The sequence below is a fragment of the Nerophis ophidion genome, linkage group LG25 (genome assembly GCF_033978795.1).
Source record: "Nerophis ophidion isolate RoL-2023_Sa linkage group LG25, RoL_Noph_v1.0, whole genome shotgun sequence".
NCBI classification, from domain to species: Eukaryota; Metazoa; Chordata; class Actinopteri; order Syngnathiformes; family Syngnathidae; genus Nerophis; species Nerophis ophidion.
Genome location: NC_084635.1, coordinates 40,342,117 through 40,414,205, shown reverse-complemented (window position 1 = coordinate 40,414,205; position 72,089 = coordinate 40,342,117). Strand labels below are relative to the sequence as shown.

Sequence of the window (72,089 nt, the reverse complement as noted above, 5' to 3'; positions counted from 1 at the left end):
TTATTCCCTTTTGGGGTCGCGGGGGGCGCTGGCGCCTATCTCAGCTACAATCGGGCAGAAGGCGGGGTACACCCTGGACAAATCGCCACCTCATCGCAGGGCCACATTGATCTTAAAGCCCAGTCGGCACCAGAAGAGAAGAGTGGCCCTTTTTATGCACCTGGCCTAGAGTACATCATAACAATTAAACAGCCAATAAATGGAATCAGACAACGTTAAACATCATCGTGGTTCTACAGCATTTCATGTCTTGTTTTGCATTCATAAAAGCAAGCAAGTCAACGATATCAGCCCCCATGTTTAGTTCCTTTGCAGCATGCTAACAATACATCATCACAATGCCGGCCGATACGTCACAAAGTCAGCGATTTGCACGGGGGAGCAATTTGTGAGGGGCTAAATGTAATATTGCTGCGCCTCAAGTAACACTGGCGCTCGCTCACTGAAGCGGAATCCTGCCATGATGCTACATGAACACTCCTATTGATTAGAGTGCAGCCATTGATCAAGGAGGAAGGTTTGTGACTGATGTCATGGCCTGGAGGCTGCACAGGAAATCGTCCTTAGGCTTTGCTCAAAACAGCAAGTGCATTCCTTCTGGAGCCCAGAACGTACAAACCCCGTTTCCATTGTCTTAAATGTAAATATAAACGGAATACAATGATTTGCAAATCCTTTTCAGCCCATATTCAGTTGTGTCAGGCTTGGACTTGGGTCTTGGGTTGTTTTCCCCGAGGTGCAAAGCGAATGGAGTGGAAACAGCGTGAAGGAAGGTAGATCTTTATTTTAACACTAAAACTAAAAACAGGAACCAACAAAAAGCGCGCACAATGGCGGTACAAAAAAACTGGGCTATGAAACAAAAGACTAGCACAAAGGCTATAAACTACAAACATGAAACAAAAACACTTGCGCAGTGGCATGAATAACAAAAACGTGGACAAAATGGACAGCATTGCAAGGCATGAAGCAGATAATCAAAGGCGTGAATGAGGTGATGTTGCCAGACGGACTAACTGGTAACTGTGGCTTAAATAATGAACATAAATGAAAACAGGTGTGAGACAAGACAGGTGAACTGATTGGTTGTCATGGTGACAAAACAGGGCGTGAAAAAAAAAGGAACTTAGAGTCCAAAGGACCTGGTATTCCTAGGCAGTCTCCCATCCAAGTACTAACCAGGTCAGACACTGCTTAGCTTTTAGAACAGATAAGATTGGGGATGCCCAGGGTAATATGGCCGTACAAAACTCATGATCAGACATGACAGAAAACTAAATCAGTTGGCATGGTAAGACATACAAGGAAATGCAAAACAAAACTAAATGTCCAAAAAACTAAACATAGCATGACCAAAACAAAACATGAACCACAAGTTGAATGCACTACAAAGACAACATACTTGATGTTCAAACTCATAAACGTTGTTTTTTTTTTGTAAATATTAATTAACTTAGAATTTCATGGCTGCAACACGTGCCAAAGTAGTTGGGAAAGGGCATGTTCACCACTGTGTTACATCACCTTTTCTTTTAACAACACTCAATAAACGTTTGGGAACTGAGGAAACACATTTTTTAACCTTTTCAGGTGGAATTCTATCCCATTCTTGTTTTATGTACAGCTTAAGTTGTTCAACAGTCCAGGGTGTCTGTTTCGTATTTTAGGTTTCAACATTTTCAATGGGAGACAAGTCAGGACTACAGGTTGGCCAGTTTAGTACCCAGGCGTGAATTCAGGTACATGTTTTTTTTATTTAAACACTATAATCAAAAATAATCAAACTAAGGGCGCTCACGAGGAGGTATAAAACTTGGCTACAAAATATAAACAGGAAACAAAAACACTTGCTCGATTGGCATGAATGAACTATGAACAGAAACAGCACGATGGCATGACTATATACAAACAAAACAAAACTAGCACTGTGGCATGAATACATAAACTTACTCGGCATGAAACTGTGGACGAGGACGTGAAGCTTTGAACAGCATGGATAGGGTGCGTGCGAGTGTGGGAAGATCCCAGAATGATGAACAGAAAGAAAATTACTGAAATACTGGCTGTGATAATCAGGAACAGGTGCGGGACTGAGGGCAGGGGCGTGACAAGGTGGGAACTAATACGTTAGCATGGAAACAAAACCAGGAAGTGCAAAACGTGACTGAATGTCCAAAATCAAAAACATAACATGACAAAACAAAACATGATCCATAGGTGTGACGGAAGCCTCGCTGTTGTAACACGTGGCGTGGCATTGTCTTGCTGAAATAAGCAGGGGCGTCCATGATAACAACATATGTTGCTCCAAAACCTGTTTGTACCTTTCAGCATTAATGGCGCCTTCACAGAGGTGTAAGTTACCCATGCCTTGGGCACTAATGCACCCCCATACCATCACACATGCTGGCTTTTGAACTTTGCGCCGGATGGTTCTTTTCCTCTTTGTTCCTGAGGACACAAATGTCCACAGTTTCCAAAAAACAATTTGACATGTGGACTCGTCAGACCACAGAACACTTTTCCACTTTGCATCAGTCCATCTTAGATGATCTTTGGGCCAGGGGAGGAGCCGGCGGGGTTTCTGGATGTTGTTGATAAATGGCTTTTGCTTTGCATAGTAGAGCTTTAACTTGCACTTACAGATGTAGCGACCTGTATTTAGTGATAGTGGTTTTCTGAAGTGTTCCTTAGCCCATGTGGTGATATCCTTTGGAGATTGACGTCGGTTTTTGATACAGTGCTGTCTAAGGATGGAAGGTCACGGTCATTCAATGTTGGTTTCCGGCCATGCCGCTTACGTGGAGTGATTTCTCCAGATTCTCTGAACCTTTTGATGATATTATGGAGCGTAGATGTTGAAATCCCTCAAATTCTTGCAATTGCACTTTGAGAAAGGTTGTTCTTAAACTGTTTGACTATTTGCTCACGCAGTTGTGGACAAAGGGGTGTACCTCGCCCCATCCTTTCTTGTGAAAGACTGGGCATTTTTTGGGAAGCTGTTTTTATACCCAATCATGGCACCCACCTGTTCCCAATTAGCCTGCACACCTGTGGGATGTTCCAAATAAGTGTTTGATGAGCATTCCTCAACTTTATCAGTATTTATTGCCACCTTTCCCAACTTTTTTGTCACGTGTTGCTGGCATCAAATTCTAAAGTTAATGATTATTTGCAAAAAGAAACATTTTTAACAGTTTGAACATCAAATATGTTGTCTTTGTAGCATATTCAACTGAATATGGGTTGAAAAGGATTTGCAAATCATTGTATTCTGTTTATATGTACATCTAACACAATTTCCCAACTCATATGGAAACAGGGTTTGTATTTCTACAACTCTTATTTTTGTGTGATGTAGTAATTGGAGCACATACTTGTTGCTCACAAAAAACATTCATGAATTTTGCTTCTTTTATGAATGTATTATGGCTCTACTGAAAATGTGAGAAAAATCAAAAGTATACATACAAGAATGTTAGTATTTCCTTACATGGCAAGTTTCACTGCAATAAGGCGCTTATGGTCGCCATCCACAAGCAGTTTACTGACGTAAAATATTCATATTTAATACCTTGTACTGTAAATGATTATTCATTTACAGTATTCTTCCAAAAATGGTTTATGGGCCTCCTTCAATACTACCAATCATTACGTGTGCTTCCTTTGTAGATGTGCGTCCATTATAATGGAAGAGATTAGTGTTGTCCTGATACCAATATTTTGGTACCGGTACCAAAATGTATTTTGATACTTTTCTAAATAAAAGGGACCACAAAAAATGTCATTGTTGTCTTTATTTGAACAAAACATCTTAGAGTACAATAAACATATGTTTATTATTACAGTTAAATAGTGAACATACTAAACAACTTGTCTTTTAGTAGTGAGTAAACAAACGAAGACTCCTAATTAGTCTGCAGTAACATATTGTGTCATTTATACACCTATTATTTTGTACACATTATGAGGGACAAACTGTAGCAAATTATCATTAATCTACTAGTTCATTTACTGTTAATATCTGCTTATTTTCTGTTTTAACATGTTCTATCTGCACTTCTGTTAAAATGGAATAATCACCTATTCTTCTTTTGTTTGATACTTAACATTAGTTTTGGAAGATACCACACATTTAGGTATCGATCTGATACCAAGTACTTACAGGATCATACATTGGTTATAGTCAAAGTCCTCATGTGTCCAGGTACGTATTTACTGACTTTATAAAAATAATATGAATGGAAAAAAAAAAAACGAAAGAAGATGTGATGCCAAAAAATATTGATGTAATCATAGTAGTATCGATTAGATACGCTCCTGTACTTGGTATCATTACAGTGGAAGTCAGGTGTAGAACCACCAATGCCGTTGGTTTATATTTTGATGCCGGTGAAGCATGTTTAGCTATTCCTCGTCATCCAGTGATAATGGTACTTGTTATTTGGGGGAGGGCGGTACTTTTTAGAGGCGTTCGTATCGTATATGATTCATTAGTATCACGGTACTATACTAATACTGGTGTACTGTACAACTTTAATAATAATAGATTTTATTTGTAAAAATAACTTTACATTGAGCAAACAACATCAAAGTGCTACGGTGTATTAAAAAAAATTAAAAAATATGAAAATAAAAACTAGAACAGCGTAATACCTAGAACTAGCACGCATATATATCTAAAAAAAAAGGCTTTTTTTTTTTTTTAAAAAGAAGGGTTTTTAAGTCTTTTTTAAAAGCATCCACAGTCTGTGGTGCCCTCAGGTGGTCAGGGAGAGCGTTCCACAGCCCGGGAGCGGCGTAGCAGCAAGAAGAGTTGGAGCAAATGTTTGCCCCCTAAAGCCCGTGGGTGAGTGCGTGTGTACCTGCATGATGTCATGATGTGAAAGGCAGAAGGCAGAAGTCGTCATCACAGCAGCATAGTGGGGTGACTCATTTGTTGATGAGGTGTGTCCACAGAGTCGCCGTGTGATGAGATGCATGCACATGTTGTCAGTTTCGGAGCAGGAATGCATTAGTCCGCTGCTTTTCTGGGAAGCGGGAATTATTTGTGCCAGGAAAAGTAGGGCAACAAGTCCTTCAGTCATGCCACAAACAAATAGCCTTGACTGAAAGTCAAACCTATTCATGCTGGTGTCAAATATAGGGGCATCTTTTCTTTATCGTGCTGCTGCAGTAAGTGCCATCATCCATTTCCTTGATGCAGTTAAGTACACTTAGCTGTGCACTTGGCTTTCGTAACTCAATCTTTCCCCCAAACACCAGGAAACTCCATTCTTCCACTACACGACTCATTCAAGGCCTAAACACTCAGTCTTCTTCTGTATGTGTAACACCTGCACTGTTACAGCGGCTGGGAACTGCAGTGTAAGTGTTACAATGAGAAGTAGGTGACAGCAGTGTAAGTGTTACAATGAGAAGTAGGTGACAGCAGTGTAAGTGTTACAATGGGATGTAGGTGACAGCAGTGTGACTGTTACAATGGGAAGTAGGTGACAGCAGTGTAAGTGTTACAATGGGAAGTAGGTGACAGCAGTGTGACTGTTACAATGGGAAGTAGGTGACAGCAGTGTAAGTGTTACAATGGGAAGTAAGTGACAGCAGTGTAAGTGTTACAATGGGATGTAGGTGACAGCAGCGTAAGTGTTACAATGGGAAGTAGGTGACAGCAGTGTAAGTGTTACAATGGGATGTAGGTGACAGCAGCGTAACTGTTACAATGGGAAGTAAGTGACATCAGTGTAAGTGTTACAATGGGATGTAGGTGACATCAGTGTAAGTGTTACAATGGGAAGTAGGTGACAGCAGTGTAAGTGTTACAATGGGAAGTATGTGACAGCAGTGTAACTGTTACAATGGGAAGTAGGTGACAGCAGCGTAACTGTTACAATGGGAAGTAAGTGACATCAGTGTAAGTGTTACAATGGGATGTAGGTGACAGCAGTGTAACTGTTACAATGGGAAGTAGGTGACAGCAGTGTAACTGTTACAATGGGAAGTATGTGACAGCAGTGTAAGTGTTACAATGGGAAGTAGGTGACAGCAGTGTAACTGTTACAATGGGAAGTAGGTGACAGCAGTGTAAGTGTTACAATGGGAAGTATGTGACAGCAGTGTAAGTGTTACAATGGGAAGTAGGTGACAGCAGTGTAAGTGTTACAATGGGAAGTAGGTGACAGCAGTGTAAGTGTTACAATGGGAAGTAGGTGACAGCAGTGTAACTGTTACAATGGGAAGTAGGTGACAGCAGTGTAAGTGTTACAATGGGAAGTAGGTGACAGCAGTGTAACTGTTACAATGGGAAGTAGGTGACAGCAGTGTAACTGTTACAATGGGAAGTAGGTGACAGCAGTGTAAGTGTTACAATGGGAAGTAGGTGACAGCAGTGTAACTGTTACAATGGGAAGTAGGTGACAGCAGTGTAACTGTTACAATGGGAAGTAGGTGACAGCAGTGTAAGTGTTACAATGGGAAGTATGTGACAGCAGTGTAAGTGTTACAATGGGAAGTAGGTGACAGCAGTGTAAGTGTTACAATGGGAAGTAGGTGACAGCAGTGTAACTGTTACAATGGGAAGTAGGTGACAGCAGTGTAAGTGTTACAATGGGAAGTAGGTGACAGCAGTGTAAGTGTTACAATGGGAAGTAGGTGACAGCAGTGTAAGTGTTACAATGGGAAGTAGGTGACAGCAGTGTAAGTGTTACAATGGGAAGAAGGTGACAGCAGTGTAACTGTTACAATGAGATATAGGTGAATACAAGCAGTCCTGCAGCGTGTTTACTTGTGTGTGATATCATGTGCGATACAAGCAGTCCTGCAGCATGTTTACTTGTGTGTGATATCATGTGCGATACAAGCAGTCCTGCAGCATGTTTACTTGTGTGTGATATCATGTGCGATACAAGCAGTCCTGCAGCATGTTTACTTGTGTGTGATATCATGTGCGATACAAGCAGTCCTGCAGCATGTTTACTTGTGTGTGATATCATGTGCGATACAAGCAGTCCTGCAGCATGTTTACTTGTGTGTGATATCAAGTGTAATACAAGCAGTTCGGCAGCGTATTCACTTATGTGTGTTATCATCATCGATACAATAAGTCCTGCAGCATGTTTAATTTTGTTTGATATAATTTGCTATACAAGCAGTACCTGTGTCTACAGCACATATGACTCTACTGTACCTACTGTACATATGAGGATATTACCTCTACTGTACCTACTGCACATATGAGAATATTACCTCTACTGTACCTACTGCACATATGAGAATATTACCTCTACTGTACCTACTGTACATATGAGAATACTACCTCTTCTGCACATATGAGAATATTACCTCTACTGCACATATGAGAATATTACCTCTACTGTACATATGAGAGTGTCACTGACATCTCCTACTGTTTCATTGATGCTACTAAACAGAAGCCTGTGGTCTATTTATAGCCCTCACAGTCTTCCTGTCAATGCAAAAAAAAGTCCATACATACTTAAAGAGCAAATTTCAGTGTGTGGATATCATCTGTTAACATCTTTCTGTGTGTGTGTGTGTGGTGTGTGTGTGTGTGTGTGTGTGTGTGTGTGTGTGTGTGTGTGTGTGTGTGTGTGTGTGTGTGTGTGCGCGCACATTCATTCCAAAAGTACATTACATCAATACAAGACAATAACACAAAAGGATATGTAAGTTTATTATGTCTAAAAAATCTACTATATATATATATATACATACATGCACATTCATTACAAAATTACATTACATCAATACATAAAACAATTGATTACACAAAAGGACATGTTAGTTGTTTACGTCTAAAAAAAGTTTACTGTATGTATAGATATATATATATATGTACTGTATATATATATATATACAATATATATACAGTATATATATATATATATATATATATATACACATATATACATATATATAAATGCACATTAATTACAAAATTACATTACATCAATACATAAAACAATTGATAACACAAAAGGACATGTTAGTTGTTTACGTCTAAAACATCTACTGTGTATATATATGTATATATAAATACATATACACACACACACACACATAATGATTTGTCTTTGTTAGAAATATAGCTTGGTCCAATTTGTTATATGTTCTAACAAAGTGCAGATTGGATTTTAATCTATTTAAAACATGTCATCTAAAATATATATTTATTGTGAGAAATCATTAAGATGATCAGTGTTTCCACAAAGATAAATATCATTAATTATTACTAATAACACAGAGTTAAAGGTAAATTGAGCAAATTGGCTATTTCTGGCAATTTAAGTGTGTATCAAACTGGTAACCCTTGGCATGAATCAGTACCCAAGAAGTAGCTCTTGGTTTCAAAACGGTTGGTGACTCCTGATGTACAATGTGTCAAGTAGTACTTGCAGGAGTTAAGAGTATTTTTCTGAAGGAGGAACCCTTGCAGACGTGTGTGTGTGTGTGTGTCTGCGTGTATGTGTGTGTGTGTGTGTGTGTGTGTGTGTGTGTGTGGGCTTGTGTTAATTAATGGTGGCAGGCCCGTGTTGCTCTCTCACAATGGTGACATTATTTTCTTCACTGCTCCTGGCAACAAAGACCATGGAACATGGAACATGGAGCATGGAGGGAGGGACTAGGGAGGGACTAGGGGGGACTAGGGAGGGACTAAGGAGGGACTAGGGACGGACTAAGGAGGCACTAGGTAGGGACTAAGGAGGGACTAGGGAGGGACTAGAGAGGGAGGCAGATGTCACTTTGTGTCTGGGGAACATTAGGACTAGGGGTGGGCAATATCGCAAATTTGGGCACAGATACCGATCCGATGCGATACCGGCCAGTATCGCCGATACCGATACCGATACCGGAAGCGGCGTCATCTGATGGGAGGGACTTCGGGGTATCGATACTTTTGAAAAAGAAATTTGTACTTTTGCCTTTATTAATTGATTATGATAATAATACAACACAGGACAACGATTTAAGTCCATCCATCCATCCATTTTCTACCGCTTATTCCCTTTTGGGGTCGCGGGGGGCGCTGGCGCCTATCTCAGCTACAATCGGGCGGAAGGCGGGGTACACCCTGGACAAGTCGCCACCTCATCGCAGGGCCAACACAGATAGACAGACAACATTCACACTCACATTCACACACTAGGGCCAATTTAGTGTTGCCAATCAACCTATCCCCAGGTGCAAAAAATAAAATATTTCTTACAAAAGTAATATCAATAGCAATAAAGTAATGCAAATAAGGTGCAAACAACTACTGAACCTGGCTTGTCGCCTCAAAACACACAAACACTTAAGGTAAATGTAATAGTGTGATGTTGTTACGCTATATTATGAACGAGACAGGGTGTTATGTTTTATTTTGAAGTATTGGTTTTATTTTGAAGAACCGGATGTCCGGTGCAGGAAGTGACTCTGCGTTTTTTTCGAATTTTACCTCTTCTATCGGACTTTTGCTGATGAGGTAATAGTTCTTCATTGCTCTGTGTTTCTTGTGTAAATATTATTTCTAAACTTTCATAATACTTTAAAAGTTAAAACATTAAGGTTGTAGGTATATGTGATGTGTTGTTTTAAGTATTTTTTTTTATGCACAATTTTGTTAAGTAAGGATTAGAGCGTCGAATGTTTGAAATGTTTGATCATAATTACACATGGTATTTACGCAGGTATCACTCCGCCAGAAAAGTAGAGACCTGTGTATGTGTTTCATGTTTCCAACAAAGGTATGTGGATTTGTGTATTATTATAATTTTTTTGTGATAAAACTTTTTTGTTATTGTAACTTAAATTATTATTTTTATATGAATGACTGTTGTTTACTTCCTCTTCTATCGGACTTTTGATGATGAGGTATCACTCCGCCAGAAAAGTAGAGACCTGTGTATGTGTTTCATGTTTCCAACAAAGGTATGTGGATTTGTGTATTATTATAATTTTTTTGTGATAAAACTTGTTTGTTTTTGTAATTTAAATTATTATTTTTATATGAATGACTGTTGTTTACTTCCTCTTCTATCGGACTTTTGATGATGAGGTATCACTCCGCCAGAAAAGTAGAGACCTGTGTATGTGTTTCATGTTTCCAACAAAGGTATGTGGATTTGTGTATTATTATAATTTTTTTGTGATAAAACTTGTTTGTTATTGTAATTTAAATTATTATTTTTATATGAATGACTGTTGTTTACTTCCTCTTCTATCGGACTTTTGATGATAAGGTATCACTCCGCCAGAAAAGTAGAGACCTGTGTATGTGTTTCATGTTTCCAACAAAGGTAGGTGGATTTGTGTATTATTATAATTTTTTTGTGATAAAACTTTTTTGTTATTGTAATTTAAATTATTATTTTTATATGAATGACTGTTATTTACTTCCTCTTCTATCGGACTTTTGATGATGAGGTATCACTCCGCCAGAAAAGTAGAGACCTGTGTATGTGTTTCATGTTTCCAACAAAGGTATGTGGATTTGTGTATTATTATAATTTTTTCGTGATAAAACTTTTTTGTTATTGTAATTTAAATTATTATTTTTATATGAATGACTGTTATTTACTTCCACTTCTATCGGACTTTTGATGATGAAGTATCACTCCGCCAGAAAAGTAGAGACCTGTGTATGTGTTTCATGTTTCCAACAAAGGTGTCTAATAAATGATGAAACGACGGAATGGTGGAGTGCCCCCTACTTATAAAAAACTACACAACGCAGAATAAGACTCACTACATAAATAACAAAACTCTAGTTATTGAACAAAGTTGTAAACATGAACACAAAATAAAAGAACTGAGAAATTCACATAAAAAGTAATATCAATTACTATAAAGTAAGTAGTGCAAATAAGGTGAAAACAAATACTGAACTTGGCTAGTCGCCTCACAACACACAAGAACTGAAGTAAAAAAGAAAACACAAGTTATTAAACAGTTGTAAAAATGAACACAAAATAACTGAGAAATTCTTATCGTTATTTTAGTGCAATAAAATACTTTACAGTTTACAACAGGGGTAGGGAACCTATGGCTGTACAGCCAGATGTGGCTCTTTTGATGACCGCATCTGGCTCTCGGATAAATCTGAGCTGACATTGCTCAGCACGATAAATAATGAATAATTCCACTTGTAATCAAAAATAACGTTCAAAATATAAAACATTCTCATGCATTTTTATGTTCAAGAAGTTGCGTTAATGGTAAGAAGTAATTTATTTATTACTGGTTAGTGTGGGGCTTGCCCTCTTGGGGGTTCTTCAGACCACCAGGCACCGACATGAGAGCCTGTTCCAGGGTTACAATATTTTTTAAAATTTTCAATAAGTCTCGTAGTTGCTTTCCAGCATTTGTCTTTTTCTCTTTCGTTCTCGCTCTCTCCTGGCTGCTGCTTATAAACAGAGTGACAAGTGATTAGAAAACAAGGCCCAGCTGGGCCATCTACACACCTGTCGCTGATTTCGAGGTCGGCCCTGGCAACACCCCGCTTCGCTGCAGGACCACAGTTCACGCCCCCTCCACAGTTAGCTTCAGAATAACAATGTTATTACAAAGAATAAGAGACCTATAGAAATGTTGGTCTTACTTGAAAATGCACGCGTTGAGTTGTGTTCAGTGTTGAAGAAAATATTATATGGCTCTTACGGAAATACATTTTAAAAATATTTGGCTTTTCGGCTTTCTCTGCCAAAAAGTTTCCCGACCCCTGGTTTACAACCAAGTCATTAAGTCGCACTGGAAACACATGCGTGTGTGTGTGCGTGTCCGAGTGAACCTCGCAGCGAATTATACTGATGTGTGTGCGCCAACGCACCAAGCGTCATGTTAATTGTATTTATTTTATTTTATTTTGGGTTAAAGATAAATTTTTAAAGTGTTTTTAAATCTCGTTCGCGTCCCATCACTAAGGAGGAGGGTGGAGTGGTGAGGAGCGCTGAGCTGCGCTCACATTTTTTTTTAAATCGGAGTGATTCACTTAATTTGGTGAAGTATCGATACCATCACGCCAGTATCGATACGATACTGATACTCACCAAGTATCGATACCATCGACACTTGGTATCGATACGCCAAGCCCTAATTAGGACCCACAAATATTTCAGGAGAAGCTTTTTAGCGCGCTTTCTACGCCGCTTCTTAAAGTGTCTCCTTGCAAATAATCGACTCCTTCTCCTGGTGTCTGTCGGGTGTGGAAGTGAAACAACGCTGTGGACTCACCAACTAAATAAGTGTGTGTTCACCATTTCACTCACCTGCTCAGATGATAATAGTACTTCCAAACACTTCCTGCCATTAACTATAGTTAGTGCAGTAACCAGTCTTTGGAACATCACTTACAGTTACCATCCATCCATTTTTTACTGCTTGTCCCCTACAGTTACTCTTTCATTTGCCCAAAAGTGATCAGTTTACTACAAACCCCGTTTCCATATGAGTTGGAAATTGTGTTAGATGTAGAATACAATGATTTGCAAATCATTTTCAACCCATATTCAGTTGAATATGCTACAAAGACAACATATTTGATGTTCAAACTCATAAAAAAATGTTTTTATTGCAAATAATTAACTTAGAATTTCATGGCTGCAACACGTGCCAAAGTAGTTGGGAAAGGACATGTTCACCACTGTGTTACATCACCTTTTCTTTTAACAACACTCAATAAACGTTTGGGAACTGAGGAAACTAATTGTTGAAGCTTTGAAAGTGGAATTCTTTCCCATTCTTGTTTTATGTAGAGCTTCAGTCCTTCAACAGTCCGGGGTCTCCGCTGTCGTATTTTACGCTTCATAATGCGCCACACATTTTCCATGGGAGACTGGTCTGGACTGCAGGCTGGCCAGGAAAGTACCAGCACTCTTTTTTTACGAAGCCACGCTGTTGTAACACGTGCTGAATGTGGCTTGGCAGTGTCTTGCTGAAATAAGCAGGGGCGTCCATGAAAAAGACGGTGCTTAGATGGCAGCATATGTTGTTCCAAAAGCTGTATGTACCTTTCAGCATTAATGGTGCCTTCACAGATGTGTAAGTTACCCATGCCTTGGCCACTAATGCACCCCCATACCATCACACATGCTGGCTTTTACACTTTGCGTGGATAACAGTCTGGATGATTTGCTTCTCCTTTGGTCCCGATGACACCATGTCGAATATTTCCAAAAACAATTTGAATTGTGGACTCGTCAGACCACAGAACACTTTTCCACTTTGCATCAGTCCATCTTAGGTGATCTAAGATGGACTGATGCAAAGATGTCCCTAACGTTCCTCATGTTCCTCCATGTTCCTCATGATCCTCATGTTCCTCCATGTTCCTCCATGTTCCTCCATGTTCCTCCATGTGTCTCCATGTTCCTCCATGTGTCTCCATGTTCCTCCATGTGTCTCCATGTCCCTCATGTTCCTCCATGACCCTCATGTTCCTTCATGTTCCTCCATGTTCCTCCATGTGTCTCCATGTTCCTCCATGTTCCTCCATGTTCCTTCATGTTCCTCCATGTTCCTCCATGTGTCTCCATGTTCCTCCATGTTCCTCCATGTGTCTCCATGTTCCTCCATGTGTCTCCATGTTCCTCCATGTGTCTCCATGTGTCTCCATGTTCCTCATGTGTCTCCATGTCCCTCCATGACCCTCATGTCCCTCCATGTTCCTTCATGTGTCTCCATGTTCCTCCATGTGTCTCCATGTTCCTCCATGTGTCTCCATGTCCCTCATGTTCCTTCATGTTCCTCCATGACCCTCATGTTCCTTCATGTTCCTCCATGTTCCTCCATGTGTCTCCATGTTCCTCAATGTTCCTCCGTGTGTCTCCATGTTCCTCCATGTGTCTCCATGTTCCTCCATGTGTCTCCATGTCCCTCCATGTTCCTCCAAGTGTCTTCATATTCCTCCATGTTCTTCCATGTGTCTTCATGTGTCTCCATGTTCCTCCATGTTCCTCCATGTGTCTCCATGTTCCTCAATGTTCCTCCATGTGTCTCCATGTTCCTCCATGTGTCTCCATGTTCCTCCAAGTGTCTTCATATTCCTCCATGTTCTTCCATGTGTCTTCATGTGTCTCCATGTTCCTCCATGTGTCTCCATGTCCCTCCATGTTCCTCCAAGTGTCTTCATATTCCTCCATGTTCTTCCATGTGTCTTCATGTGTCTCCATGTTCCTCCATGATCCTCCATGTGTCTCCATGTTCCTCAATGTTCCTCCATGTGTCTCCATGTTCCTCCATGTTCCTCCATGTGTCTCCATGTTCCTCCAAGTGTCTTCATATTCCTCCATGTTCTTCCATGTGTCTTCATGTGTCTCCATGTTCCTCCATGTGTCTCCATGTTCCTCCATGTTCCTCCATGTTCCTCCATGTGTCTCCATGTTCCTCAATGTTCCTCCATGTGTCTCCATGTTCCTCCATGTTCCTCCATGTTCCTCCATGTGTCTCCATGTTCCTCCAAGTGTCTTCATATTCCTCCATGTTCTTCCATGTGTCTTCATGTGTCTCCATGTTCCTGCATGTTCCTCCATGTGTCTCCATGTTCCTGCATGTTCCTCCATGTGTCTCCATGTTCCTGCATGTTCCTCCATGTGTCTCCATGTTCCTCCATGTGTCTACATGTTCCTGCATGTTCCTCCATGTGTCTACATGTTCCTTCATGTTCCTCCATGTTCCTCAATGTGTCTCCATGTTCCCTCATGTTCCTCATGTGTCTCCATGTTCCTCATGTGGTTCTATAAGCGTAGTGGGAGAGAAAGGCCGAGCGAGGGAGGGAGCGGAAACAGATTCTCAAGACCTGAAGGAGCCGTGGGAACGAGGGTCTTGTGGAAGAAAAGCAGAAATGGTGAGGACATTCCTGTGTGATCACACACTGCTGGACAAATCCAGACATTCTTCAAGTTATTTGGTGTCTTAAGGCTGCAGCTCAGTCCACACACACACTTGTCACCTCTCACTTCTCACTTCTCCTTCAGACCAACACAATGAGGGGATGAGAAGGCTGAGAAGAGTCCATGCAGCAGCAGCTTGATGTTTGTGACCTGGCCGGCGTGTCCACTTGTGAAGAAACATCATGTCGTGTCCTCTCAGGTTACGTGAGGAGTTGCAGTGGAACATCAAGCAGCTCTGAGGAATGTTGCCTTCTCATCCTGGGGGAGGAGAGCTTGTGTCCTGCAGACCGATTACCTTCTCGTTTGTCTCGGTCACATCGCCTTCTTTGCCAGCGCCCGCCCTCCTCTGTCCATCCCTTTGCTTCTACTTCACCTTCAGCTCTGCTGGCCTTCAGGGGATGTCCATGAAAACATCATGTGAGCAAGTATGATGAACACATGAAAACATCATGTGAGCAAGTATGATGAACACATGAAAACATCATGTGAGCAAGTATGATGAACACATGAAAACATCATGTGAGCAAGTATGATGAACACATGAAAACAAGATATTAGCAGGTGTGATGAGGATGTTGTGGACCTTCACACCATCATGCACAGGCAGAATAAAAGCATAGAAATATGACACTGCCTTATGGAACGTTTACAATGAAAACGCAACAACAAATATTGTTATAGCCAGTATTTCAGAATAAAAGCATAGAACAATGACACCGCCTTATGGAATGTTTACAATGAAAACGCAACAACAAATATTGTTATAGCCAGTATTTCAGAATAAAAGCATGGAACTAGGACCGCCCAATGGAATGTTTACAATGAAAACGCAACAACGAATAAAATTATAGCCGATATTTCAGAATAAAAGCATGGAAATATGACACCGCCTTATGGAACGTTTACAATGAAAACGCAACAACAAATACTATTATAGACAGTGTTTCAGAATAAAAGCATGAAACTAGGACATCGCCCAATGGAATGTTTACAATGAAAACGCAACAACAAATAAAATTATAGCCGATATTTCAGAATAAATACATGGAAATATGACACCGCCTTATGGAATGTTTACAATGAAAACGCAAAAAGGAATGAAATTGTAGCCAATATTTCAGAACAAAAGCATAGAAATATGACACCGCCTTATGAATTGTTTACAATGTACATGCAACAAAAAAATAAAATTATAGTCAATATTTCAGAATAAAAGCATAGAAACATCACTCTGCCTTATGGAACGTTTACAATGAAAACGCAACAACAAATACTATTATAGCCAGTATTTCAGAATAAAATCAGGGAAGTATGACACCGCTTTATGGGATGTATACAATGGAAACGCCAGAACAAATAAAACCATAGCCAGTTTTTCAGAATAAAAGCATAGAAATATGACACCGCCTTATGGAACGTTTACAATGAAAACACAACAACAAATACTATTATAGCCAGTGTTTCAGAATAAAAGCATGAAACTAGGACATCGCCCAATGGAATGTTTACAATGAAAACGCAACAACAAATAAAATTATAGCCAATATTTCAGAATAAAAGCATGAAACTAGGACATCGCCCAATGGAATGTTTACAATGAAAACGCAACAACAAATAAAATTATAGCAAATATTTCAGAATAAAAGCATGGGAATATGACACAGTATTATGGAACATTTACAATGTACATGCAACAACAAATAAAATTATAGAAAATATTTCAAAATAAAAGCACGGAAATATGACACCGCCTAATGGAATGTTTACAAGGAAAACGCAACAATAACTAAAATTATAGCAAATATTTCAGAATGAAAGCATGGAAATATGACACCGCCTTATGGAATGTTTACAATGAAAACACAACAACAAATACTATTATAGCCACTATTTCAGAATAAAAGCATAGAATTATGACATCGCCTTATGGAATGTTTACAATGAAAACGCAACAACAAATACTATTATAGCCATTATTTCAGAATAAAAGCATGGAACTATGACATTGCCTTATGGAATGTTTACAATGAAAATGCAACAACAAATACTATTATAGCCACTATTTCAGAATAAAAGTATGGAAGTATGACATCGCCTTATGGAATGTTTACAATGAAAACGCAACAACAAAAACTATTATAGCCACTTTTTCAGAATAAAAGCATGGAACTGTGACACCGCCTTATGGAATGTTTACAATGAAAACGCAACAACAAAATTACAGCCAATATTTCAGAATAAAAGCTTGGAAATATGACAACCTTACAGAATGTTTACAATGTACACGCAACAACATATAAAATTGTAGCCAATATTTCAGAATAAAAGCATAGAAATATCACACCGCCTCATGGAACGTTTACAATGAAAACGCAACAACAAATAAAATTATAGCCAATATTTCAAAATAAAAGCATGGAACTATGTCACTGCCTTTTGAAATGTTTACAATGAAAACGCAACAGATAAAATGACAGCCAATATTTCAGAATAAAAGCATGGAGATATGACACAACCTTATGGAACGTTTGCAATTAAAAACGCAACAACAAATACAATCGTAGTTATTATTTAAGAATAAAAGCATGGAAATATGACACAGTTTTATGGAACGTTTACAATGTACACGCAACAACAAATAAAGCCAATATTTCAGAATAATTCCCACCAATAGAGTAATATTTGTGTAAATGAAACAATGATTTTGTTCGACATCTTACGATATAACTGATACTAGTGATTGTTTCCTTGATTAAACAAAACAAAACAAACAATAACGAGCCAGTCTTTAGAAGGGAAGGGCTCCCTAAATTCCAGAAAGAGTCCTAAATGCAGCATTTTATGTAAGTGATAGTGAAGTCCTGTGACGTCACCGCTGTGTTGCTGTAAGGACGACTTAAGGGAGCAACATTAATTGAAGGTAGACTAATGAACTCTATCAAGTATGCAAATGTTGCTAATCCAGCATTGGCGGCGATGCAAAGGCTTTCAAATAAATTATTTGCCACACTTGAATTAAACTTGTGTTCCTCTGACTCAACAAACAAACTTCTTTGTGCAAAGACAAAACAGGACATGAGTAAGTGCTGCGGGCTGAGGATGTACAATGATGTACATTGTCAACTACAGTGCCCCCCAGTGGTCGCCCCTTACAGTGTTTCTTTCACGATGACGTCAGCTCTCAACGGTCATTCTTTATTATTCTTTATTATTGGACGCTGAATGTTTGCTTGGAGGCTGTGGTTACAAATAACTTTACACAATTATTATTGTACAATTATAATCATGTATTCATCAATTATGAACCAATATTTACGTTGTTTCTTCCACGGTGTCACCAGTGCATTGTGGGTATTTATCTGTACTAAGGCAAACACGTAATCTATTTTAATTATTAATAATAATATATTATTAATAGTGTAGTATAAACAAATATAAATTATTGGCTTAATTAAAAAGAAAACTTTTAAAAATTATATTGGCTCTTTATTAATAATATTTGATAAATATTTATTAATTATAATTATTATTCATATTCAACAATATTAAATAATAAAGCTGCAATTATTAATCTATTAAATGTAATAAATTGGTCAGGAAAAATGCTCCTTTGTTTGTTCTGTTGCTTTGATGAATTGTTTAACAAGTAAATAATTAAAAAAATATTACATTTGAAGGGTTACTGCAAAAGAGGGCTTCACGGTGGCAGAGGGGTTAGTGCGTCTGCCCCACAATACGAAGGTCCTGCAGTCCTGGGTTCAAATCCAGGCTCGGGATCTTTCTGTGTGGAGTTTGCATGTTCTCCCCGTGAATGCGTGGGTTCCCTCCGGGTACTCCGGCTTCCTCCCACTTCCAAAGACATGCACCTGGGGATAGGCTGATTGGCAACACTAAATTGGCCCTAGTGTGTGAATGTGAGTGTGAATGTTGTCTGTCTATCTGTGTTGGCCCTGCGATGAGGTGGCGACTTGTCCAGGGTGTACCTTGCCTTCCACCTGATTGTAGCTGAGATAGGCGCCAGCGCCCCCCGCGACCCCGAAAGGGAATAAGCGGTAGAAAATGGATGGATGGATGGGTTACTGCAAAAGAGCGTACATGAGAGCGGTGGTGTGTGTGCATGTGTGTGTGTGCGTGTGTGCGTGTGTGTGTGTGTGTTTAATGCAAACGTTTAAAAGGATTTTCAAAGTTTATGATGGGCATTTATCGGAAAAAAAAAAAATATTTTGGCAAACCGAACATTTAAATTTTCCTTGAAATACGCAAAGTGTCATTTTTGTCATCGTCGTCCAACTTAATTCCAGTATAAAACAGAAACAAAGTTTATTCTGGACACAAAAACGATACACACAACAACAACAAAAGAGCACCATAAAAAATTGTAAACACGAATTTTAAAGACTGTTTTATCTGATTACTCTGTGATTCCTGCCCTGTATATTACTACTACTGCTACTAATAATAATAATATTAATATAAATCTTCACGGTGGAAGAGGGGTTAGTGCGTCTGCCTCACAATATGAAGGTCCTGAGTAGTCCTGGGTTCAATCCCGGGCTCGGGATCTTTCTGTGTGGAGTTTGCATGTCCTCCCCGTGAATGCGTGGGTTCCCTCCGGGTACTCCGGCTTCCTCCCACCTCCAAAGACATGCACCTGGGGATAGGCCCCTCCCACCTCCAAAAACATACACCTGGGGACAGGCCCCTCCCACCTCTAAAGACATGCACCTGGGGACAGGCCCCTCCCACCTCCAAAAACATACACCTGGGGACAGGCCCCTCCCACCTCCAAAGACATGCACCTGGGGATAGGCCCCTCCTACCTCCAAAAACATACACCTGGGGACAGGCCCCTCCCACCTCCAAAAACATACACCTGGGGATAGGCCCCTCCCACCTCCAAAGACATGCACCTGGGAATAGGCCCCTCCCACCTCCAAAAACATACACCTGGGGACAGGCCCCTCCCACCTCCAAAGACATGCACCTGGGGATAGGCCCCACCTACCTCCAAAAACACACCTGGGGACAGGCTCCTCCCACCTTCAAAGACATGCACCTGGGGATAGGCCCCTCCTACCTCTGAAAACATAAACCTGGGGACAGGCCCCTCCCACCTCCAAAGACATGCACCTGGGGATAGGCCCCTCCTACCTCTGAAAACATAAACCTGGGGACAGGCCCCTCCCACCTCCAAAAACATACACCTGGGGATAGGCCCCTCCCACTTCCAAAGACATGCACCTGGGGATAGGCCCCTCCCACCTCCAAAGACATGCACCTGGGGATAGGCCCCTCCCACCTCCAAAGACATGCACCTGGGGATAGGTTGATTGGCAACACTAAATGGTCCCTAGGGTTTGAATGTTGTCTGTCTATCTGTGTTGGCCCTGCCATGAGGTGGCGACTTGTCCAGGGTGTACCCCGCCTTCTGCCCGATTGTAGCTGAGATAGGCACCAGCGCCCCCAAAGGGAATAAGCGAGCGAAAGAAAATGGATGGATGGAATTTAAATCTCTGCTGATTGATTTTTGCTGATAACAAGCCAGACAATTATTTTCTTGCAGTCTTCTGCTTTCAGTGACAAAAGCCAAAAGCAGTGAAGTTGTCAGGTTGTGTAAATAGTAAATAAAAAGAGAATAAAATGATTTGCAAATCCTTTTCAACTTATATTCAATTGAATTGACTGCAAAGACATGTTCATGTTCACATTGAGAAACTTTGTTATTTTTAGCAAATATTAGCTCATTTGGAATTTGATGCCTGCAACATGTTTCAAAAAAGCTGGCACAAGTGGCAAAAAAGACTGAGAACGTTGAGGAATGCTCGAGAAACTTTGTTATTTTTTTTGCAAATAATCATGAAGTTAGAATTTAATGGCAGCAACACATGACAAATAAGTTGTCACAGGGGCATTTTTGCCTTTCAGCATTAATGGTGCCTTCACAGATGTGTAAGTTACCCATGCCTTGGCCACTTATACACCCCCATACCATCACACATGCTGCCTTTTACATTTTTGGTCACGCCTGTAAATCTGGTTTGATGTTTGATCATGTTTTGTTTTGTTTTCTGGATTCTTGTTCCGTTTTTTTCACTTCCTGGTTTGTTTTTGTTACCATAGCTACTCATTAGTTTCCACCTGTTTCCCCTAGTCACGGCCCGATCATCAGCCTCTCACACCTGTTTCTAGTTACCACGGCCACTATTTATGTCACTTGCTTCCTGTTTATTGTTCTGGGATTTTTGCATTCTGCCTCATGCCTTCACGCACCCTTGATTGCCTTGCTACCCATGCCCCTTGTACCGGTCACAGTAAGTGGTTTTGTGTTAGTTAGTCATAGTTCTGCCACAGTGCAAGTTTAAATTTAGTTTATTGTCTTTCATGCCATCGAGCAATTGTTTTGTTTTCCTGTTTGTATTTTTGTAGCCAAGTTTTGTACCTCCTTGTGAGCGCCCTTAGTTTGTTTATTTTTGTATTTAATATTCCAAATAAACAACTATGTACTCATAGTCACGTCTGGCTCGTCCCGTATTCTCCTTGCGTCGAAGAAGCAAAAATAATCCATGTCCAGGTGTGACAGAAACAGGTGTGAGAGGCTGATGATCGGGGCGTGACTAGGGGGAAACAGGTGGAAACTAATGAGTAGCTATGGTAACAAAAACAAACCAGGAAGTAAAAAAACGGAACTAGAGTCCAGAAAACAAAACAAAACATGATCAAACATAAAACCAGATTTACAGGCGTGACATTTTCACCCTACAACAATCCGGATGGTTCTTTTCCTCTTTGGTCCGGAGGACACGACGTCCACAGTTTCCAAAAACAATTTGAAGTGTGGACTCGTCAGACCACAGAAGTCTTTTACACTTTGCATCAGTCCATCTTAGATGAGCTCAGGCCCTGGGTGTTGTTGATAAATGGCTTTGGCTTTGCATAGTAGAGTTTTTCCTTGCACTTACAGATATAGTGACCAACTGTAGTTACTGACAGTGGTTTTCTGAAGTGTTCCTGAGCCCATGTGGTAATATCCCTTACACACTGATGTTGCTTTCGATGCAAAGGGATTGAAGGTCCGTAATATCATGGCTAGCGTGCCGCGATTTCTCCAGATTCTCTGAACCTTTTGATGATATCACAGAGCGTAGATGGTGAAATCCCTGAATTCCTTGCAATAGCTGCTTGAGAAATGTTGTTCTTAAACCATTTGCTCAGACATTTGTTGACCAAGTGGTGACCCTCACCCCGTCCTTGTTTGTGATTGACTGAGCATTTCATGGAAGCTGCTTTTTATAGCCAATCATGGCACCCACCTGTTCCCAATTAGCCTGTTCACCTGTGGGATGTTCCAAATAAGTCTTTGACGAGCATCCCTCAACTTTCTCAGTCTTTTTTGCCACTTGTGCCAGCTTTTTTGAAACATGTTGCAGGCATCAAATTCCATCCATCCATCCATTTTCTACCGCTTATTCCCTTTTGGGGTCGCGGGGGGCGCTGGCGCCTATCTCAGCTACAATCGGGCGGAAGGCGGGGTACACCCTGGACAAGTTGCCACCTCATCGCAGGGCCAACACAGATAGATCAAATCAAATTCCAAATGAGCTAAAATTTTCACAGAATACCAAAGTTTCTCAGTGTGAACATGAAATATCTTGTCTTTGCAGTCTTTTTAATTAAATATGAATTGAAAAGGATTTGCAAATCATTTTATTCCCTTTTTATTTACCATTTACACAACCTGACAACTTCACTGCTTTTGGGGTGTTGTACTTAAAAATGGGGTTTTGATCATGAGACTAACTTTGTTTAAGGCCTTAACTTCTTACACATGTCAAACTGAAAATTAAATATGTATTTAAACACTGTTGAGATGGTCAGAGACACTTCCGCTTGCTTACAGGAAGTTGCTCTTTTCCATCATGTTGTTGTAGTTATATAGTGCAATTTGTGATTGCCATCATATTTTTAACTATTAGCCTAGCAGTAGAAAATGGATGGATGGACAGCCTAGCAGTGTTGCGAGTTTGACGCACCTCTCTAAATAACAAAAAAAAATAAACCTTTAGTTTTGGCTTCGAATCACATTTTTGAGCATTGAGCCTTATAAGGATTAAAAACTGATGAGAAAATAAAAGCCTGCATTGTGTTTGCTGAAATGTTGAAGTTGCACAAGTTGAAGAAGCTGTGGTGCTCACGTCTCATGTCTGAATGTCAGCCAAATGAAATCAGTGAAATAAAGATATTTGGAAGGGAAAATGTCACGGAAATAAAACATGCCTAATGATGGGAATATTTAAAGTGGCAAATTAAGTCGTCCGTGTCAATAAAACAGAACAAAAGCAATTAAATCGTTTTCTTTCTCCAAGTGGTGGAAGAGATAGAACTATTAAATGTTGTATTACATCACGCTGACTCAGTTATAATCTCATGTAAGAAATACTTCCTTCAAAATAAAGCAGCAAAAGGAGATCAGCATCCAGGAAATCTTGTATTTTGAGTGGAGTCCTTCCTTCCAAGTACTGATGTTCAACTTCACTGACATGTGATGACATCATCACTAGCTCTCCTCGAGGAAGCAAATGCAGCAAAAAATCAACCAAGTCAACTAAACTTTGGTTCATCCCAGCCAAGAGACTTCAGCTCAGATTGTGCATGTGCTGCCCTCTTGTGGCAATGTTGCTTATCTTCATCCTTTGACAGCAAGACATGGAGCTTGGATGCAACACACCAGGTAGTATAACATAGTATACCATAGTATACCATAGTAGTGTACCATAGCATAGTATACCATAGTAGTGTACCATAGCATAGTATACCATAGTAGTGTAGCATAGCATAGCATAGCATAGTGAACCATAGTGTAGCATAGCATAGTGAACCAAAGTGTACCATAGCATAGCATAGTATACCATAGCATAGCATAGTATACCATAGTAGTGTACCATAGCATAGTATACCATAGTAGTGTACCATAGCATAGCATAGTATACCATAGTAGTGTACCATAGCATAGCATAGTGAACCATAGTGTAGCATAGCATAGTGAACCAAAGTGTACCATAGCATAGCATAGTATACCATAGCATAGCATAGTATACCATAGTAGTGTACCATAGCATAGCATAGTGAACCATAGTGTAGCATAGCATAGTGAACCAAAGTGTACCATAGCATAGTATACCATAGCATAGCATAGTATACCATAGTAGTGTACCATAGCATTGCATAGTATACCATAGTAGTGTACCATAGCATAGTATAGCATAGCATAGTATACCATAGTAGTGTACCATAGCATAGCATAGTGAACCATAGTGTAGCATAGCATAGTGAACCAAAGTGTACCATAGCATAGTATACCATAGCATAGTAAACCATAGTAGTGTACCATAACATAGCATAGTATACCATAGTAGTGTACCATAGCATAGTATAGCATAGCATAGTATACCATAGTAGTGTACCATAGCATAGTATAGCATAGCATAGTATACCATAGTAGTGTACCATAGCATAGCATAGTGAACCATAGTGTAGCATAGCATAGTGAACCAAAGTGTACCATAGCATAGTATACCATAGTGTACCATAGCATAGCATAGTATACCGTAGTATACCATAGTAGTGTACCATAGCATAGTATACCATAGTAGTGTACCATAGCATAGCATAGTATACCATAGTAGTGTAGCATAGCATAGTGAACCATGGTGTAGCATAGCATAGTGAACCAAAGTGTACCATAGCATAGTATACCATAGTATAGCATAGTATACCATAGCATAGTATACCATAGTGTAGCATGGCATAGTATACCATAGCATAGCATAGTATACCATAGTAGTGTACCATAGCATAGCATAGTGAACCAAAGTGTACCATAGCATAGTATACCATAGTGTACCATAGCATAGCATAGTATACCGTAGTATACCATAGTAGTGTACCATAGCATAGTATACCATAGTAGTGTACCATAGCATAGCATAGTATACCATAGTAGTGTAGCATAGCATAGTGAACCATGGTGTAGCATAGCATAGTGAACCAAAGTGTACCATAGCATAGTATACCATAGTATAGCATAGTATACCATAGCATAGTATACCATAGTGTAGCATGGCATAGTATACCATAGCATAGCATAGTATACCATAGTAGTGTACCATAGCATAGCATAGTGAACCAAAGTGTACCATAGCATAGTATACCATAGTGTAGCATAGCATAGTATACCATAGCATAGTATACCATAGTAGTGTACCATAGCATAGTATACCATAGTAGTATAGCATAGCATAATATACCATAGTAGTGTACCATAGCATAGCATAGTAAACCATAGTGTAGCATAGCATAGTGAACCAAAGTGTACCATAGCGTAGCATAGTATACCATATTGTACCATAGCATAGTGTACCATAGCGTAGCATAGTGTAGTATAATAAAGTAGTGTAGTATAGCATACCAGAGTGTAACAAGCTAACCTAGTATAGTACAGTATAGTGTAGTGTAGTGTAGTATAGCATAGTATAGAATAGCATAGTATGGTATAGTATAGTGTAATACAGTATAGTGTCATATAGTATAATACAGTATAGTATAGTATAGTGTTGTGTGGTATAGTATAATACAGTATAAAGTAGTGTAATACTGTATAGTGTAGTATAGTGTCGTGTAGTAAAGTATAATACAGTATAGTGTAGTTTAATACAGTATATTGTAGTATAGTATAATACAGTATAGTATAATACAGTATAGTGTAGTATAGTATAATACAGTATAGTGTAATATAGTATAGTGTTGTGTAGTATGGTATAATACAGTATGGTGTAGTATAGTGTAATACAGTATAGTGTTGTATAATACAGTATAGTGTTGTGTAGTAAAGTATAATACAGTATAGTTTAGTATAGTATAATACAGTATAGTGTAGTATAGTATAGTGTTGTGTCGTATAGTGTAATACCGTATAGTGTAGTATAGTATAGTGTTGTGTAGTATAGTATAATACAGTATAAAGTAGTGTGATACAGTATAGTGTAGTATAGTGTCGTGTAGTATAGTATAATACAGTATAGTGTAGTATAGTATAACACAGCATAGTGTAGTGTATTATAATGCAGTATAGTATAATACAGTAAAGTGTTGTGTAGTAAAATGCAGTATAGTGTAGTGTAGTATAATAGAATATAGTATAATACTGTATAGTGTGGTGTAGTATAGTGTAAAGCATTATAGTGTAGTATAGTATAGTATAATACAGTATAGTGCGGGGTAGTATAATACAGTATATTATAATATAGTATAATATAGTATACTGTAGTATAGTATTATACAGTATAGTGTGGTATAGTATAGTGTAGTACAGTATAGGGTAGTATTATGCAGTATAGTGTAATGTAGTATAGTGTTGTGTAGTATACTATAATACAGTATAATGTGGTGTAGTATAATGCAGCATAGTGTAGTATAGTATAGCATAATACAGTATGGTGTGGTATAGTATGATACAGTATAGTGCAGTGTAACATAGTATAGTATAAAGCAGTATAGTGTAGTATAGTGTGGTATAGTATAATACTGTGTAGTATAGTGTAGTATAGTATAATATATTACAGTAAAATACAGTATAGAGTAGTATAGTATAATACAGTGTAGTGTAGTATATTGTAGTGTAGTATAGTATAGTAGACAAAACACACTTTAGAGCATAAATGAGTATTTTAGGGAAAATAGTTGAAATAATCAAACCATTTTCTGTTTACTCTGACCTTTATTACTAATAAATACACAACACTAACATTCAAATACACTTTTCACTTGTGTATATGAATACTTTGTGTGTATGAATACTTTGTGTACATGAATACTTTGTGTGCGTGAATACTTTGTGTACATGAATACTTTGTGTGCTTGAATACTTTGTGTGCATGAATACTTTGTGTGTGTAATAGTTTGTGTACATGAATACTTTGTGTGCATGAATACTTTGTGTGGATTAATACTTTGTGTGCATGAATACTTTGTGTGCATGAATACTTTGTGTGTATAATACTTTGTGTATATGAATACTTTGTGTGGATTAATACTTTGTGTGCATGAATAATTTGTGTGTGTAATACTTTGTGTACATGAATACTTTGTGTGCACGCATACCTTGTGTGTATAATACTTTGTTTACATGAATACTTTGTGTGTAAAATACTTTGTGTGCATGAATACTTTGTGTACATGAATACTCTTTGTGGATTAATACTTTGCGTGCATGAATACTTTGTGTGTATAATACTTTGTGTACATGAATACTTTGTGTACATGAATACTTTGTGTACATGAATACTTTGTGTGTATGATACTTTGTGTACATGAATACTTTGTGTACATGAATACTCTTTGTGGATTAATACTTTGCGTGCATGAATACTTTGTGTGTATAATACTTTGTGTACATGAATACTTTGTGTACATGAATACTTTGTGTACATGAATACTTTGTGTGTATAATACTTTGTGTGTATAATACTTTGTGTACATGAATACTCTTTGTGGATTAATACTTTGCGTGCATGAATACTTTGTGTGTATAATACTTTGTGTACATGAATACTTTGTGTACATGAATACTTTGTGTACATGAATACTTTGTGTGTATAATACTTTGTGTGTATAATACTTTGTGTACATGAATACTTTGTGTACATGAATACTTTTTGTGTATAATACTTTGTGTGCATGAATACTTTGTGTGCATGAATACTTTGTGTACATGAATACTTTGTATGGATTAATACTTTGCGTGCATGAATACTTTGTGTACATGAATACTTTGTCTACATGAATACTTTGCGTGCATGAATACTTTGTGTGCATGAATACTTTGTGTGTATAATACTTTGTGTACATGAATACTTTGTGTACATGAATAATTTGGGGGCGGGAGGGGGGGGCACATCTAAAGTGTGCTCTACTGCAGCGGCCGTGCGGCAACTATGTCCGCCTATTTAACGTTCCGGCCACTTTGACACAATTTAGCTCGTGACACCCAACAATCAAGCGACACTTCTTCCTAATCAAGTTGATCGATTGAATCCCTCATAATAACAATTCATTAGTTAAGTTTATTAACACGTTCCAGGAGTACTCTTTTAAAGGAAATCCACAACGGCTCGGGACTTGCGGTCATCGGTGTTTGTGATCACGTGACTGTTGGCCACAAGATGGCGCCGTTCAACGCGTGACGAATGTTATATAAAGTCTTAACGTATTCGCCGCTAACATGGGTGTGTTTTGGTTGATGTTGTTCCCCAAAACATGTTTTGTGATACAATAGAAAATTGCGATGTCATTGTTGAAAGCAGGTCAAAGCAAAGACATGTTGTAAGGGTGCACAGCATGGAGCGTTACTGCCTACTGCCGCTGACGAGACGCGGGGCCGCCATCTTGGAGTGGTGATGCGCTCCACTCCGTGCAATTCATCTGGCAGGAGCAGTGAACTGTCAGTGCATTTCATACATCTTACCTCACTGAATACCACTCATTTTCACACATTTCTCTGTCATACGTGTAGCTATGATAGAGGGCACATGTTTTATTATTCATAGTTTGCTTAACAGTAATAGAATATGCTATAAATGACCCAGATTATATTCCCAGATCAAAACTGGGAATATAATCCCAAAGAAGGGGAAAAAATGGTCAGCTATTTTTAAATTGAAGAAACAATATGATTAGGTTTTATATACATGTGTATATCCTACATAAACAATGTATGAATATATTAGATGTCTATATATTTTATAGACTGTATCTCTGTTGCTGCAGCAGCAAAGTTTATTCTGTGTTCACACTTTGTATTGATATTTTCTATTACATTCTTCCCTTAAATGATCATGTTTATAGTGACTGTTTTATATGTATTTTTTATATATGTCACTTTGGATAAAAGCATCTGCCAAATACTTCAACATACACATACTTAAACACCTGAAAGTTTTTATGTCAGTTAAAACCAACAATCTGTTTCACTGGATTCAGAATAAAACCAAATTCTGTTTTACCCAACAATGTTAGTATTTGAATATTGTTACTTGAAGATTTATTCCTGCTTACAATTATACTGTTATGAAAGTCTTGTTTTATCCATCCATCCATCCTCTACCGCTTATTCCCTTTCAGGGTTGCGGGGGGCGCTGGCGCCTATCTCAGCTACAATCGGGCGGAAGGCGGGGTACACCCTGGACAAGTCGCCACCTCATCGCAGGGCCAACAAAATGAGAATGCATCATAATCAGTGGCGGCTGGTGAATTTTGTTTTAGGTGTCACAATCATTTATTTCAACTTTATGTTATTCAAGTATGACATTTTTAAATGTAATTAATTCCATTGACAAGCAATTCTGTTATGGTCATACTCTTGTTTGCTAGCAGCTACCATTTCAGTACTATTGAAGATCTTTGCTCCTTCTCAACTCTGTGCTAATATTCTTTTCACAAAATACAACCAATAGTACGTTAATGTTAAATCTTACTTGTGAAAAGTAATCCCCCGATTCCTATTTTCAACAGTCTGCTCATTTGAGCATGAAAATACTGAACACCACCTTTGTTTTCTACCTGTCAACTGTCAGTTTAGCATGTTTGTTTTCTACCTGTCAACTGTCAGTTTAGCATCTTTGTTTTCTACCTGTCGACTGTCAATTTAGCATCTTGGTTTTTTACCTGTCGACTGTCACTTTAGCATCTTGTTTTCTACCTGTCAACTGTCAGTTTAGCATCTTTGTTTTCTACCTATCAACTGTCAGTTTAGCATCTTTGTTTTCTACCTGTCAACTGTCAGTTTAGCATCTTTGTTTTCTACCTGTCAACTGTCAGTTTAGCATCTTTGTTTTCTACCTGTCAACTGTCAGTTTAGCATCTTTGTTTTCTACCTGTCAACTGTCAATTTAGCATCTTTGTTTTCTACCTGTCGACTGTCAATTTAGCATCTTTGTATTTTACCTGTCGACTGTCAGTTTAGCATCTTTGTTTTCTACCTGTCAACTGTCAGTTTAGCATCTTTGTCTTCTACCTGTGAACTGTCAGTTTAGCATCTTTGTTTTCTACCTGTCAACTGTCAGTTTAGCATCTTTGTTTTCTACCTGTCAACTGTCAGTTTAGCATCTTTGTTTTCTACCTGTCAACTGTCAGTTTAGCATCTTTGTTTTCTACCTGTCAACTGTCAGTTTAGCATCTTTGTTTTCTACCTGTCAACTGTCAGTTTAGCATCTTTGTTTTCTACCTGTCAACTGTCAGTTTAGCATCTTTGTTTTCTACCTGGGAACTGTCAGTTTAGCATCTTTGTTTTCTACCTGTCAACTGTCAATTTAGCATCTTTGTTTTTTACCTGACAACTGTCAGTTTAGCATCTTTGTTTTCTACCTGTCAACTGTCAGTTTAGCATCTTTGTTTTTACCTGTCAACTCTCAGTCTAGCATCATTGTTTTCTACCTGGTCAACTGTCAGTTTAGCATCTTTTTTTTCTTGTCAACTGTCAGTTTAGCATCTTTGTTTTCCACCTGTCAACTTTCAGTTTACGCTGCTCGCCGGCTCATCACCACTTCAAGATGGCGGCCCAATTTCTTGCGTCACAGCAGCCAATGCTACGTCTACTTAAAACATGTCTATGTGTCAGAGTACAAGCGACTGTGCTGATGATTAATGGCTGAAAGGTGTGTTTATATTATGTCGTTGGACGGTTCAGTGGAAGTTGAGGCTATTTATTAAAATACCACGTGACTTCCTGGAACTTTCCTACCAGAACACAAGCAGGGCTAACTACTCCCACAAACAACCCTGGAAGCTGACGCCATGTATAAAATGCCACGTGACTTCCTGGTAGACGTCCTACCAGAACAAAAGCAGGGCTAACTTCTCCCACAAACAGCACCAGCGAGCAAAGACGCCGTCGCCGCTCCTGTCCTTTATCAAGGCTGACATTCAAGGTGAGTCTTTAATAATAACACTGCACCTTCTCTATAGGCTTGTGTATTTTAGCCGCCGATAGCGGCCATAAACCAACAATCGCCTTGTAAATGGCGTCTCCCTCGTTGTAGCAAGCTAAGCTAACATGATAGCATGTGTACACAACATCACTGACACAACACTCTTAATGTTTCCACACAACAAAAAGAGCTCAGCCTTAAAGCAGAAGTGCACAATTCGACGACGTGTTCCCTCAATATGCATCGGAATGGCTGTTGGTAACAAAGAAATGAAGTATAATTTACATTTAACGAGCGATATCGGCCTTTCAAGAGGGTATCAAGGCCTGCGGTCACGTGACGTTCGAGGGCATAGACAGGTTATAAGTAGACGCAGCATTGGCTGCTGTGACGCGAGAAATTGGGCCGCCATCTTGAAGTGGTGATGAGGAGCCGGCGAGCAGCCTAAACTGACAGTTGACGGGTAGAAAACAAAGATGCTAAACTGACAGTTGACGGGTAGAAAACAAAGATGCTAAACCGGCAGTTGACAGGTAGAAAACAAAGATTCTAAACTGACAGTTAACAAGTAGAAAACAAAGATGCTAAGCTGACAGTTCCCAGGTAGAAAACAAAGATGCTAAGCTGACAGTTCCCAGGTAGAAAACAAAGATGCTAAACTGACAGTTGACAGGTACAAAACAAAGATGCTAAACTGACAGTTGACAGGTAGAAACAAATATGCTAAACTGACAGTCGACAGGTAGAAAACGAAGATGCTAAACTGACAGTTGACAGGTAGAAAACAAAGATGCTAAACTGACAGTTCCCAGGTAGAAAACAAAGATGCTAAATTGACAGTTCCCAGGTAGAAAACAAAGATGCTAAACTGACAGTTCCCAGGTAGAAAACAAAGATGCTAAACTGACAGTTGACAGATAGTTTAGCATCTTTGTTTTCTACCTGGGAACTGTCAGTTTAGCATCTTTGTTTTCTACCTGGGAACTGTCAGTTTAGCATCTTTGTTTTCTACCTGGGAACTGTCAGTTTAGCATCTTTGTTTTCTGACAGTTGACAGGTAGAAAACAAAGATGCTAAACTGACAGTTGACGGGTAGAAAACAAAGATGCTAAACTGACAGTTGACAGGTTGAAAACAAAGATGCCAAACTGACAGTTGACAGGTTGAAAACAAAGATGCCTAACTGACAGTTGACAGGTAGAAAGCAAAGATGCTAAATTGCTTTCAATGGTAAATGGGTTGTACTTGTATAGCGCTTTTCTACCCCTTTTTAGGGGTCCAAAGCGCTTTGTCAGTATTTCCACAATCGCCCATTCACACACACTGATGGCGGGAGCTGCCATGCAAGGCACTAACCAGGAGCAAAGGTGAAGTGTCTTGCCCAAGGACACAACGGACGTGACTAGGATGGTAGAAGGTGGGGATTGAACCAGTAACCCTCAGATTGCTGGCACAGCCACTCTACCAACTTCGCCACGCCGTCCCCCAAAGACCTCCACCATTGTCCCTGTCCCCTAGAAAGCACGGATCACAGGACTTAACGATTACAAGCCGTTGCGCTGACGTCTGTGGTCATGAAGTCCTTTGAGCGCTCGGTCCTGCCCCACCTCAAGGACATCACCGCCCCCCTCCTGGACCCACTGCAGTTCGTCTACAAAGCCGACAGGTCTGTGGATGATGCAGTGAACCTGGCCCTCCACTTCATCCTGGAGCATCTGGACTCCCCAGGAACCTACGCTAGGATCCTGTTTGTGGACTTCAGCTCTTCCTTCAACACCATCCTCCCTGGACTGCCACGAGACGAGGTCTACCAGCTCAGCGTGCCCGACTCCCTCTGCAGTTGGATCTATGACTTCCTGACAGACCGAAGACAGCACGTGCGGCTGGGGAAGATTGTCTCGAACAGTTGAACCACGAACACTGGTACTCCTCGGGGCTGTGTACTTTTCCCCTGGCTCTTCTCCCTGTACACAAACTGTTGCACCTTCAGTCACCTGTCAGTAAAGCTGCTCAAGTTTGCGGATGACACCACCCTCATCGGGCTCATCTCGGATGGCGATGAGTCTGCCTACAGAAGAGAGGTGGACTGGCTGGCGTCCTGGTGCAGCCTCAACAACCTGGAGCTGAATGCCCAGAAAACAGTGGAGATGATCATGGACTTCAGGAAAGTCACAGCCCCACCATCCCCCCTCACCTTGATTGACTCTCCCACCCCCGTCTCCATTGTAGACTCCTTCTGTTTCTTGGGCACCACCATCACCCAGGACCTCAAGTGGGAGCCGACCATCAGCTCCCTCATCAAGAAAGCCCAGCAGACATTGTAGTTTTATTCAGCCATCATCGAGTCCATCCTCACCAAATCCATCACCGTGTGTTTCCCCGGCGCCACAGTCCAGGATAAGCATCGACTGCAGCGCATGGTCCGTGCTGCTGAGAAGGTGATTGGCTGCAAGCTCCCATCCCTCCAGGACCTGTTCTCCTACAGGACCAGGAGGCGTGTGGGTCGGATCACAGCTGACTCTTCTCACCCTGGCCACAAACTATTCTCCCCTCAGGCAGGAGACTACGGTCCATCCAGACCCACACCTCGTGCCACCTGGACAGTTTTTTCCCCTCAGCCATCAGACACCTTAACTATAACAAGATCTGATAGCTCAGTTACAGCTCATGTTATTCTATTCTATGTTATATGTGTTTTATGTTGCACAATTGGACTAAGAATCATTCGTAGATTGTGAACCCCTTCTCAAACAATGGCAATTAAAACTATTCTGATTCTGATCTGATTCTGAGTTGACAGGTAGAAAACAGATGCTAAACTGACAGTTGACAGGTAGAAAACAGATGCTAAACTGACAGTTGACAGGTAGAAAACAGATGCTAAACTGACAGTTGACAGGTAGAAAACAAAGATGCTAAACTGACAGTTGACAGGTAGAAAACAAAGATGCTAAACTGACAGTTGACAGGTAGAAAACAGATGCTAAACTGACAGTTGACAGGTAGAAAACAAAGATGCTAAACTGACAGTTGACAGGTAGAAAACAAAGATGCTAAACTGACAGTTGACAGGTAGAAAACAAAGATGCTAAACTGACAGTTGACAGGTAGAAAACAAAGATGCTAAACTGACAGTTGACAGGTAGAAAATAAAGATGCTAAAATGACAGTTGACAGGTAGAAAACAAAGATGGTGTTCAGCGTTTTACTGCTCAAATGAGCGGACTGTTGAAAATAGGAATCGGGGGATTACTTTTCACAAGTAAGATTTAACTTTAACGTACTATTGGTTGTATTTTGTGAAAAGAATATTAGCACAGAGTTGAGAAAGAGCAAAGATCTCCAATATTTGTATGTGAAAATCATAAAGAAATCTGGGGGAGGATGACCTTCTTTCAGGGGTTTGGTTTACAAACTTTCAGCCCCACCTAAAACCAGATTCACCAGCCGCCACTGATTATGATGCATTCTCATTTTAGGCAAAGTATAAGACAATACTTTCATAACAGTATAATTGTAACCAGGAATAAATCTTCAAGTAACAATATTTAAATACTAACATTGTTGGGTAAGACAGAATTTGGTTTTATTCTGAATCCAATGAAAATGATCGGTGGTTTTAGCTCACATAAAGACTTTCAGGTGTTTATTAATGTCTATGTTGAAATATTTGGCAGATGCTTTTATCCAAAACGACGTAAATAAAAAATACATATAAAACAGTCGCTATAAACATGATCATTTAAGGGAAGAATGTAGTAGAAAATATCAATACAAAGTGTGAAAACAGAATAAACTTTGCTGCTGCAGCAACAGAGATACAGTCTATAGATATCTGATGTTTTCATACATTATGTAGGATATATGCATGTGTATATATAACCTAATCATATTGTTCATCAACTTAAAAATAGCTGAGCGTTTTTCCCCCCTTCTCTGGGATTATATTCCCAGTTTTGATCTGGGACGTCTGGTCACTTATAGCATATAAGAATATTCTATTACTATTAAACAAATTATGAGTAATAAAACATGTGCCTTTATCACAGCTACATGTATGACAGAGAAGCGTGTGAAAATGAGTGGTATTCAGTGAGGTAAGATGAATGAAATGCACTGACAGTTCAATACTCCTGCCAGATGAATTGCACTGAGTGGAGCGGATCACCACTCCAAGATGGCGGCCCCGCGTCTCGTCAGCGGCAGTAGGCAGTAACGCTCCATGCTGCGTACCCTTAGAACAGGGGTAGGGAACCTATGGCTCTAGAGCTAGATGTGGCTCTTTTGATGACTGCATCTTGCTCGCTCATAAATCTGAGCTGACGTTGCTTAACACGATAAGTAATGAATAATTCCGCTTGTAATCACAGTGTTAAAAATATAAAACATTCTCATGCATTTTTAATCCATCCATTCGTTTTTCTACCGCACCTGTTCAAGAAGTTGCGTAAATGGTAAGAAGTTATTTATTTATTATTGGTTAGTGTGGGGCTTCCCCTCCAGGGGGTTCTTCAGACCCCCCAGCACCGACATGAGAGCCTGTTTCAGGGTTACAATATTGTTTTATTTTTCAATAAGTCTCTCAGTTGCTTTCCAGCAATAGTATTTCCAGCCCCAACCCAGTCTCTCCTCCTGGCTGTTGCTTATAACAGAGCGACAGGTAATTAGATAACAAGGCCCAGGTGGGCCGTCTACGCAATTGTCGCTGCAGGCCCACAGGCCACGCCCCCTCCACAGTTAGCTTCAGAATAACAATGTTATTACAAAGAATAAGAGACCTATTATACTCTAGAAATGTTGGTCTTACTTAAAAATGGACGTGTTTAGTTGTGTTCAGTGTTAAAAAATATATATTATATGGCTCTTACGGAAATATATTTTAAAATATTTGGCTTTTTGGCTCTCTCAGCCAAAAAGGTTCCCGACCCCTGCCTTAGAACATGTCTATGTTAGAGGGCCCAATAAAAAACATGGACATCTTTATTTTATGCGCAATGCAGTGGGAAATATTACTGCCCCCTTCTTTTGCGTGCAAAATAAGGTTGCATATGCGTGCACTAGGGTTGGGCGATATATCGATATACTGGATATGTCGCGGATTTGTGTCTGTGCGATATAGAAAATGACTATATGGTGATATTGGAGTATACGTTCTCACGCTGTTGCTTTTAGCTGCTGGCATTACACTGCATGCTCTTCTCACTCTTTCTTGTATTTGTTCTCACGGACAGCAAGCGCACCTTCTTACACACGTCACGTCATACGTCACATACGTATACGCCCTCTCCCAGCAGAGAGGTAGCAGTATGGGTAACGTTTGCTGTGGTGCGGGTGGAAATACGAGAGAAAGAAGGTGCGAATCTGGTAACAAATGAAGGAAGAATTCATGCCCAAGAAAAACAGCAGGGGGTCCATCGTTTGCCTGTGGTTGGGATTAAGTCGAACAGACAACCGTAATTTGTCAAGTGTGGGGCAAAAGTGTTGCTACAAAAAGTAGCATTACTGCTAATATGTAGCATCATATGAAAAGTCACCTGCTAGAGAATGAGTGTTTGAAAAACTGCATGTCAACATCTATATTTTGGTGCCACACCCACAAAATGCTGAGGCAAACATTTCCACATCAACACCGTATGGAAAAAAATAGTCAACAGAAGGAGACAACGTCCACAGGAACCTACCACATAGCAAAGGATGAACACTCCTTGATTTCCTATTATGCAGCTCATTTTTATTTGACACTTTTTAGAATATCTTGTGTGACATCATGCATAAAAGTGCACTTTATTTGTTTTAAACTATGGTAGTGACGTTCTGTACAAAAAGTGCACTTTAATCGAGTGTTGTTTTGATATGTCATCTTAGTGACATCATGCACAAACGTGCATTCATAGCTTGTTTTAAAATGTCTCTGACAATCTTGCACTTTCTGTTTTGAAATGACATGAATGTTTGTGCCACTTAGGGCTGGGCGATATTGGCTTTTTCTAGTATCGCAATATTTGTATGCCATATTGCGATATGCATCCCTATTTTTCCTTAGCCTTGACTGAATATTTGATGCATATAATCACAGCAGTAAGATGATTCTGTGTCTACATTAAAACAATCTTCTTCATACTGCATTAATATATGCTACTTTTAAACTTTCATGCCGAGAGGGAAATCATAACTAAGTCAATTGACCAAAAGTGTATTTTCTCACGGATGACTTTTTAAATGAAAAAACAAATTAGTAGTGCTGCTACCTTTTTGGTAGCAACACTTCTGTTGCATACTTTGCTGTTGTCTAATGAATATCTTCCCACTTGAAGCCAAACCACTGCCAGATGATGGACCCTCTGCGTTTTTTTGGGGGCATTAATTGTTCTTCCTCCAGTTGTGATCAGTTTCGCACCTTCTCTCTCTTCTATTGTCACAAGCTCCGCTCCGCTTGCACGACCTGCCTCAGCTAACGTTAGCCATGCTGCTACCTCTCTACTCGGCGAGAGGGTATGACGCAGTATGTGACGTATGTAAGAAGGTGGGCTTGTTTTACGTCTCTGAGAAGGAGTGAAAAACGCCTGTTGTGTAATGCCCGCAGCTAAAAGCAACTGCGTGAGAACGTATACTCGAATATTACGATATAGTCATTTTCTATATCGCAAAGAGACAAACCCACGATATATCGTTTAAATCGATATATCGCCCAGCCATAGTACCACTGTTTAATAACTGTTTTATAAATACACTTTTGCTAAATTGCCTTAGTTGGGATTTCCCTCTCGGCATGAAAGTTTAAAAGTAGCATATATTAATGCAGTATGAAGAAGAATGTTTTAATGCAGACACATAGATTCCTCATACTGCTGATCCGCCTCCGCTTGAGATGGTTTCCTGTGGACGGGACTCTCGCTGCTGTCTTGGATCCGCTTGAACTGAACTCTCGCGGCTGTGTTGGAGCCACTATGGATTGAACTTTCACAGTATCATGTTAGACCCGCTCGACATCCATTGCTTTCGGTCCCCTAGAGGGGGGGGGGGGTTGCCCACATCTGAGGTCCTCTCCAAGGTTTCTTATAGTCAGCATTGTCACTGGCGTCCCACTGGATGGGAATTCTCCCTGCCCACTGGGTGTGAGTTTTCCTTGCCCTTTTGTGGGTTCTTCCGAGGATGTTGTAGTCGTAATGATTTGTGCAGTCCTTTGAGACATTTGTGATTTGGGGCTATATAAATAAACATTGATTGATTGATTGATACTGCTGTGATTATATTAGGGGTGTAACCGTACACAAACATTTCGGTTCGGTACGTACCTCGGTTTAGAGGTCACGGTTCGGTTCATCTTCGGTACAGTAAGAAAACAACCAAATATACATTTTTTGGTTATTTATTTACCAAATTTGTTAACAATGGCTTTATCCTTTTAACATTGGGAACACTATAATAATTCTGCCCACGTTAATCCACATTAAACTGCCTCAAGTTGTTGCTTTGATTAAATAAAATGACAAAACCTTTCTTCTACATATAAAAAGTGCAACATTAAACAGTCTCAAGTCAACTCATCATGCTTGATTTATTATAGCATTTGGGAAGCCTGTAGTTGACTTTTATCATGTAAATGTTGTATTTTTGTCAAAATGTGATTGCAGGCACCCTGCCATTCAAAACTAGGCTGCTACATTACTAATTATTGTAACTATAGCTGAAAAATAGTACAACTGCAATTGGAGAGACTACTCATTCCTGATATCTATGGAGTTCATGTTAGTTCATGTGAAATAACAGACAGAGAGGGCTTTGCTGCCCCTAACACACACACACACACACACACACACAGCAAAATGAGCTAACGTAACGCTAAAAGCTAATTAGCCTTCACATCACCTCAAGCCAGAACTGTGAGCAAGCTGAGCTGCAGTTTTAAGTTTCTAGAATGTCAACGGGCTCATAGTGATGTTTGTAATAGTTGTGACTGGAGAGTGTTTTTTATAATTTGGGGAGGGTACAATGTCCGCTGCTAAACGCACATATCTGCTTCGACAACGAAGCATTTACAACAGGGGCGCTCACACTTTTTCTGCAGGTGAGCTACTTTTCAATTGACCAAGTCGAGGAGATCTACCTCATTCCTATTTATAATTTATATTTATTTATTTATGAAAAATACATTTTTGTTAACAAGTTAATGGTGTTTAATGATAATACAAGCATGTTTAACACACATAGATTCCTTTCTTTCATGAAGACAAGAATATAAGTTGGTGTATTTGATTCTGATGACTTGCATTGATTGGAATTAGACAGTGGTGCTGATAACGTCCGCATTTTCAAATGAAGGAAAAAAAAGTCCTCCGTTCTGTCCAATACCACATGAAAGTGGTTGGATTTGGCATCTCATTTGTCCAACTTGCATACTCCTTTTTAAACACTTTGTTACGAAAGTAGCATATGTGTGTGGCCCTTTAATGTCTGGCAGCAGGTGAGTGACGTCAGTAAGTGTGCGGGTGGGCAAGCAAGTGAGAAAGCGGTCGCTGAGGGCGGGGGAGAAATACATTGGCATCAAACTCCGTAGCTTGCTAGCTTGTTCACGCTAGCTTTCTGAGACTCTTATTTTGTTAGCACAGGCAGGATGAAACAGGTCTTTTATGTTGAAGACAGGAACTGTGCAGTCGGTCTTTAGAGTTTTGACAGTAGGAACGGAGTCTCTAGAAATAAAATGTGTTTCTCTGCGTCCGCCCTGTTAGTGATTTTTTTCTTAAATATGAGCTCGCAGCAGCCAGCGTCATCTCACAAGATCCTCGGGTGCCGAGAATGTCAAACAACTGACGAAAGTGAAGTCTTGGTATGATTGATGATTGCTCATTTTTATGTATATTTTTTAATGCCTGGCTTGAGATCGACTGACACACCCTCCGAGATCGACCAGTCGATCGCGATCGACGTAATGCCCACCCCTGATTTACAACATGCGTTCGGAATACGCACTGCTGATTGGCTTTGTATGTAACCAATCAGATGGTTGTGTGGGCGGGACAATGCCAGTTGCTCACTGCTCGGACAGAGGCAGAAAGCAGAGCAGCTTGTTAAAACTTTAGTTTACAAACTCGTTCGATACACCCTGGTACCGAACCGAAACCCCCGTACCGAGACGGTTCAATACAAATACACGTACCGTTACACCCCTAGATTATATGCATCAAGTGTTCATTCAAGGCTAAGGAAAAATATCCAGATATACATGGCCTAAAAATATCCAGATATCAGTAAAAGGCCATATCGCCCAACCCTACTTCATTCATTAAAAAAAATAATACAAAAGGAAACACATTTTTATGCATGTATAAATGTATTCAGTTATAAAAATTCAGTCACTTTCTTCTTTCCTTCGTGGATCTAAACTTTACCGCTGCCGGTAGTTTTTTTTCTATATTTTCATTTGATAAGTTGTAGGTGTATTTATTTCAGTATAAAAGTGTAAAAAGGTTTTTGCTTCGGTCATGAAATTATGAAAATGATGTGCCAGTACATACACACATATGGTAAATGTAATAGATTATTCTCACCTGTATGTAGATCATCAGTCCTTTTTAAAAAAACGCCACATCTCCACTTTCATGTCAAATAATGCCAACAAACTTAGAATTTTGCAAGTTACTTTCAATGTCATTTAATAGAGTGGCACTCTAGCACTTCATCTCTGGCTTGGTGATGGCCATAAGCTGTGTCTTCCCCTTTAAGAATGGCGGAATGTGGGGTGAGTGAGTGGGCAAGTTAGGAGAGGGAGCGTTAGCATGTTCAGGAGCATGGTGGATGTCCTTTGTTGAAAGCATAGAGTTGTAACAAATCGACGGCCTCGTCATTCCGACCAAAGAGCGGAACTGTAGGGACCCGCTGCCGGGTAAAGTGGAGGGTGTTACCCCCGACTATATACTGGCCCTGAAAGCAACGTATCCCCTGTGCTCCTCGACCACGGTCTGGGAGCCGACAAGCAGGAAAGGTGTAACATGTTTCTTGGTGCCTGGTGAGGCTGGATCTTTGAAAATCACCCGGTTGTAAAGGTCTTCTTTTCCTTAGCCCGATTACACGGCGTACAAAACATCTTTCCATCGTCATAAGTGAGTCATTTGCTGAAGCTTCGCTTCTTGGGATTATTGCTGGCCATGACCAGAACAATGACTCGCGGGAGTCCTCACACCGGAAATGCAGCATTTGTTCCCGATAAAACTTTCAGCAAATAAAAGTTTTTAAAAAATTATACCGAAAAGTTAATTACTTTAAAGTCGACCAATAAAAACGCAATGCACGGAAATTTGACTCGGAAAATATAAACAGAACACCGTTTTGACATGAAGAAGGAAGGGTCGGCAAAAAAAAATCTGCTTCCCGGAGGCGCACAGACTTCCGAAAATGCATTTCAATGCGTAAAAAAGACACAAAAAGTGCGTTAACGCCAACAGTGGGTTCTTTTTAAAAGTTTTCCCTGCAAAATGTACATAAAAGACCCTCCTTGTTTGGGTCACGTGACCTGATACTTGCCTGAAGGGGATGTGATCAGGAGGACAATGGAAGCTGGCATTACAGCACCGACAATAGGTGGTGATTGCTTAGTACCAGTCAAAACAATCTATTATTTATGTCAATGATGAGGGATCATTTGGGAGTGGTTTGATTAACGGTTTTAAATGGGTACTGCACTTGTTTTGGAATTTTCGCAATCATTCACTACCCTTACTTAAGACAAGAACATATGTTTTATTTTTCTGTGCATTCTAAGTCGTAAATAAATGTTGGTAAAAGTCAGGTAACAATGGACCCAAAGAGAGTCGCTCTATTCCGCATATAAAGCATTTTAAAATCATCCAAAAAAACCTTTTCAAAGTTTTGTATGTATATACTGTGCAGGTCAAAAGTTTGGACACATTTTCTCATCTAATGTGTTTTCTTTATCTTCATGACTATTTCCATTGTAGATTGTCACTGATTGCATCAAAACTATGACACCTGTGAAGTGAAAGCCATTTCAGGTGACTACTTCTTGAATGAATGCCAGGAGTGTGCAAAGCAGTAATCAGAGCAAAGGGTGGCTATTTTGAAGAATCTAGAATATAAAACATGTTTTCAGTATTTCACCTTTTTGTTGTTAAGTAAATAACTACACATGTGTTTATTGATAGTTTGGATGTGACAATCTACAATGTAAATAGTCATGAAAATATAGAAAACGCATTGAAATGAGAAGGTGGGTCCAAACTTTTGTCCTGTACTGCAGTGGTCCCCAACCATTTAAAAAAAAAAAAAAAATGTTTTTTTATTTTTTATTAAATCAACATAAAAAACACAATATACACTTAAAATTAGTGCACCAACCACAAAAACGTCCCTTTTTTATGACAAAGAAAAAAAATAAAATAAAAAGGATCTCCTATTTCTGGGGCTGAGGTTGCTGAGGTAGTTAAAAAGCTCCTTGGTGGCAAGGCCCCAGGGGTGGATGAGATCCGCACAGAGTTCCTTAAGGCTCTGGATGCTGTGGGGCTGTCTTGGTTGACAAGACTCTGCAGCATCGTGTGGACATCGGGGGCGGTGGTCCCTCTCTTTAAGAAGGGTGACCGGAGGGTGTGTTCCAACTATCGTGGGATCACACTCTTCAGCCTTCCCGGCAAGGTTTATTCAGGGGTACTGGAGAGGAGGCTACGCCGGATAGTCGAACCTCGGATTCAGGAGGAACAGTGTAGTTTTCGTCCTGGTCGTGGAACTGTGGACCAGCTCTATACTCTCGGCAGGGTTCTTGAGGGTGCATGGGAGTTTGCCCAACCAGTCTACATGTGCTTTGTGGACTTGGAGAAGGCATTCGACCGTGTCCCTCGGGAAGCCCTGTGAGGAGTGCTCAGAGAGTATGGGGTATCGGACTGTCTTATTGTGACAGTCTGCTCCCTGTATGATCAGTGCCAGAGCTTGGTCCGCATTGCCGGCAGTAAGTCGGACACGCTTCCAGTGAGGGTTGGACTCCGCCAAGGCTGTCCTTTGTCACCGATTCTGTTCATAACTTTTATGGACAGAATTTCTAGGCACAGTAAGGCGTTGAGGTGTTCCGGTTAGGTGGCCACGGGATTAGGTCTCTGCTTTTTGCAGATGATGTGGTCCTGATGCCTTCATCTGGCCGGGATCTTCAGCTCTCACTGGATCGGTTCGCAGCCGAGTGTGAAACGACCGGAATGAGAATCAGCACCTCCAAGTTGAAGTCCGTGGTTCTCGCCCAGAAAAGGGTGGAATGCCATCTTCGGGTTGGGGAGGAGACCCTGCCCCAAGTGGAGGAGTTCAAGTACCTAGGAGTTTTCTTCACGAGTGGGGGAAGAGTGGATCGTGAGATCGACAGGCGGATCGGTGCGGCGTCTTCAGTAATGCGGACGTTGTACCGATCCGTTGTGGTGAAGAAGGAGCTGAGCCGGGAGGCAAAGCTCTCAATTTACCGGTCGATTTACGTTCCCATCCTCACCTATGGTCATGAGCTTTGGGTCATGACCGAAAGGATAAGATCACGGGTACAAGCGGCCCAAATGAGTTTCCTCCGCCGTGTGGCGGGGCTCTCCCTTAGAGATGGGGTGAGAAGGTCTGCCATCCGGGAGGAACTCAAAGTAAAGCCGCTGCTCCTTCACATTGAGAGGAGCCAGATGAGGTGGTTCGGGCATCTGGTCAGGATGCCACCCAAACGCCTCCCTAGGGAGGTGTTTAGGGCACGTCCAACCGGTAGGAGGCCACGGGGAAGACCCAGGACACGTTGGGAAGACTATGTCTCCCGGCTGGCCTGGGAACGCCTCAGGTTCCCCCGGGAAGAGCTGGACAAAGTGGCTGGGAAGAGGGAAGTCTGGGCTTTCCTAGTTAGGCTGCTGCCCCCGCGACCCGACCTCGGATAAGCGGAAGAAGATGGATGGATGGATGGATTTTGTAATAATTAAAAATATCGTAATAATTATTGTAGATCGACTGTATACGGCTCATCACAGTCTATTTGTATAGATCCACCCATTTGTTTACATTCAGGGGTGCTAACTTGTTGTTAGCGGTTAGCTATTGTATCCTCTTATGCTGTGTAGTGAAGCATGTTTGGCTACACCTTGAGAGCTCCTCCCTGTTTGAAGCGAAAAAGAAACGCCTGGGTTAAGAATTCTGATTGGCGAACATGTCCGTCACTCAAATGCCGGTGAGGGCGGAGAAAAAAACTCAGCCTCTTGTGGTTATTTATCGCACAAATTAAACCGCAATGTCTACTCGATGCAAATGGATTGACATAAGAAACATATGTTTAATGTATCGTAAGAGTTTCTGTCAAAATAAAGGCAATAATCATATATTATTTAGTCCTTTTATGTTGAAAAGTATCAAAATACATTTTGGTACCGGTACCAAAATACTGGTGTAGGGACAACCCTATCTCCTGCAAACCCGGCTAACACATAACGTTAGAAGAATGTTAGCTAATGGTTCTCCCGTTCTTAGTTAGAACCAAACCTAGAACTAATGTTTAGAGAACATTGGCATTAATGCCGCATTTTAGAACTGTGTGTATTACTTTATTCACCATATGTAAATATTCAATGTTTGGACATCTGTCCAATAAATCATGAATCGCACATGTTCTAATTAAGTTTCGTTTGAGAATTAGTAATTTCTCCCTTTTTAAGATTTTAAACCTTTTTTTCTTCATTGATCCAGGTTAATTACATGGTTCCTGATTGTGGATTAGAAGAAGTTCTTTCTTCATCCTGGTGACTGAGTTCAGGTGAGCACTTAAATTGCTTTTAGAATTCCTGTCGGCTACATGGTATAGTAACATTTTTAAAACTGTGTGACATTTCATAACCTATGATGAGCAATTGTTTGGTCAGAAAATTTACAATTCTGCAAAATATTGGGAAAAATTTATATTTTTAGAAGTGTGCCAATCAGAATCAGTCAATACCCTGAAAGAGTATGCTATCAGCAAATGGCTTTAAATGACGATCACAAAAGCCGATACCTTACTTATTTTCCATCCTCTGCAATGTAAGACCACTCCCAAGTTAATAAAACAGGGTTTTTCCCACCTGTAATTGATTGTGGTGCACAGCCGTGGCAAAATAAAAGCCAGCACATCTTTAAAATGACTTTTTCTACACAAAAAAAATTCAAGTAATGTATATAAATGGATACATATATATAGCCTGTTTACTGCAAATATTTGCCAAAAGCGACAAGCACGCGATTATCTGGACGTCTGCGATGTAAACGTTGTTATATACGGCAACCTAATGTACAAATATTCAGAGGAGAGTAGCAATCTTTCTGCAAATCGCCTATTTCACCTTCTCACTAGCCTTGTGGTTAGAGTGTCCGCCCTGAGATAGGTAGGTTGTGAGTTCAAACCCCGACCGAGTCATACCAAAGGCTATAAAATGGGACCCATTACCTTCCTGCTTGGCACTCAGCAACAAGGGTTGGAATTGGGCGTTAAATCACCAAAAATGGTTCCCGGGTGCGGCCACCGTTGCTGCTCACTGCTCCCCTCACCTCCCAGGGGGTGAATCAAGGGTGATGGGTCAAATGCAGAGAATAATTTTGCCACACCTGGTGTGTGTGTGTGACAATCATTGGTATTTTAACTTGAACTCTTTCAAGGACACAGAGCAGAGGGAGTGAGTGCAACACTCACCATAAATTGGTAAACAAAAAAACAGTACAGTGTAATACATGATTAGTGTCTGCCGATTTTGCACATATCGCAATACAACACCCTGTTGGGAAAGCGTAATAGTTTTACAGCGTAGTAAAAGTAGTCTAATGGATTACTTGTGCACACAATAACCTGCGAGTGATGTTAAGGAACATGATTGTACTTCATATTCTGATCAGTCTATTTGCTGAATATTTGTGACCACCAAGTGCTCCATCTTGAGTTTATTCCTAACGGCTAACACTTTTTTTTTTTTACCAGCACTTTATCTTTGCCGCACACTAAAAGCAACGTCGGTTCAGAGTGCTTCGTATCTGTTTCTACCTTTTTTACTTCAAGTCTCATATTCGTGTGACTGAGTTCAGAGTCCCAAAATTAGGCTGCTACCCAGTCCAGGAAGTCTCTGCATTTGTTGACGCACGAGTGCCTGATCTGTAACGCCACACCACTGCCTGATTGCCCAACAGGCACAGAGAGCTCACTTCTAACTCGTTATGTGAGGCAGAAAGACTATAAGAGACAAAAACCTTCTTGCTTTGCTTACTGCAAGTCTTTCATAAATGTAGTCTGCGTGCTTTGAGAAGATCCACTGAACATACGCATTTAGGCTCAACCAACTAAGGATGACAGTTATAGAGAACAACACTGCACTCCTGGAAGAAAAGGATGTGTTCAGTCTTTTTGTTTTGGGTGCTTTCCCACATGACTTTGTGACACCAACCCTTTTGTGAAGCCAAACAGGTTGTCTAATGCCCCGCCTTGACTCTTTGTCAGCCACAGCATTCCTCGTGTTCTTGTCACAATAGAGCGCCAGGATGGACTCCAGGTCTCGCAGGCTTCCCTTCTGCCTGTCAACTTCAAAGTCCTCGTACGCCTCCAGCGCCACGCCGTCCTCGTCCTCGTCACTGGGCTCCAGCAGGCTGTACAGCAGGGACACGGTGCTGAGCGAGCGATTTCCCAGGGCGTCGGCCGCTTTTAAAGCAGACGTGGACCAGAAGGTAAGACGACTGATGCAGCTTGTTTGTGAAAGGACCATACACAAAGGGGTGTCCATAGTGCGCCCCGGGAGCCACTTGCAGCCTGCATATTGTTCTTTATTGGCTTGCCACACAATCTAAAGACAAAATAACGACATCCTGGATTAGAAAATTACTCCTAAAAATTAGAATATGTAATTTTGGGAGAAATTTCATGTGAATGCTAAACATGCTATTGTGGGCATGTTAAGAGTTAGAATACACCTAGTACCAAGTCATATCACTATAAAGCGTATGCATGTAAAGTTAGGGGAAAAAAGTTAGCATGTTTCAAAGACCGAGTTATACGACTGAGGAGTTTGACAAAAAAGTTATCATGCTAATGTTGGTATGTTAGAATATTCATGTTAGCATGACGACAGTTAGCATGTGTCAAGTACCAAAGTATATGACAAAAAGCATAAGTATGTAAAGTTGGTCAAAAAAGTTAGCATGCTAACAGTTAGCATGTATATAAGACCAAGTTGCACAACTTAGTTGTTTGACAAAAAAGTTAATGTTGGTATGTTAGATTATTTAGGTTAGCATGATAACCGTTGGACTGTGTCAAGTACCAAGGAGGTGTTTGGCTATGAAATTGTCTTAAAAAGTTAGTAAGCTAACATTTAACTGCACGGCTTCCCCTTGATGTAATTGAAAGTGGTGTGCCGCCACAGCATTTTTATTCCTGCCACACCTGGAAAATAAGGGCTTTTTGGTACCGTATTTTTCGGAGTATAAGTCGCACCTGCCGAAAATGCATAATAAAGAAGTAAAAAACCATATAAGTCACATTTTTGGGGGAAATTTATTTTGATAAAACCCAACACCAAGAATATACATTGGAAAGGCAATTTAAAATAAAAAAAGAATAGTAAACAACAACAGGCTGAATAAGTGTACATTATATGAGGCATAAATAACCAACTGAGAAGGTGCCTGCTAGGTTAACCTAACATATTATGGTAAGAGTCATTCAAATAACTATAACATATAGAACATGCTATACCTTTACCAAACAATCTGTCACTCCTAATCGATAAGTCCCATGAAATCTTATACGTCTCGTCTCTTACGTGAATGAGCTAAATAATATTATTTGATATTTTACGGTAATGTGTTAATAATTTCACACATAAGTCGCTCCTGAGTATAAGTCGCACCGGCCAAACTATGAATAAAACTGTGACTTATAGTCCGAAAAATACGGTACTTGAAAACAAATTTGAGTGATAATATATTGTAGCTCCTCAGAAGAAATCACACAAAGTCTGTCATTTGACGGCGTCATCTGCCTATAAATGGAACGCGGCATCTAACACGTTATCACAGAGATGGAAAACAACAATTTAACTAATACAGAACCCTGAGGTACACCCTTTTCATACAGGGAGGAAAGGTGAAGAGGACCCAGTAAACTGGATACATTGGGTTCTATTGGACGGGCAATTCGAAAAGCACTTTACAGCATGCGTAGATAGACCAATCTTGACCAAAATGATCTGGTCGACCGTATCAAATGTTTTTGACGGGTTGCTAAATATAGCTGCACAACATATTTTGCAATCCAATGTCACAATAATTTCATTCACAGCTTTGATGGCAGCAATTATGGTACTATGTCTCGCTCTAAAACCCAATAGATGTTAAGAAAGCAGACCATAGGTGTGTAAGAATTCTTAAAGTTGTTCACCAACACACCTTTTAAGAACTTTGTCTGGGAATCATAACTTACAGATGGGTCTATAGTTGTGATCTCCTCCTTTCAACAAAGGTAAAACATATGCTGATTGCCACATGTTAGGAATCTTATTACCGGGCAAGTAAAGATTAGAAATATGCGAAAGAGGTTCTGCAATAGAATCAACCTAAAAAAGAAGGGCTCAAGCTTGTCAGGACCTGCACATTTACATATATTTACTTGTTTTAAGACTCTCATGACCTCAGACACATCAATAAGAGTAAAACTAAATGTAAACGCTTCCAGACATTCAGCTGATTTGGATGTGGAGATTGGGAGTCAATGAATCTAAGTAAATACATCCATCCATTTTCTACCGCTTATTCCCTTTTGGGGTCGCGGGGGGCGCTGGCGCCTATCTCAGCTATAATCGGGCGGAAGGCGGGGTACACCCTGGACAAGTCGCCACCTCATCGCAGGGCCAACAGAGATAGACAGACAACATTCACACTCACATTCACACACTAAATAAATGATAAATGGGTTGTACTTGTATAGCGCTTTTCTACCTTCAAGGTACTCAAAGCGCTTTGACACTACTTCCACATTTACCCATTCACACACACATTCACACACTGATGGAGGGAGCTGCCATGCAAGGTGCTAACCAGCAGCCATCAGGAGCAATGGTGAAGTGTCTTGCTCAGGACACAACGGACGTGACGAGGTTGGTACTAGGTGGGAATTGAACCAGGGACCCTCGGGTTGCGCACGGCCACTCTACCACTGCGCCACGCCGTCCCTAGGGACCATTTAGTGTTGCCAATCAATACAATGTTGAGTAAAATGATTAAGTATGGCTGATTGGTCCCAATACAAGTTGACAGCTCATACAGCTAACAGTTGAGAACTGATCTGCCAAATATCAAAAAGATTGAGTGAAATGATCATAGCAGAAACTACAGAACGTCACGGATGTGGTAGTCTTCAAGCTGCTGAGATGTGGTTCCTATGAAGGATGTTCTGGATTGTGGAATCCCAAATGAACAAGTATTGGGCAGAGCTGGAACTTGCAGCCAGATTATCAAGACTATTAGTACAGAGCAAATCAATTTCCTTGGACACTTTTTTTTTTTTAGAAATGAGCAGTTTGAGGACTTTGCCCTAAGAGGAAACGCGTGGATGTCAACGCCTGGGATGATTTGAAGGGCTGCAGAGAACCACTGGTACATACCCTCTAGAGCTCATCAAGAAGAGTCTAAAAAAGGGCAGCATACCTATATTGTCTCATACATTCTTTAAGTCTCTTCACCTTCCACCAGCGTATGAGCTCCCCAAATTTTCCAAACTTGCCAATGGATCAGAATAATGTTGCCGGTCAAGTTGTCATAGTGTGAGAATGTAGGCTTCTACTAAATCATGATGTTCTTCTTTGGACCACAAACTTGTCAAAGGGGACCTAGTAGGCAAACCAAACATTTATTACCTGTTAGTACCTGTTTTCATGTGTCCGGGATCCCCATAAGTCCTGAAAGTGAGAAATTCAACCATGGAAGCAAGGCAGAGATATTTATAAAATATTTCCTTCTCCTAACTTACTCCAAACAAGCAATATAGTGACCTATTTTTGCTTAGTTGCCTTATCAAATATCTCCAAAAAGGCCAAAGGTTTACTCAAAGAGCTTTACGCTAGTCCATCATTTTTTATTCAGAAGAAGTCCAACGTTGTAGTCAATAAGTTCCTTCTTTGTCTCTATCGTCTTGTTGTGGGGCAGACTGGCTCGCACATGCATCCTCCCCTTGGTGCCATTTCTAATGCAAAGTAGCGTAGTTACAATTTGTATCCGTCAGTAGAATAGCCATGGAAGCGCTAAAAACAGAAAGCAACTTAGAGATGGTCTGTAAAATATTATCCATGCAATCTTTCAACCAAATAATCAACATTACAGGTTGTTTAGACCACAATGAAGTGTTTTAAATAAGATCTTCAATCAAATATTGTTAATGTTCACATGAAAAGGAGCTGAGGTCAAAGGTCTTATTAGTATATCAGTTTTGTGTTTTTGTTTTCCCATGCTGCTATTTACTATTTGCTTGGTTCAAAATCAGCAAGTTTTCCAAGCATTTGAGAGGGATCCAATCAACACTCACATGCGTATGTGGCCTGGTAGCTAAGTATGTATGTCACTGGAGCAACATCTATGGCGGTCTTTTTATAGGACACCCTAGATTCCTTGGCAGCTAACATGCGTGTCTGACTCCTGCTATTGGCCACGGCCTCTCTCACAAGATAGTGTTACCAAGGGTCTCAGCTCTCGGTGTTCCTGTCAAGAATCCTGGCAGGCCTACATATGCAGTGGTGTTAGGACAATGTCTCACTTCAGCTGTTTCCTGCCCCTTTTTGTCTTATATATAGAAAATAGTGTGTGTGTGTGTGTGTGTGTGTGTGTGTGTGTGTGTGTGTGTTGTATTTTTTTATGGTAAAATTCTGGCTACTGCGCTACTGTTTTTTTACTGTAAAAATAATTTTTACAATCTACAATTTGATGCTTTAAAAGTCATGACTCAAGCCCATATTTATTTATTTTTAATACCCCAAAAAATTAATGTTTAGAACGCATGATTAAAATGTGTTGCAATACTAGGTAAGTTTTTCAAATGCCGTATTTCCTTGAACTGCTGCCGGGTATATAGTATGCGCCTGCCTAGAATTACTGCCGGGTCAAACTCGTCACGTCACGAGTGGCACTTCACCTGTCATCATTTTCAGAATGGAAGAGGCTGATTTCAATCATTTGAAATCGCATAAAGGGAAGAAGATTAAGAGCTATTCAGTAGGATTTCAGGTCCAAGCTATTGAATATGCTAAAAAGAACAGTAAGCAGCTATGTTTTATTAATATACCATAGCTGTGTGTGTCAAATAGGAGTCATTAAATGACTCCCGCCTCCTGGTGGTAGAGGGCGCTAGTGATCCTTCTTGCGACTACTCGGCTGCAGAAGAAGTGACAACAAGTAGCAAGAGTGAGCAGCGATCGTTTATTTTTTTTTTCTCGCTTGAACTTTTAACATGGAGGATTACATATATAAAAAAGTTTTCTAAACTGGACTTTCAATGGAAGCAGGAGGTAATAAAGGAAGATCTCCAGCGAGACAGAGAGACTTTTAAAACTGAAGAAAGATAAGGAAGACTTCTATAAACAAGTTATCAATGCTTTTGATCAGAAGGAGCTGTGCATGGACTTCATTTATAAGTAAAGGTAAGACCATAATGATGTTCTTTTTTTTTATTAAATGTGCTTTTCATGATGGTATCCTTACATCACACTCTAATAAGCGCAGGCCTAAATTTACCGCATACCTTTGTTAAGTGCCGGAGTGAGAAGAGGTTTTAAATTAATTAGCGCCCCGGCGGCAATTCAAGGAAATACGGTATATGAAATTACACGGAGCATATGTTTATTTTTGTTTTTCTGTCAGAATGGAAAGTTGAATACATTTAGTAGGAAAAGGTGCATATTACTTCCAGGCTTTTGTTGGATACGCCCGTGTTGTAGGCTCCCCAGCTGGATGGGGTAGCGTGGAACCCCCCCCCCCTCTAGCAGGAAGGCTGAGAACAAGTCGTGATTGAGCGCCCGTCACCTTCTCCCGTGCCATGTTGGCCAGGGCCAAAGACCCTGCCCCATGTCCCTGCTGGAACATCCACTTAGTTGTGATGCAATTATGGAGTTCATTCCTGCCTCAGAGACAAACAAGGCATATATGGAGTACCTAATGTATGATATTGTATTTTTGTTGTTGTCTTTTTTTTTATAGAGTTCTCGCCTCTTGAGCTCATCTAGAAACTACAACAACTCCGACTCAAATAATGGCAGCTGGAAGTTGCCGTCCTCGCTGGCATCTTCCACTCGATCCTACGAGCGTTCGTGGACAGAGTCGCCGCTCAGCAGCAGGACTAAACCGGTACTTAGGCTGCAATGTGCGCGCCTGCGCAAAATAGATGCTCATCAACATTTGTATTTTTCTTTCCTTTCCAGGGTGATTCTGATGGGAGGTTAGGCCGTTCCGGTCTGTTGACTGCCACTGATGATGGTGATTCCAAACGGGCCAAACTGGCTTACAGTAACCGAGGACTGTACTCTGGAACCTCCAGCACCTCCCATACAGGGTCCACCTACTCCAGTAGTGGACACAACAATGCGAGAGGTACCGAAAACCTGATGACACGATACAATCTCCCCTAAAGTCCTTTACTGAAATGCACAAAATAAAGTTACATCTGGCATGCACCTACAAAGATCATCCAGTACCTTTTGTGTATCAGAGAACAACTGTTTAGATACGTTATTAATTATGAAGAGGCGTTGTTTATTAGCTATATTTTCAATGTACAGGTGTCTTTAGTTTTTTGTTCTAAAGTTACTAAATGAAGACTGAAGCAATTCTTCCCATTTAAAAAAAAAATAAAAAATAAAATCCATATAATCCGTATCAGACACCCAGAATTAACACAGAACACACATCATTGAGAATTGTAGTTATACGTTTTTACGGAAAACAATATGCAACATATTTGAAGTACGGATGAAAGACTAAACATGTGGTAGTGGTTTGTGTTGTGGTTTGTGCAGCCCTTTGAGACACTAGTGATTTAGGGCTGTATAAGTAAACATTGATTGATTGATTGATGATTACCTTAGTTGGCCCCCTTTGTACTTTGCTACGAAATGGAGACCGAGTCCACAATAAGTAGGATTTTTTGTTTTTGTTTTGAGTTATGTATTTTGCTGAACGATACACGGGCAAATGTTTGTTACGCACAATGTTTTGTGAATTAGTGAAGTGAATTATATTTATATAGCGCTTTTCTCTAGTGACTCAAAGCGCTTTACATAGTGAAACCCAATATCTAAGTTACATTTAAACCTGTGTGGGTGGCACTGGGAGCACGTGGGTAAAGTGTCTTGCCCAAGGACACAACGGCAGTGACTAGAATTGCGGAAGCAGGAATCGAACCTGCAACCCTTAAGTTGCTGGCACGGCCACTCTACCAACCGAGCTATACCGCCCCACAATGGTTAGTTAATGTATGGTTTTGCCATACATTAACTAAACGATATACAACAAACGGAGCAGACTTTTGGCGATAATGTTTGTTGCAACCTAGTCCTACGAAACAGGTACTATATAGTCTTGGTGTTTTACAAAGTGCAGGCTTTCCCTTCCCACTGATTATGGTGCACCGCCACTGCAAAATGGAAGCCGCTACACCTTCAAAATGTTTTAGTTTTTTTATGTAAAAGCTAATTTAAAGTAATATGATGCCTTGTAGCCTCCAGAAGTCAAAAGTCAAATGCTATTTTTAACTTTTATTGCCAATCTTATGCTAACAACCGGCCCTTTTCGAACAGGTATTCCCTCCCATGCTAACACTTGTCTCAGTGCTTCCCCAGACACACGAAAAAACTTCCTAGCGATGAACCAGAAATTCATCCACTGAAAAAAGGCTTGGATCACACAAACAGTGGTGCCAAAACAGGATGTTGTGATGACGTGAACAAGACACACGTGATTGTCTGTAGTGAAGGCAACATGTCTGCTTCCGATATATACCCGCAGCAACAACAATAGAAAATGGAGCAAAACGATGTAATTTTGAAAATATGTTAATGCTACTTAACAGATTTTTTTTTATAATCATGTATTCGTATACATTTTTGGAGTCTTTTAATTAAAACTTGCTGTTGATTCTTCCATACTTGTGAACGCCATTAGTACACTCCTCAAAAATAGTCCTCTTTTTATGAAACTCCACAGCGATTCCCTCCTTTCCACGCTGGTCTGCTGTCTTTTGGGGACTGCAAAATTACCAAAACTTTTCAAAAGGGGAAAAACGTTGTGGCCCAGTTACGAGAGCGACTGTGGCAGCAACTAGGGGGTTCCAGATTGGATTCCAGCTTCTGCCATCTGAGTCACAGCCTTTAAACGTGTGTGTGAGAAGAAGACACTACTACAGCATGTAGTAAAAATGATGCACATTTTACAGTCATTTGTGATGTCATAACAAGGCTAATGTTAGCATATGCTAGCTAAAAGATAAAAATATCTACATGTAAGTGCAACATGTTTTCTCTAGTTTGAAGTGGAATTGTTGTTGACTGAAATGTAAACATTTCTGACACATGATGCAAATGTTGCTTTTCATACCTTTGTGAGTAAATATTGAAGTTATGTCACTTATTAGTGTGCGGTCATGTGACTGCCAGGCTGTGTTTGATTGGTGGAATGGAGTCAAAGGTCACTCGTGCTCATGTTGGATTGGTGAAACAGTCATTTGACACAAGTCCTTCTAATGACACAAATAAATAAGTCTTTGTAAGCACTAATAAATACTTATAATTTGATATATATAAATGCAGCGATCGGAATAAAAGTCAATGTTTCCTCCTTCTCAAAAATACTTAAAAGTAAAATGTTGCATTTAAACTACTCTGACATGTACAATTTATCCAAAAAGTTACATGAGTACATGTAACAAAGTAGAATAAATGTAGAGAGTTACTACACACATGTTTGTTCAATTGGATGTATTAGGAGAAAGTGTCAATCTTGTTAGGGCTGTTCAGTGCTAGTCTTGCTGCTACTGTATGATGTCATTTGATGAAGATGACTGGCCTTCCTCCCACCTACACACCACCTGTGCTGTGACTGTTGGAACTACTTCCTGGGTGTGGAAAATGTACGCTTCAAACATTTGTTGTCTTCCAGCAGGCATTCAGGAAAGACCAAGTGATCCACTGGAGTCGCCGTGGACTTACAGCCGTTTCCTGTCGCGGTCCTCCACTTCTTCTTCAAAGCCGCAGTTGTCCAGCCGAGAGGCGGAGCCCCAGAATGAGCCGACTTTGCGAGAAAGGAGGACAAGGATCTCTGATTTGACGTCGTCATTGTGTAAGTCTGCACTGTCATCCCACAGGGGACATGGCCCACAAACTGTTCCTGTATCCCTGCTCCCAGACCCCACAGACCGCGTGGCCTCCACATACGCCCAAGGTGCTCGGCCCAAAGACACCGCCTACTGCTCGTCCTCCTTTTCCAGCGGGCGAGAAAGCTCGCCAGGCCGGCACGTGTCCTCCGCTGCCAGTCGCTTTTCTCTCGCCCGCGACCTAAACGACAGACCCGCTCATCGCTACCTGAGCGCCTCGTCAGGCCTCGCTTCAACCTATGAACACGCCGCAGCCACCCTGACCTCACGCCCCACCTGGCACAGCTCACCGCCCACCAGACCGGAAGCCCCGCCCCCACCGAGACCCGCCGCTGTAAGTGCGGAAGCACAAGGGCGCTCCTCCACACGCCACCTTTTGTCCCGCCTCTTCTCACGCACCTCCAGCCAGGAGTCCTCCAGCAGCTCCTCGACTGTCGACGACGACGACGCTCTGTCCGTGGACAGCGACGAGGGCGCCAGGATGTCTGCGCTGGAGGCGGAGTCTAGTAGGTGGGAGGCCATCACATCCGGCAGCAACCGCCGCAGACCCGACCTCGCTCCAATACGGGAAAACAAAGACGGCGGTCTCTCCGGCGCCAGGACATCGCAGAGTGAGGCTGACAGAGCGGCAGGTAGCAGCTACTCCTGGCTGTCGTCCTCCCTCCGTGGTCGCTGCCCATCCCTTCTCTCCCGTCTGCGGAGGCACGCTCGCGACGACAGCGCGTCCTCACCCGCCGGCGCGGAGGAGGGCCTCACTCGTCCTCAGCACTTACTGAGAAGATGGGATGACCTGGAGCTCCGATCCACACAGGACAACAACACCCAAGAGGAAGAGGAGGATGACGAGGAAGAGGATGAAGTAGAGCAAGGCGCCGTTGGTTTAGATATCTTTGCACGTCCTCGCCGGCATGAGGACGACGACAAGTTACCTGAAGTGGAGGACGTTTCAGTGGGCGGGTCCCAGCGCCACAGGGTGGCTACATTTCAAAACAACGCCAAAGCTCCTCAAGGTGGCGCCGAGCGGCCATTGGACGGCATTCCATCACTTAGCAGCGCCAGCAGCAAGCAAGAGAAGCTCCGCATTATTAAGGAAAGGTAAAAATGACTTTCTGAGTATCAAACACGTTTGTTTACTCACGGGAAGCCACACTTTGTTTCTTTTTAATGTTGCCTAGCAATCACAATCATTATGAGTGACCAGGATACAGATGTAGTTTTATTTATTTATTTATTCATACAATGGGTTAATGTTGCGGCCATAAATCCCTCCTAAAAAAACCCCCAAAACATCCAAAAAGAGTCAAAAATACTTCATTTAGATATTCCAACCCTAAACTATTAAGTATTAGCAATATTGTTATAAGCGCTAACACTGCGGAACTATAGCTAGCGGCGTATTGATCACAGAGCGCTAACAAGCTTGTTGCTGCTATATTGACATCGACTGCTGTTTATGCTTAAAATGATCAGAATATGCAAATATTACGTGTTATTATGAATGTTACTTATAGTGTGTATTTAAAACCTTGATGGAGGTTTTTGATATTTTTTAGAGTGCTTTATAGACTGACTAGAGTGGCTCCATTGTTAGCTGACTTATGCCAGGGTTTATTCAGGATTTAGAATACATTAAAAGAGAAATGTGTGCTTGTCGGAAATACGTTTTTTTTTTTTTTTATCTCTGTAAATATATAAAAAATTATTTTCTGAGTTACAATGTGTGTTACAATCTTGATCTGTCTCTACAGTTTTTAGTAATGAGTGCGGTTTTGATAATCCAGTGGTAAAAACGACGGTTTTCATTCAAAATGAAGATAAAAATAATAGCTACGCAGAGAAACGACTCCACAGGCAGGGGACAAACTATACATCAATGATGATTGCTTGGTTTACGTATAAGAACATCCAAGATTGGTTGGTTGTTTTCGATGATGAGTCACCATTGGTTAAGATTAGGGCAAAACATTAGGGACAGGCCAATCAGAGGAGGGAGAGGGCGGGTCATGGAACCAGGAAGTGAAATCACAACAGACATCCCAAATGACGAGGAGAGAGTGGTAGAAGGGAAGAGGGAATATTCAAGTATATTAAAAAAGTAGTGGAAGACGGCAGAGGGATTCTCTTCCTTAGAAGTTTCTTTTAGCCATGTAGACCACAATGTGGGCCACTTTTGGACAAATGTTTGTGTCTGGATAAAACATTCATTTGACTTAACCATGTAAGCCCAAACAAAAGTGGAAGAGGTGGAATACACCTTTAAGAACACACGTTTGCTTCAGTATAGCCTGTCTAAATGCTACATTGCTGTTTTACTACAAGACAGTAGCTGACATTTTGTTCATTATTTCTACTCTTTATATTTTCACATATAATAGTTGAATCCTTTTGAAACATTAACATGACTGTGCGCACCTGTTCTCCAGAAGGTTACCCCCTTTGTCCTGGACCTGGCTGGGGACCCCTGTCTAATTTTCTGTCTTTTTCATTAAGTTCAAATCACATACCTGATGATGGACAAACCCCCCCCCCAAAAAAGTGCAGTTTGCCTTTAAGATCTCCATTAGTAACTGCTGGGGTCCAAAATTCTCTGATAGAAGTTAGTTTGTACGCTAACTGACAAGTTAGTCATGTTTGTAAGCATCAGGAGTTGAATCTTCCTGCTGTCTTGTAGGCTGCTGCTGGAAGACTCTGACGAGGACGAAGGAGACTTGTGTAGAATCTGCCAGATGGGAGAGGAGTCCTCATCCAACCCTTTGATCCAACCTTGCTGCTGCACAGGAAGTCTGCAATACGTCCACCAGGAATGCATCAAGAGGTGGCTTTGCTCCAAAATTGGCTCTGGTAAGTAAGTGGTCATGTGACCATCCATCCATCTTCTTCCGCTTATCCGAGGTCGGGTCGCGGGGGCAACAGCCTAAGCAGGGAAACCCAGACTTCCCTCTCCCCAGCCACTTCGTCTAGCTCTTCCCGGGGGATCCCGAGGCGTTCCCAGGCCAGCCGGGAGACATAGTCTTCCCGACGTGTCCTGGGTCTTCCCCGTGGCCTCCTACCGGTTGGACGTGCCCTAAACACCTCCCTAAGGAGGCGTTCGGGTGGCATCCTGACCAGATGCCCGAACCACCTCATCTGGCTCCTCTCGATGTGGAGGAGCAGCGGCTTTACTTTGAGTTCCTCCCGGATGGCAGAGCTTCTCACCCTATCTCTAAGGGAGAGCCCCGCCACACGGCGGAGGAAACTCATTTCGGCCGCTTGTACCCGTGATCTTATCCTTTCGGTCATGACCCAAAGCTCATGACCATAGGTGAGGATGGGAACGTAGATCGACCGGTAAATTGAGAGCTTTGCCTTTCTGCTCAACGGATCGGTACAGCGTCCGCATTACTGAAGACGCCGCACCGATCCGCCTGTCGATCTCACGATCCACTCTTCCCCCACTCGTGAACAAGACTCCTAGGTCCTTGAACTCCTCCACTTGGGGCAGGGTCTCCCAACCCGGAGATGGCATTCCACCCTTTTCCGGGCGAGAACCATGGACTCGGACTTGGAGGTGCTGATTCTCATTCCGGTCGCTTCACACTCGGCTGCGAACCGATCCAGTGAGAGCTGAAGATCCCGGTCAGATGAAGCCATCAGGACCACATCATCTGCAAAAAGCAGAGACCTAATCCTGCGGTCACCAAACCGGAACCCCTCAACGCCTTGACTGCGCCTAGAAATTCTGTCCATAAAAGTTATGAACAGAATCGATGACAAAGGACAGCCTTGGCGGCGTCCCACCCTCACTGGAAATGTGTTCGACTTACTGCCGGCAATGCGGACCAAGCTCTGGCACTGATCGTACAGGGAGCGGACCGCCACAATAAGACAGTCCGATACCCCATACTCTCTGAGCACTCCCCACAGGACTTCCCAAGGGACACGGTCAAATGTCTTCTCCAAGTCCACAAAGACCAGTGTTGGTCAATTAGCTGAGTCATCCAGTCATCCATCTTTTTCATTTGTTCTTGTAATATCTGATGTCCTTTAGTGAAATACAGTACAGGCCAAAAGTCTGGACACACCTTCTCAGTTCAATGCGTTTTCTTTATTTTCATGACTATTTATGTTGTAGATTGTCACATCAAAACTATGACACCTGCAGTGCAAAAAGTCAGTGTTCAAAAACAAGAAAAAATTAAAGCTGCAAGCATCGGTGGACTGAACCGCTTTGGCCGCTGCCCCCGCGACCCGAGCCTGGATAAGCGTTAGCTAGCCGGCAGCCATCTTAATAAATATTTCACACGAGGGCGAAGCACCACTAATGAACAATTGAAAAGCTGCAAACAGCGATGGATGGGACCGCTTTGGCTGCTGCCCCCACGACTCAAGCCCGGATAAGCGTTAGCTAGCCGGCAGCCATCTTAACAAATATTTCACATGAGGGCGAACCACAACTAATGTTAATATTATTCAAATATTGTGTCACTGGCGCGTTTATGCCATTTATAAGATTACATACTGGAAGCGGTAGGAAAAAAAAAAAGAAAAAAAACGTCTAGCTCTGGGTGAGCGCACGGCAACCAACTTAGAAATGGTTTTCAGCACAGCGATTCTTTGAAGGCTAATAAAATCAAAAACGGACCATTCATTGTCTTTACCGTAGCACAAAAAGTGCAGCTGTCCTTAAAACGCCACAACAGTCAGGCACCATATGTAAGTACCCAAAATAAAGAATGTTGGACGGTTGTTTTTACGATATGCAGACAAACGACAACTTTAAAACATACCGGCTTAGCTACGGCACCTGGCAGCCATCTTGGCATAGACGATCATAGCTCCTCCCCCATGAAAGTTGGTGCGTGCGCAACAGCAGCAGACGGTAGGGGGGAAAAAAGAAAAAAAATGTCTCCCTCTCTGTGTCTGTGCACGGCGGCCATCCTTGAAATGGTTGTCAGCGCAGCGGTTCTTTGAAGGCTGATAAAATCAAAACCGAAGCATTGATTAAAACTATTTCATCAACTTTTAATCAGAAGGGTTCAATCTCTCTTCTCTTGCTCATTTGAAGCCGAAACGGCCTCAGAAGAGATAATGTTAGAAAAAAAGCAAAAAAAATTTTAGCCAACTGTTGTATTGAAGGGGGAATTGCAAACTTCCTGTTGATTTTAGCTGGGAGGTAAGAGTTTATGAAATATAGGTCTAACTGAGACCTACGTAGTGGTTTTTGTTTCATGTTTCTACGACATTCCTACTGGAAGTTAAACAGTTTTGTCTGTTTTCTTCCTAGGGGGCGCTAGAGGGTTTTGGTTTTTTGATTAGATCGCAATATTCGCCAGTCCTTATGTGTGTGTAAAATTTTGTGAGTTTTGAAGCATGTTAAGGGGGTCAAATTACAACTCAAAGAGGCGGCGGTATAATAAAGAATAATAATAAAACCGTAGAAATATAATAGGGTCCTCTGTCCCAAAGGGACATTTGGTCCCTAAAAATACAAAAATGAGGGGTATTTTATCTGAACGAAGCAAAATGATCTGCCAATAGAACAAGAAAATTCGGCTCGTCAAGCCTTAAAACAAGTAAAATTAGCTAACCTCAATGAACCCAAAACTGCCTTTTAAAATAAGTATATTCTCACTAATAACAAGTGCACTTTTCTGTTGAAAAATATTCTTAGAAGTATATGCTAGTGCCATTATCTTGACATATTGATATGCGCTCGGAATCATGATTTTTTTATTTTTTCATGCTTGAAGTAAGAGATTATTACTTTAAAAAAGTAGTTTCATTCTTGTGAGTGTTGATGACACAGCTTTGCAACAGTTGATATTCTACTTCCAAGCATGTTTTACTCAATATATGTCATCAAATCTCAGCAATATCTTACTGAGATCATTTAGGACCAAAACCCTTCAAACAAGTAAAATACTAACATAAAATCTGCTTAGTGAGAAGAAACATCTTGTCAGACAGAAAATAAGCAAATTTCACCCTTATTTGAGATATTTAATCTTACTTAGATTTCAGTTTTTGCAGTGTGTGAAGTGAAAAACATTTCAGGTGACTACCTCTTGAAGCTCATGGAGAGAATGCCAAGAGTGTGCAAAAGCAGTAATCTGAGCAAAGGGTGGCTTTTTTTGAAGAAACTAGAATATAAAACATGTTTTCAGTTATTTCACCTCTTTTTGTTAAGTACATAACTCCACATGGGGTCACTCGTAGTTTTGATGTGACAACCTACAATGTAAATAGTCATGAAAGTAAAGAAAACTAATTGAATGAGGAGAAGGTGTGTCCAAGCTTTGGGCCTGTACTGTGTGTTGATATAAAGCAGGATTTTCTGATTACATTTTTATTCTTTCTTCCTAAAACACGCCCGCAGCATGAGCTACATTAACACAGACCAGGGCTGCCCAAACATTGTCTAGCAAGGGTCGCACCCTGAAATTAAAGCAATGGGGCCATTTTGATATTTGTCCTTTTCAAAACTAATACAATCCATAGGTGTATTTCTTTCCTTTAGGGTTTGTCTCAATTTTGGGACCCAAAAGAGTGTCAGTCATAAACATTGAAAAAAAACGTCTTATTTTCTTTTTTTTTAACCCTTATTCAAGGGTTAAAAATCCTACATCAACTTCAAATTGGCCTTAGTGTGGTGGTGACTTGTCCAGGGTGTACGCCGCCTTCCGCCCGAATGCAGCTATCCAGGGTGTACCCCCCGCCACCCCAAAAGGGACAAGCGGTAGAAAATGGATGGTTGGATGGAACTTCGAATATATCTGATATAAAGTTTACATTTTATTTTGTTATGTGGCAAAAAATGCAACATGTTTCCCCCGCAAAATGTAAAAAGTGTAACATTTGATGTAACCTTGAATTGATCAATAATTCGTAACATTGATTTTGATTTATTTTTTTAGCAATAACAGTTTCAAAGAGTTATTGTGTTATTGGTCAACATTGCAACTTGTTCACTCTACATTTCACATGTTGTTGCTCTTTTGTTCCACTTTTTCATAATTTTTTCAAATGGTATTTTTAGAATGGCCCTATGGGCCGCACTTCTTTCTACACCTCTGCTGTTGGTGCACCGCCCTACTGTGCGCGCTCTTATCGGTGCAGACTTCTTATTCAAATGAATCACCGAAGCAACAACATCCAAATGAAAGGAATGTGTTGCTAAAAGATTGCTTCTCTCATCTTCTTCTTCTTCTTCTCCCGGGGTTCAGGCACAAATCTGGAGGCCATCAAAAACTGTGAGCTGTGCAAAGAGAAGTTGCGCTTGAACATCGACAACTTTGACATCCAGCAGCTGTACAGGACACACGTGCAGGTTAGTAAGTCCGGCGGCACAGGACCTGTGGGACAATGTCTGTGTGGTGAATGGACGTCTGGTCTCGCTCCACAGTCCGAATATGACGACTTCATCAGCAGTGGTCTCTATCTGGTAGTGCTGTTGCATTTTTGTGAACAGAGGTTCTCTGATGTCCTGGGGGCAGTCGATGCAGCTGGGGTGAGGACACTCTCTCTACTCTACGCATACTTAGTGCAGCATGTGACTCTACGCATACTTAGTGCAGCATGCGATGTGACTTTACGCATACTTAGTGCATCAGTGTGTGTGTACTTAGTGCAGCATGTGACTCTACGCATACTTAGTGCAGCATGCGATGTGACTCTACGCATGCTTAGTGCATCAGTGTGTGTGTACTTAGTGCAGCATGTGACTCTACGCATACTTAGTGCAGCATGCGATGTGACTCTACGCATACTTAGTGCATCAGTGCGTGTGTGTACTTAGTGCAGCATTTGACTCTACGCATACTTAGTGCATCAGTCTGTGTGTACTTAGTGCATCTGTGTGTGTATACTTAGTGCATCGTGTGACTGTGTGTGTATACGTAGTGCGTCCTTTGACTCTGCGTGTATACTTAGTGCGTCCTTTGACTCTGTGTGTATACTTAGTGCGTCCTGTGACTCTGCGTGTATACTTAGTGCGTCCTTTGACTCTATACTTGTATACTTAGTGCGTCCTTTGACTCTGTACTTAGTGTGTCCTTTGACTCTGTACTTAGTGTGTCCTTTGACTTTGTACTTAGTGTGTCCTTTGACTTTGTGCGTGTATACTTAGTGCGTCCTTTGACTCTATACTTGTATACTTAGTGCGTCCTTTGACTCTGTACTTAGTGTGTCCTTTGACTTTGTGCGTGTATACTTAGTGCGTCCTTTGACTTTGTGCGTGTATACTTAGTGCGTCTTTTGACTCTTTGTATGTATACTTAGTGCATCTTTTGACTGTGCGTGTGTACTTAGTGCATTGTGTGACTGGGTGTGTATACTTAGTCACACGATGCACTGTGTGTACGGTGTGTTGTGTGACTGTGTGTACTTAGTGCAGTGGTTCTTAACCAGGGTTTGATCGAACCCTAGGGGTTGGGTGAGTCGACCTCAGGAGTTTCGGCGGAGATCAAAACACACCCGACTCTTCGTGTAAATACAAACTTCTCCCTGTTGGCATATTACAGATACGGCAACAGCTGACTGATTTGCAGGTGTGTAATTTGTTGTGAGTTTATGCACTGTCTTAGTTTTGTTGTTTGAACAAAAGGTGATGTTCATGCACGGTTGATTTTGTGCACCAGTAAAAAAGACATGGTAACACTTTAGTATAGGGAACATATTCACCATTAATTAGTTGCTTGTTTACATGCAATTTAGTAACATACTGGCTCTTAACCAGTCATTATTAAGTACTATTAATGCCTTATTCGGCATGGCCTTATTATAATCCTGACCCTAACCTTAACCAAATAACTCTAAATTAAGTCTTTGTTACTTATAATATGTTCCCCTAGTGTCCAAATAACTCTAAATTAAGTCTTTGTTACTTATATGTTCCTCTAGTGTCCAAATAACACTAAATTAAGTCTTTGTTACTTATATGTTCCTCTAGTGTCCAAATAACTCTAAATTAAGTCTTTGTTACTTGTAATATGTTCCTGTAGTGTCCAAATAACTCTAAATTAAGTCTTTGTTACTTATAATATGTTCCCCTAATGTCCAAATAACTCTAAATTAAGTCTTTGTTACTTGTAATATGTTCCTCTAGTGTCCAAATAACTCTAAATTAAGTCTTTGTTACTTATAATATGTTCTTCTAGTGTCCAAATAACTCTAAATTAAGTCTTTGTTACTTATATGTTCTTCTAGTGTCCAAATAACTCTAAATTAAGTCTGTGTTACTTATAATATGTTCCCCTAGTGTCCAAATAACTCTAAATTAAGTCTTTGTTACTTATAATATGTTCCCCTAGTGTCCAAATAACTCTAAATTAAGTCTTTGTTACTTGTAATATGTTCCTCTAGTGTCCAAATAACTCTAAATTAAGTCTTTGTTACTTATAATATGTTCTTCTAGTGTCCAAATAACTCTAAATTAAGTCTTTGTTACTTATATGTTCCCCTAATGTCCAAATAACTCTAAATTAAGTCTTTGTTACTTGTAATATGTTCCCCTAGTGTCCAAATAACTCTAAATTAAGTCTTTGTTACTTATAATATGTTCCTCTAGTGTCCAAATAACTCTAAATTAAGTCTGTGTTACTTATATGTTCCTCTAGTGTCCAAATAACTCTAAATTAAGTCTTTGTTACTTATATTATGTTCCCCTAGTGTCCAAATAACTCTAAATTAAGTCTTTGTTACTTATATGTTCCTCTAATGTCCAAATAACTCTAAATTAAGTCTTTGTTACTTATGTTCCTCTAATGTCCAAATAACTCTAAATTAAGTCTTTGTTACTTATAATATGTTCTCCATACTAAAGTGTTACCAAAAACATAGAACATTGTCTTGAATTTGAAAAAACAACACTATTTTTCACTAAAGAAGGGTTCGGTGAATGCGCATGTGAAACTGTTGGGGTTCGGTACCTCCAACAAGGTTAAGAACCCCTGACTTAGTGCATCATGTGACTGTGTGTGTGTATACCTAGTGCATCATGTGACTATGTGTGTGTACACTGAGTGCATCAAGTGACTGTGTGTATATACAGTGGGTACAGAAAGTATTCCGATCACATTAAAATGTTTCCCTCTTTGTTTCATTGCAGACATTTTGTAAAACCAAAAGTAACTGAATATTTCCTGAGTGCACACTCGGCACACATCTTGACAGAAAAGAAAAAAAGTAGAAATGTGTTGAAAGAGGAGTTGGTGAAATATGACCTGGTCTAAGTATTCAGATCTTTGCTCAGTATTGAGTATTTGCACATTAGAGCTCATACAGCCCTGAGTCTTCTGGGGATCTTCTGCCAATCTTTCTTGGAGAGACACTCCAGTTGTGTCAGGTTGGATGGTCAGCGTTGGTGAACAGCAGTTTTCAGAGATGTTCAGTGGGGTTTAGGTCAAGAATGCTCAGTGTTGAGCCGAAGCCACTGCTTTGTTATTTCAGCTGAGTGCTTAGGGTCATTGTCTTGCTTGAAGGTGAACCTCCGGCCCAGTCTGAGGTCCTGAAAACTCCTGAAGAGCTTTTCTTCTCTGTACTTGTCTACATTAATCTTTCCTTCAATTGTAACCAGTCGTCCTGTCTCTTTAGCTTCAAAACACCCCCATATCATGATGCTGCCACCACCATATTTCACTGTGATGAACAGTGCCTGGTCTTCTCCACACACACCGATTAGAATCTTGGTCTCATCTGACCAGAGTATCTTTTTTCCCCTCATTGTCTGGGAGTCCTTCGTGTTTTTGGCAAACTCTATGCAGGCTTTCATAGAGGAGAGGCTTCTATCGGGCCATGAAGGCTGCTGTGATTGTTGACTTTGTGGAACTTCCTCTTTGTCCCGACTGTGTCCCTGGACCTCAGTGGTCTTTGGTTCTTCTGGACCTCTCGCCAAGGATCTCCTCCCACGATTGCTCAGTTTAGCTGGACGCCCAGGTCTAGGAAGAGTTGTGGTCGTCCCAAACTTCTTCCATTGTGCTCTTCTTTTGTAACCTTGGCCAGATCTGTGCCTTGCCAATATTTATGTCTCCCAGCTCCTTGGGCAGTTCCACGGACCTCATGATCCTCATTTGCTCTCTGTCTTTCCTCAGTTTCATCGAACACAGCTGGACTCCAATGAAGGAGCAGAAGCATCTCAAGGAGGATTGAAGAAATAGACAGCATGGGAGTTTAGATAGGAGTCTAAATACTTAGACCATGACACATTTCTCCCGTTCTTTTTCAACAAATTAGCAAACATTTCGTTTTTTTTTTTTTCAAGATGGGTGCTAAATTCATGAGAAATAAAATTAGCTTTTTTTGATTTTAGCAAATGGCTGCATACTTCCCGTACCCACTGTACTTAACGCATTGTGGGGCTGTGCATGCGTAGCTAGTGCATCCTGGGGCTGTGCATGTATAGGTAGTGCATAGTTGGGCTGTGTATAGGTAGCTAGTGCATCCTGGGGCTGTGCATGTAGAGCTAGTGCATAGTTGGGCTGTGTATGGGTAGCCAGTGCATCGTGGGGCTGTGCATGCATAGCTAGTGCATTGTGGGGCTGTGTATAGGTAGTCAGTGCATCGTGGGGCTGTGCATGCATAACTAGTGCATCACAGGGCTGTGTATAGGTAGTCAGTGCATCGTGGGGCTGTGCATGCATAGCTAGTGCATCATAGGGCTGTGTATAGGTAGCCAGTGCATCGTGGGGCTGTGCATGCATAGCTAGTGCATCATAGGGCTGTGTATAGGTAGTCAGTGCATCGTGGGGCTGTGCATGCATGCAAAGGTAGACAGGGTAATTACATGGAGGGAACACAGGCGATAATTTCATTGAGTAATCTAATAGGTGTTGGATTAATGAAGTCATCAATGAGTTGAGATAAAAACAAAGATAATTTCCTCTGAATGTACTTAAGTGAAATGAGACTTTTACTACAATAGGATGGCTGACATGTTTGTCAATATTTAAATAAAGGTGTAGCCTAAAACTACTGATAAGTAACTCATGGAAGTTTTATTGAACATTTGAGAAGTTCCTGCTAGGCGGAGCAGGGTTGACTTTTTCAACAAGCAAGTAGTTAGCTTTAGCATGCAAACTGTAGATGCTAACATGTCCTCACATAAAATAAAGGTTTACCTCGTTTCTGCTTGAAGATAAAGGAGGCTTTCTGGTGATTTGCTGCATCACCCATGTTGTAGCAATAAAGTCTTCTATTTATTTGATTCTCTTCTATACTTCAGTTTGATCTCATTCTATTCCCAATCTATTTTATTCTTTTATATTCAATCCTTCTAGTTCAATGTATTCTATTCCCTTCTATTAGAATCTTTCATATTCAAACCTTATATATATATATATATTTTTTTCTTAAATATTATTCCCTACTATTTTATTGTATTTAAATCTATTTTATTATTTCATATTTAATCCTTCTTTTTTATTCTTTTATATTCTCTCTTGGTAGTTTATTTTATTACATTTAATTCTATTTTATTATTTCATATTTAATCCTTCTAATTTATTCTTTTATATTCAATCCCATTTTATTATTATATTCCCTTTTTAAATTTATTCTATTATATTTGAATTATATTTTAGTCTACTCCAATCTGTTTTATTATTTAATATTCAGTCCTATTTTATTACATTCCCTTTAAAAAAAAAAAAAAAAGAATCTATCCTATATTTTAATTAATTCAATTTAATTTTAATTAAAATAAATGCTATTCTATAGTGAAATGTTTCACTACAATCTTTTCCACTTTAATCACAAAACCTTCCTTTTTGTTTTCTTTGGGCCCTTTGCTCTTTTTCTCCTTCTTTGAGCCATCTCCTTTCAGTCCTCACACACACACACACTCTTGTATTTCTCCTTTCTCGACATTATCAGAACAAAAATGAAAGACAGAATGACTATTTAATGACTTTGAAAAAGCACCAATATTTTCTTACAAGTGTTACTGTACCTTTAAGGCGGGTGCACCGCCCTCATGTTTGTTCAACCTTTTAAGGAAGCCACAAAATGTGAATGAAATCTTGTGCAGCCTCGGCCACTAATCAAAACAAGATGTTGTTGTTGTGATGAAAGACAAACGTGTTCCCTCTCACCTTCAGTTATTTAACCTGGTGAGAATCCTGCCTGACAACGTGGGCATTCTGGAAAGTAGGTTCTCTTCCTCACCTGTTGTTGTCACTCAGAGGTCACATGACTCCTCGTCCTGGCCGCCGCCGCCTCCAACATGGCGTCTGCCTTGTCCTCCCACAGATCCCCACCAGGACAGCAGTGACGAGAGCGAAGATGGCCGACTTTCCATCAGCTTCTCCGACCTGGACGACTACCTGGAGGACGACTGAGGAGGATAAAGATGAGCACTGGCTCAGGTTTGAATGTCAGATGTTCTTTTTGCCAACCATCACCTCCTTTTTTATTTTTATTTTTTTGCACGTCTGCAACCTTGCAATCAGCCAGTGATCATCTTTGTGCGTGCAGTGCAACATTGTGTGTGCGTGCAGTGCAACATTGTGTGCGTGCGCAAGCTCTGCAACATTGTGTGTGCGTGCAGTTTAACATTGTGTGTGCGTGCAATGCAACATTGTGTGCTATGCAACATTGTGTGCGCACTATGCAACATTGTGCGTGTGTACACAATACAACACTGTGTGTGAAATGCAACATTGAGAGCACAAGTGCTTTAACGTGGGAACCAATCAGAGGCCAAGATGGCTGATTTGACTTTTTCTTTTGTGTCTTCTTTCTTCTCCAGCGTTTGTTTGTAAAGTGACAACACGACTCGTTTGTTGTGTTGCACAAGAATTATGGAAAATATGAAAATAAGTTGAAAGTGTAACGGGTGTCATGATGGGAATAAAGAAAATGAATCTAAATTCTGCTCCTTTCTTCTGCTTTTCTTCACAAACACACATGAAGTCATTTTTACTGGCATGTTCAAATGATGTTGACATGTACAAACTCGGTTTCCATATGAGTGGGGAAATTGTTAGATGTAAATATAAACAGATTTCAATATTTTGCAAATCCCTTTCAACCAATATTCAGTTGAATGCACTATAAAGACAACATATTTGATGTTCAAATTCATAAACTTTATTTTTTATTTGCAAATAATCATTAACTTAGAATTTCATGGCTGCAACACGTGCCAATGTAGTTGGGAAAGGGCATGTTCACCACTGTGTTACATCACCTTTTCTTTTAACAACACTCAATAAACGTTTGGGAACTGAGGAAACTAAACTAATTGTTGAAGCTTTGAAAGTGGAATTCTTTCCCATTCTTGTTTTATGTAGAGCTTCAGTCCTTCAACAGTCGTATTTTACGCTTCATAATGCGCCACACATTTTCCATGGGAGACAGGTCTGGACTGCAGGCGGGCCAGGAAAGTACCCGCACTCTTTTTTTATTTTTTATTTTTTTTTTATACGAAGCCAGGCTGTTGTAACACTTGCTGAATGTGGCTAGGCAGTGTCTTGCTGAAATAAGCAGGGGTGTCCATGAAAAAACAGCGGTTAGACGGCAGCATATGTTGTTCCAAAACCTGCATGTACCTTTCAGCATTGATGGTGCCTTCACAGATGTGTAAGTTACCCATGCCCAGAGGTGGGTAGTAACGCGCTACATTTACTCCGTTACATCTACCTGAGTAACTTTTGGGATAAATTGTACTTCTACGAGTAGTTTTTATGCAACATACTTTTACTTTTACTTGAGTATATTTATAAAGAAGAAACACTACTTTTACTCCGCTCCATTTATCTACAATCAGCTCGTTACTCGCTACTTTTTTTTAATCGATCTGTTAATGCATGTTTTGTTTGTTTTGATTTTGTCAGACACGCATTCAAAGTAGGAACTACGCATGCCTGCGTTTCACCAATCAAATGCAGTCACTGGTGACCTTGGACCAATCAAACAAAACCAGGCGGTCACGTGACCGTCACACATCGAATCCGACCTAAAAAAGTTTAAAAACTTATTGGGGTGTTACCATTTAGTGGTCAATTGTGCAGAATATGTACTGTACTGCAATCTACTAATACAAGTTTCAATCAATCAAAAGTGTAAAGGAAAAAAGACACTTTTTATTTCAACCGTACTTCCCGTCACAAGCCTAAAGACTGATCGCACAGTTCCTGTCTTCACAATAAAAGCGCCGCTCCATCGCGCCTGCGCTAACAAAATAAGAGTCTCCGAAAGCCAGCACTAAGAAGCTAGCAAGCTACGGAGTTTGCCGCCAATGTATTTCTTGTAAAGTGTATAAAAACCAATATGGAAGCTGGACAAATAAGATGCCAAAAACCAACAACTTTCATGTGGTATTCGACAGAAAAGAGGAACTTTTTTTCTCCTCCATTAGAAAATGTGGACATTATCAGCACTATACTGTCTGATTCCAATCAATGCAAGTCATCAGAATCAGGTAATACACCAACTTATATTCTTGTCTTCATGAAAGATAGGAATCTATATGTTAAACATGCATGTATATTCATTAAAACACCTTTAACATGTCAACAAAAACGGCAAAATAAAAAACTAAATTATTTACTGTATTTATATATGATATGTGTGTGTATGTATATATGAGGTAGATCACCTCGACTTGGTCATTTATTAAGTAATTGATTAACGTTGAAAACCTTATTGGGGTGTTACCATTTAGTGGTCAATTGTACGGAATATGTACTGTACTGCAATCTACTAATACAAGTTTCAATCAATCAATCAATCAATGCCTACTGAGCCTATGGTGCTGTTAAGTTATTGTGGCTCAATTTGCTTTATTTTTTTTTATTTTAATGTATTTAATATATATTATTGTTTTAGTTGCTTAAGAGATATTCCTGGCTATGAATTTGCTCATTGCTATTTTTATGTTTTTGTGCATTATCTGTTGCCGTAATTATTAAAGGAACAGGTTACTCATCAGTTACTCAGTACTTGAGTAGTTTTTTCACAACATACTTTTTACTTTTACTCAAGTAAATATTTGGATGACTACTCCTTACTTTTACTTGAGTAATAAATCTCTAAAGTAACTGTACTCTTACTTGAGTACAATTTCTGGCTACTCTACCCATCTCTGTACACACACACACACACACACACACACATATATATATATATATATATATATATATATATATATATATATATATATATATATATATATATATTGGGGCTGCAACTAACAATTAATTTTTTAATCGATTAATCTGTGGATTATTACTTCGATTAATAATCGGATAAAAGAGACAAACTACATTTCTAACATTTTCAATACTTTATTTAAAAAAACAGCATAGTGGCACCATGTCCTTTCGACTTGCCAAATAAAACAAGGCAAGTGTTACAAAAATGTTTTTTTTTTTTTTTATAAAGGGCACCGTTGTCCTGCACAATAGCAATAATTTTGCTTAGGGGAATTTCAAACCTGGCTACTACCTATTCCAACCATTCTGCAATGTTGGATGCGGAATGTCTTTCCTCTAGTGGCATGGTGGTAAGGGAGATTGACTTCATATTCGAGTCTCCAATGTAGTGGCATGTATTGCCAAGGTAGGCTACACTTGTGGGCTTCACGGTGGCAGAGGGGTTAGTGCGTCTGCCTCACAATACGAAGGTCCTGCAGTCCTGGGTTCAAATCCAGGCTCGGGATCTTTCTGTGTGGAGTTTGCATGTTCTCCCCGTGAATACGTGGGTTCCCTCCGGGTACTCCGGCTTCCTCCCACTTCCAAAGACATGCACCTGGGGATAGGTTGATTGGCAACACTAAATTGGCCCTACTGTTTGAATGTGAGTGTGAATGTTGTCTGTCTATCTGTGTTGGCCCTGCGATGAGGTGGTGACTTGTCCAGGGTGTACCACGCCTTCCGCCCG

The 72,089-nt window shown here is 40.5% G+C and overlaps 1 protein-coding gene across 1 annotated transcript; it reads left to right on the top strand.

The window, feature by feature from the left end:
* The first annotated feature begins 30,682 nt into the window (after nucleotides 1-30,682).
* On the top strand, nucleotides 30,683-69,076 carry marchf7 (membrane-associated ring finger (C3HC4) 7). The gene is given in 15 exon segments (XM_061887378.1): nucleotides 30,683-30,865; nucleotides 44,561-44,627; nucleotides 46,364-46,555; nucleotides 52,070-52,216; nucleotides 52,291-52,459; nucleotides 55,022-55,201; nucleotides 55,268-56,330; nucleotides 57,907-58,076; nucleotides 62,438-62,541; nucleotides 62,617-62,721; nucleotides 63,734-63,760; nucleotides 68,306-68,354; nucleotides 68,457-68,542; nucleotides 68,544-68,572; nucleotides 68,956-69,076. Coding segments are annotated over 13 exon segments (2,325 nt in total). The 5' UTR covers nucleotides 30,683-30,865; nucleotides 44,561-44,627; nucleotides 46,364-46,372; the 3' UTR covers nucleotides 68,969-69,076.
* Nucleotides 69,077-72,089: the final 3,013 nt, after the last annotated feature.